Source organism: Chionomys nivalis, chromosome 4, assembly GCF_950005125.1.
Source record: "Chionomys nivalis chromosome 4, mChiNiv1.1, whole genome shotgun sequence".
Classification (NCBI taxonomy): Eukaryota; Metazoa; Chordata; class Mammalia; order Rodentia; family Cricetidae; genus Chionomys; species Chionomys nivalis.
The window spans coordinates 26,848,942-26,912,200 of record NC_080089.1 but is presented as its reverse complement, the minus strand read 5'-3'; the positions used below and the strand labels follow the sequence as shown (position 1 = coordinate 26,912,200).

Here is a 63,259-nt window from a genome sequence, read left to right as displayed (position 1 = left end):
AGCCAGCGAGCGTTGTTCCTCCGTGGTTCCTGTTGGACTTCCTGGTTATAAAGTGAGTACCTTGGCCAGAGGTTGTTGTGGTTTGAATGAAGAATGACCCCCCCCCCATAGTCTTAGCCTTTTAAACACATGGTCCCCAACTGGTGACACTACTTGGGGAGATTTAGGAAGTATGGCTTTGCCAGAGGAAGTATGTCACTGAGGGTGGACTTTGAGCGCTAAAGCCTCATCATCTTCCAGTTCACTCTCTCCACTTCACACTTGGGGTTCAATGAATTCTCGGGCTCCTGTTCTAGCCATCTTTCTTGCCTGCTGTTTATTATATTGCCTCCCGACATAATGGACTCTTATCTCTCTAGAACCATAAGCTCAAATAAACTCCCCCTTCTATAATTTGCATCAGATCATGGTGTTCTATTGCAGCAACAGAGAAGTAACTGATACAGAGGTAACTCTGTTTGGAATAGTAAGCCTGACTGCCTTAAATTTCTATCATGATGTACCTCAATAATGGGCTATGACCTAGAAGTGTAACACAAATAATCCTTCCTTTCGCTAAAGTGCTTCTGGTCATGGTGTTTAAACCTCACAGCAACAAAAAGTTCATAGAGAAGATCTTGGAGAATTTTTATGCTGATATTCATGTTATTTGAAGATAATGAAAGTTTAACTTTTGGAAGTTCAACCCTTCCCTTTGCTGAATGTTAACTATGAACATTAACTATACCTGTTAGATTTTCAGTACATTTCGTGATGGAGTTGACATCTTTTTATTCTCGCTTTGGACTTTAGAGGGCATGCTGTGCATTTCACCATTGGCAGTGACACCTTTTAAGGTTTAATACATGCCCAGATGTGAAGTAGCCTGCTAATCTATCAGCCCCATCTCTGGAAGATAGCCACTGCTAAACTTGAGGCTGGGGCTATCTTTCTAATTCATCCCTTTTTTGGAGAATTGATGATCCACTATCACAACTAGAAAACCTAGTAAGCTGTTGAGTTTTCTGAATTGAATTTAGAACAGACCCATTTTATTGTGCCAAACTCTCTATACCTTTTGATACCCCTATTCACAGAATGCAATGGAGTTCTAACATCTGTTTTGTGGGGGTAGGGGCATCACTCTCATCAAGCTTCACAGAACCTTCTAGAAACTATTAGAACTGCCTTCCAGAACCAAGAGTGATGAACCCAGTCATGAAAAGATGCCCCCAAATAAGCAAAATCTCCCGCTTGGAGCTTTGCAGTCCTGATCCTTGATCCAGCAGCCTCAGCACTTACTGACTGCTGTCACAAAGGGCCCACTCTTTTCTTCTCAGGAGTGCTCTTTCTCGGTATCTCTAAAGTATGTACCTTCACCTGTACCCTGCTTCAGCTCCACAGAGGTGACAGTCTCAACAACTGCATTGTCAAGGCATGTCAGGGACCATGGCAACTGTATGAAGCACTGTCACACTGTCCTCTTGACAGCCGGCTTCTGTGGAACCTGCCTCCAGAATTCCATCCTTAGGGTGCTCGCGCCAGACTATCTTAGAATGTGTTCCTTATATACAAAGGCTGAGGCAGTCAGTTGGGGGTGTGCCGCGTTGCGGGAACATTCTTTGGGGAAAAAAAAAACTTAAACAGATAAAGAAAAACTAGACAGGATATAGGGTCATTTTAGGTAAATTCCAGTCTTGGCCTGCTCCCAAAGATCATGACAGAGGTGCCTTCCTCTAAGGCAGATTGTGGCCTTTATCTGTGAGCCACCCACTAAGAGCAGGTCACAATGGGCAAGGTCTGTAACCTCTTAAGCAAGAAAGCTTGTGTCAATAAAGCACACATGTCAGCAACAGAACTTGTGAGACGTTATATATATGCATGCATAGAGTTGACAAGATAAGGAGGGGCATTGCCTAACAACAGAGAAGAAAGATGCCAAGGCCTGAGGTCATGGAAGGAACCTGGGCCACTGGTGGCAGCCACACTCACCAAATAACCCTGGAGCTGGGCTTAAGACCTGAAAGCCTGCTGATCCCTTCATATGAAAGGAAAGTCAGTTCCAAGCCCTTGACTCTTGTCAATGAGACTCCCATAACGGGCTAACACCCGGCAGGTTATGGCTGTAGACGTGCAAAGGTGGAGTCAAACCAGTGACCTTTGGCACACATGATTCCAGGCAGAAGCAGAAGATGCGAGCGGTCTTTTGGTGGAGACAAAACTCCCTTTTAGCTCTTGCTCAAACGTCATCTTCTTTGTGAGGCCTCTGAGCATCGTTTTAGGCTGCAATGGACTCTTTCCTTCTACCCTTGGAGTTGCACCTTTCCCCACTTTTCCTGCTCATATTTATCCCATGTTTTCTGGTCACTAACCATTTTATGGCCTGCTATGCAGTTCTTACCTCAATCACTGCTGTCTGTCTGTGCACCATGACAACATAAGTTCCCCAACCCAGAGGACGCGGAAGCTTATCGGTTTTCACCCCTGGGGGATCCCAAGTGCAAACTACAGGGATTCATGCAGAATGACCCCTCAAAACACACCTAACCAATGAGGAACATCCAGTTTAGAATCGTGTTGAGCCGCTAGTTAAAATGAGCTGATGGGGCGGGGGGAGATCCAGGACCAGTATTAAAACTAGATACCATGAGCAAATACTCTGGATATTAAAAAAATAGAAAACAAACTTTTTAAGCAAACTTTTATTTATATCAAAATACAAAACATTTCTGAAGCAGAGTAATGTTACATGAGGAGCAATTAAATACTAAACGCTTTGTTAATCAGCTTAGCTTGCAACATCCCCAAGGGTGCCTTCGCTGGCTACACATCTGGCTATTCGCTATGCCTTCTTTCTCTCTCTTGTCCTGTGTTTGCTTATGTACTGTTGCTTGTTTGCAGAAATGAGCATGCAGTGTTATCGGTGATGAGTTGGTTAGTTTCAGCAAGCCTGACAGAGCCAGCAGGTGAAGCCTGGAAGAGCAGTCCAGGCCAAGGCAGACCGCACAGCTCCCCCCAAATGAATCTGGGGGGGTGCTCAGCTTTTACACTGACAAATCTGAGGCCCACGGGATCACTGTCCTCAGCAGCCAGGGCAGGCGTTATCGATTGGGACCACGGAGCAGATACAGCTATGGGTCACCCACAGTGAGGCCTTCTCAATGGGCTGAAAAGCCCACCCAGGCCAAGGAACAGGAGATGCAGAGATCCCTAGAGGAACCTTTGTCCCCAAGAAACTAGGCAAGGGCTAGAGAGAAAAGATGTTCCTCCCAGCCTTAGGCGGTTAGCATTTGGTAGCAGAGGTGCCTGCCCCCTGGACAGGCCCTTCACAGAAACTTAGTTTGGAGATTTTGAAGGGGAAAGCACCTGTTTGAGAGTGTAGCTGTTTTGGATACACCTCCACTACTAACCTAGAAGAAAGGGGAAATGGGAAACAGGAAGGAGCTTGCCCCTCACCCCCATGGCCACCCCACACCCAGTCCTACCTGGGTCTCTCTTTCCATCCCCAGGTAGTGCGTTCACTTTGGCACTATGCACTGGTGAGTTCATGCACACATGCATGCACGCACACACACATGCATGCACATGCATGCCACACACACCAACACCTGGTTTCCCTTCAGAATCTGCTCGGGAGGGGAGGACCCCGGGAGGACCCCCCCCTCCTTCCACCATCATTTTCTGCCCCCAAGAGTCCCCTTGGCCCACAGGTCTCCAGGACCCAGCTCCAGGCTTGATGACACACACCAGCATTCCCAGGCTTCCAAAGAGTGATAAAGGAGGGGGGGGGGCTCCCCAGAGACAGAATATACAGAGTGTAGAATATGTCATAAGGCTTTGGTACAGCACCAATTCAATGTTCATATAGTTTGAATTTTAAGGTATCTTTTAGAAGAAAAAAAAAAGCTTACTGAAAAAATAGTGTTTTTTTATTTACTTTTCAGTTACATACCTGAAGTTCAAAAAGTATGCCTCTAGTTGCCATCCAAATTCACACTCAGAGGTGTTCTGTGTGCAGCTGCACAATGTGTGGGTTAACTGTAATTTGGAACCAAAGTCAGCTGCCTATGATAACTGACTTTAATCAATCCATACATACATACAGAGAGAAAGAGGAGGGAGCAAGAGGAGGAGGGAGGAAGAGAGAGGAAAGAGAGAGAAAGTGAGAGAACACAAAAGCTACCCCTACACCTCCCACCCCAGTCCCCCTAGGAAAAAACATCTAATAGAGACAATATACAGCAAGCTCTAAGGAACCAGTGGGACGAAGGTGACTCCGTCCAGCTGGCCTCTTCAGGAGCAGCACCATGAAGCACCCTAGCGCAGTGATGGAATACTCAACATTCAAGAAATGGAAATGAGGTCTGAATGGTCTCCATAAGAAGACCAGGCATGGATGGGGAGAGCCCCAAAGAAAGCCGAAGGAAGAATAAAGGTTTGAAATGAGAGCGTGGGATCTCACGACAAAACTCATAGTCACGTCCAGGTATGCTAAAACTAACAGCCAAGAGGTTGCTAGGTGCAAGAGGTGCGCAGTCTGTGAGGGACCCCAGCAGGGAGCTCCAGGATCCCTTGCCTCCCCATTTCTGTGTCTACAGACAATGGGGGTAACAGGAGGAAAGGAATTCATACAAAAATTGCCTTTAGGTGAGGGAAGAAATATGTCCAAGATGATATAGTCCCTCCTCATGAACGAGAAAAAGGTGGTGATAAAGGGGGCCCCAGAGTTGTTGACCAAAGCAGGATGCCCTCTGCTCAGTCAGGGACTCCATAAGGACAGGTAAGGAAAAGCATGCCCCATGCCTGCCCTCATTCTCCAGCCCCACAAATGGCAGTTAAGAAATTACATCTGAATGGAGCCTCAGGACTTTCCGACGGTGGCATACAGGAGTCCGTGAACAGAGCTTGGTTCACTGCTCCCTTTGTGACCCCTCAGCCTCAAATTCCAACATCAAGATAATTCTACAGAGAAACTCGTACCAGTCCTTGAAGGCGGCACTAGTCACTTCCTCAACAACAGGACAAAAATGCCTACTTACAACCTGCCTTTCACCCACAGGAGGGGTGCTGTGTCCTGTCCCCCACCTACCTCATGCTTTTGTGTTAATATTTCCCAAAATGATTCCGCATGAGTACCTTACACAAGGTGAGGTCCAGGCAAGAACTGAGGAGTAGTGAATGTTCCCCTTTTCCCCCAGGCTTCTGGCTGAGGGCAGCGGAGAAAGGACAGAGCTACAGCAACCCTTGGGAGAGCAAATTCCAGATTTGTTCCACATTCGTTTCATAGAGCAGAGGTAGCCAAACTCAATCTCTTTGGACTCTCCCAATCTCCTACCAATAGGGAAGAACATCACAGTTCCAACAGCCTTCTCATGGCCTAGGGACCAAGATGAATCACAAGTATACAGAAGAGTTCAGGGTCCTGGCAGCAGCTTTATCAGAGCACCCCTCCCATTGACTGAGAGATTCAAGGATGAAATGCCATCCTTTGTGTGTATAATCAGACACTGACCCTTGTTCTGTTTTCCCCTGTAGAAAGCTGGCTCTTCTGAAGATTAGGTGACTGGCGTTGGGTCACCAGACCTTTCTCCTCCAATGCTCACCATATACCATCTTACTGAGGTCTGGGTCATAGAAAGGGCAAAGGTAATACATTGCCCAAGCCCTAAAACTTCAGGGTAAGGGACATGTCCATCTTCCCATTTCCACAGAAGGGTCCAGTCGGACATCATGAAGTCAGATGGTGATCTCGTGTCTTGCTGCTGCTGAGGTTTCTAAGAACCAAGCCTTTGGCTCGATGTGGAAAGAGGAAAGTGTCAGAGCGAACCTGGGCTTCATGGAGTATGAGCCCTAAGATGTTAAAATGCTTAACTCTGCTGGTCTCTCTTATGACCAGAAGTAAGATAGTGTCTGCATACAAAGAGAAGAGGTGGGCTTTAAGAACCAAAAAAAATTGTATGGAAACCCCTCTTTGGTAAGTGAGGAGGGGGCTCAAGCTAGGAAGGGACAAAGAATTTGCTGCTCTTCCTCTTGCCCAATCTCTCAGAAAGTTTACAAGAAACACCCAGCCTTATCCACCTTTGGCCTCCCGAGGAGGCGGCAGGTAGGAGCAGACACACTTTCAGTTAGCCCCAGTGCTGGAGTTCATCCAGGACCACATGGACAGAGCCCATGATCCTACAATACCCTTGGAAAAATTCGAGTGTTTGGAGTAGAACATCGAAGGAACCATAAGGTCTCCCTAAGGGTCAGGAGTTAGACTCAAGGCTCCACACCACCCTACTCTGCCTATCACCCCTAAACCCCCAAAAGTCCTTCCCATGGTTGAGGCACCTGGGGTAGGAGCTCTTAGCCAGCATCATGTTCTACTTGGGAAGAGGAGGATTTCCGCCTTTTCTTGAGTGAGAAGCAGAAAGACTAGGCTACAGCTTGGAGTCTCTCCTGGCTTCGGCAGTGGTCTCAAGCATGTCACTCTGATCACTTGGCACGTGAGAAGAAAGAGCTAGCACCAGGAGATGCCCGCTTAGGCTGCAAGGCGCATGGCCCTTCCAGCATAGGTGAGGTCTCAAATTCTCAAAGAGGTATTCCTCAGAGTGCACATCTTCCTGCCCAGACACAAATGAACTCCTCCTACCCACACCACGTCCTTCCAACACATTATCTAGTTTCAGAGTCCCAGGCTGAGGAGGAGGAAGAGAGCAGTGGGACTTATCCTTCAAGTCCGGCCCAGCATCAGTCTCTCATCTCTGATCTTCCATTCAGTGTTCCAGGGCTAGACCACCCACCCCATTTCTGACAACAATTCATTTTCCAATTAAAAAGAAATGAAAACGCACAGATGCTATATTTATACAAGATATCACATTCACACTGGTTCCAAGAATCTGCAGCAATAATTACCAGGGTGTTAGCTTTTCCAAAACGGAGCCCACGCAGTCAGTCTCAAAAATCTCACTGCCACCTTCCACAGAGGAACTGCTTGAGCCCAGGTGCTACAAACCAGGACAGGCATTACGGGGTAAGACCCAGACACCCTGACCTCCCTCTGTCCAAGATGCTGAGCTAGATTTTTTTTTCCAAAGAACTGAATACCAGCCTTAGCCGCAGGGGCATGGAGTCACGCTTAGCATGCTTAGATCTCCATCATCCTTTCTGTACTGAGCACCTCTAGTAAACTGTATGAGTTAGGGAACCCTCCCGACAGGAGACATACCGGAAGGAGATGTACCACCTTCAGCTCTCTCGCTCTTCCTGCAAATGACTTGAATGTTTTCATATATACACGTTTCTATCAGAAAGACTCAAGAATCGTTGAACAGACAGTATGTCTCAGGAGGGATGGAGAAGTATGTGGGCATCAAGGCATGAGCTAGCACCCCGGACCACCTGGGGGAGGTGATACTGCTCAAAGTGTCTCTAAGCACAAGTACAAAAATAAAGCGAACTATGACTTCATATAGATATATAGATATATAGATATGCTAGATAGATAGCTTTATATAAGTTTTCTTTACATTTCTATATGTCTGTAGAGGGCACAAGCCTCCACTCCTGCCCGGCTTACATCTCGTCCCCACCCACTCCTCCCACTCCCCACGTGGACAACTTGCCTGAAGCTCCCACTGTTAGTGACCACTATTGCATCTGATTCTTGCCCTCCCCCCAGTGAGTCTCATCTCACCTTAAAATAGAACAAGTTATATATATATATATACTTATATAATTTTATATACAATCTCCATAAAAATACACTCAAGATGGTATATTACGAGTAAGACCCCCCCTACCCAAACAGAAATTTGACTAGCAAAGAAAAGAGTCAGCCGTAACTAGGCCTGATGCTACCCAGGCAAAGCGGTGTCTCTACAGTTCCCTCATGCCCACTCATCAAATTCACATACAAATCATAGCCATACAACACACACACACACCGCGCACACACACACAGCGCACACACACACACAGCGCGCGCGCGCACACACACACACACACACACACACCACACATCCCAGATACTCACATCCATCTAACACACTTACTTCTGAACACTGAAATAAACAGCTGGCCAGGGGGTCATGACCAGGCAGATAACCTGACACTGGCAGAGAAACAGGTGCCTTCTTTCCATTTCTCCAACCCAGCCAGGGCAATGTCAACCTGTGACAAACTGTTTAATTGTTCTCAGTAGGCAATAAAACGACTCGGGGATAGAATGAGCTTCCCTTCCAACCTTCCAAGGTTCGCAGGAGGCTTATTCTCCTCCACCAAATAAAATAGATTCCTAAGCCAAAAAGAAGCCAAATGTCCCCTGAGTCCCCACCTCCCCGATGAGGAGCATCAGGCATTTTCCCTTGCCATAGATTATGTGAAAATCCAGGTCACCCCAAAACATGCTTACAGTATTTTAAGGTTGAAAATGCAAATTCCCTTCCCCAGTCCAACCCCTATGCCCTCCCCAATTCTCTCCCCAGCCCGACCACCTCCCTATTGTAGACCATGCAGAAGCCAGAGATCCTGGAGCCACATACAAGTTGGGAGAAGGAAGTAGAGGTTGAAGGATGTGAATGTGGGTGGAGGAAGAGCTTGCTCTGCTTCCTAAAACAGATCCAGGAAACCCAATGCCAGTGGGAGAGGGGATTGCTGGGATACATTTCTTCAGTATCCGGGAGAACAACAGGGGCCATCATTCATGGTGGGAAAGTTGGGTGGGAAAAGGTACAGTGAAGACCCCAGCTACAGGCTGAGCTTCTTCTGCTGCTTTGGTTGACTTCCCTAACCAGGGGTCCGAGGCTGATCACTGTTCACCAGTGCTCTTCACAATCTCTAACTGCTGCAACTAACAACCAGCCCACTGCAGAAGAGAATGTCCAAGTGAGTGATTCAATGACTGGCTGCTGATCTACCCAACTACTTAGCAGTTAGGATACCCCAACTCTTCCCTCCTAAGGCACGGCCAGCCACTAAAAAAAAAAAAAATTGCACTAATACATTTTTTTCCAATCTACACAGAAATCCCTATGATTTGGGAGTGTCTCTGAAACAGACTCAATTGATTAGGGATTTTTATTATTATTATTTTAAATGAGGTCATGAAAAAAATTCTACCCTCTTGGCAATCTAATACGCCAAACACCTGGTGCAGACAGTGTATCTTTCCTGAAAGGCTTATTTGGAAGTATAGACAGGGGTCCAGATAGAAGGTCTGGACCCATGCTGATTCAGCATCAAAAGGTGAAAGAGTTACAAGCCAACCCCATGCAATACCCAGTTGCATGAATTTGTAAGAGTTAATAGAGTCCAACCAGAGCTTTGCTTCTCAGTTTATCGACTTCTCTTAAAGAGATTTTTCAGTTATCCTCTTGAACCAAGAGGAAGCTGGACACAGTAAGGAGTATAGAAGAGATGGTCTCTGATTTCAGATGAAATTATTTCACTCCCTTAGCTACACTGTGGTAAATCTAAACTATCAAAGGAAGAGAAATTGAAGACAAAATCTCTAGATGCCAGGCCACTGTGTAGCCTCCGGGATGAAGGAACTCTCTACAGCTCAAGAAAGATTGACAAGTCTGGAGGCCCAGCCTCCTGGGCACCATCAGCACCAGTGTCTGATGGGCACTTTCAGACACAAACAGGAAGAAGCACAGCATGCCCCAGCTGCCAGGAGAATGAGCACCAAGCTCCCGAGAAGAACCTTCTCTCTCCACTGGAAAGCAGGGACTGATGGCATTTGAAGCTCCGCAAACAGAAAAAACTCAAGAAGTCTGTATCCGGCACTCAGCGGTAGAGGTCAGTTCTACATGCAGAAAGCCCTGCCTTCAGCAAGATTTCTTCCAAGATCCAGCCTGGGTCTGCTCAGCAGGCCCCACCCATAACCTGCTCTCAGTGGCTACATCCTCCCCATACCTGGAGCACCTGCTCTTCATGGCCCTCTCTGGCAGTGACTCGTTTCCTTGTGATGATCCTCCTCAACCATCTGCACTGTCATCCGGGCTGGCAGAGTGGCCACAAAGAGAACGAGAGGCTTGGTGCCTCATTTGGGTGTCAACCTCATCCTCCCAGGATTCCTGTACTCTCTACAGTTGGTTTCAAACTCTATCCATCTCCATCTCGCATATCTGAACACGGTCAAGCCTCCTCTCCGTGGTCCATCCCTTTAACTTCTCTTCCTGAACCACACCGGCCCTATCAACTACTGTCTTCAGTGCAGAGTGGCTACTAAGGCTCTTCTGGAGGCTCTTCCCAAGAGACAAAGGTAATCAGGAAAACTGAGTCTCCACCATCTTGGAGCCTGAACAAAGGATAGGGCCATGTCAATGAGCACTGGTGAAAATGCTCAGGATCCCAGAGAAAGCATCAGTGGTACTCCCCTGTACCCCTATCTCTGTCCTTGACTCTATCCTCCTACCCCCAAGTCCCTGCAGTGCCCCCAAAGCACTTTTACATGCAAGCAAAGCAAGTCCAAGCCATTAGCTTTTCAGTTCCTAGAGTTCTCTACATACTAGTAAAATGTACTTACCTACAATTCTCCCAGCCCACCCCAAACCCTCTAAAGGATTTTGCTATTAAAATCAGAAGAAACGGTTCAAGCTACACATACCTCAGCCTCAAACACAGATTCTGGGAAGCAACTAAGATGCCTGGATGCTCTGGGACACCTCCCCTGAAGCTGGTGTGTGCCAGCCTCACCAGGAGGAGGAAAAAAGCAATCCCACATCCCAACTTTACCTAGTTTTATCTCTCTAAAAAGGGCAGAAGGATGAACATCTAAAATCTGTTCAACCTCAAATAGTTTAGATCACTGTGCAAAAAACCAAGAGAGAACACACTGGAAAACTATCAATAAGGAATTGTTATAATCCTGCCGAAGTCTCCCCCAAATGCATAAGCTAAGCCTGTGGAGATGGAGTGAAGAGCCTGCTCATGCCGTGCGATGCTGCACCCTTTCCACTGGGAGACTCTCTGAAGACCTCTCTCCTGTCCTCGTCCATCCGAGAAAACGGGAGAAGACATGCTGGCCGTTAGGCAGGAACCAGCATCAGATGCTGGACCAACAGCCACCAATGACCACGGATGCAAAGAATTGCACTCAGAGTCTTGAAGCAAAGCCCTGTGTGGTCAGCCACCAAATAGAGAAGCAAGATTCACTTCGTATTTTTCATCTTCTTTCCCCCAAATTGCAGTCTCTCTGGAGAAACCAGTTACTCTCCTTCCGGATTTTGGCTTAAACACTGAGATAGTATTTCCAGTCAAGGTACAGAAGGAAAAGATAGAAAAAATACTGAGTACAGGAATAGGTTTGGAATTGGTTACTTCTGCAAGGCTACCAGACCCAAAAGGGGGGATTGGAAAGACATGATCTCCCACAGCAAGGAAGATGAAGCCCTAGGAAGCTCATAGTGGTCACTGCCAAGTTCAAAGGCAGAGTGTAAAGGTCATTGGTCCCTAGAAATGGATATACCCCAACATCACACATTTCTAACCAGAAACTGTCAAACACGTGCCCAGAGCCAGTACTTGAGAGTGTGCCTATGACACCCTGATCACCGCATTGACCACGGGGATTGTTTCGTGCCAATTTGCCTTGCAGTCACCAAGGAAGGGCTGAGACAGTTTCCCGAAGTGCAGGAATGCTGCTGGCCTCCAAGAAAAGTCACAAGAAGGAAGACCTCTTAGGCGGAGAATGAATCAGAAGTCACTTGGAATGGATAGACCTTGTGCCCCTTTGGAGTCCAGGGGACACAATAGCACAGCTGCCGTCCAGTGACCAGTCAAAAACAGTTTCCACCATTTGGCCAGCTAGGCAGAGGTAAGGGGCACCATCAGAGGAAAGAAGAGGAAGAAGACAGCACCTTTGTTAGCACAGCCTGCAAGCCCAGCCTGCAAGCCTAGCCGTGGACTTGCATCTTACCCCACAAGGTTTGGCAGCTCTTGGCCCATACAACATCCAAAAGAAGCAAAGTCTTCCACCTCAACTTCTCCTCCATTCTCACCTCAAGGCTCAGACAGTATCAGAATTACCAGGAGGGTCCTCAGAACGCTTGGCTAAATTCAGTACCACCCAGCATCAACGACCAACTTTCACACTCCAAGCTTCAGGAGTCACGTGGTGTGAGAGAGCAAGCAAAGACCACAGGCAAGGCCACCGTGAGCCTCCAAACACTACCCCAGCATTGCAGGTAGATTGGTTCCCAGTCACCCCGGGAGACACTTGAGGGAGCAGCCCATTGCGGCACAGTGGCAGAAGCGGTGGCCCCCTGCTGAAAAAGGAACGAGTCTTCCAACTCAACTCTTTTACTTTGTCAGAGTTGAGGTCCAGAGGGCCCGTGGCCCCCAACACCTCTGAGCATCACATCAGGTGGACGGTCCCAGGTCCGTGGCCTAACCTCAGAGCTAAAGGAACTCTGCCCTCAGCACCTCTTTCTCCTATATCCAGAAGAAAGCTGCGGTAGTGCGGCTTGTGTGGTGAAGCCTCAAGTGTAGGGTCCATCCCTAGCTCACCGGGAGCGAGAAGGAAGCACCAAGGCCTGGCTGCAGAGATGCAGTCAATCCCCCAGGATGGAAGCGCCGAGAAAAGGTCAGTGTCCCAGCCCCTGGGACCTCATCAAAGTCACTAGGCCGAGCGACTGGCAGCTTCTGTGGGAGCAGCAGAAGCCTTCCAGCAGACGGGGCTAATGCCCAAGGAGGTCTCTGGGGAGCAATGGATACAGCAGCACCAAGAAGGAATACTTCCAGGAAGCTGACAGTTATACTTTAGGCAAAGCAGGAGGGAAGGAGAGGGCGGGTCCGCTCTCCCCCTTGTCTACTCTTGAGCAACATCAGAACCTTTTAAGGAGAGAGAGAAGCATCTGAATTGACAAATGGCATCAGGAAAACTTCGGGATGCTAACAGTTTGAACCAGGACAGGATTTGTACAGAGAAAGGATTAGGGCCCTGGTGCCTACCCCCTACTACTTCCGTCATCATTCCGGTGCCTCAGACAGCTCCATGCAGGAGCAGTGGGGAAAGGGCACCCCAGAGCTCAACAACCTGAAGTCCCCTCACTTGTTCATCTCATGCACTGAAATTTGGGTCCAGGGGGTGGAGAAGGACCCTGGGGCAAAGCAGAGTTGGCAGGCAGCACACAGAGAGTATGCCAAGGAGCCGCAGGCAGCTCCCACAAATGGCAATTAATCAATCTGGAGAATTAGCAAACACAAAAGGAAAGGAAGAGCCAATCGGCCGCTGGGGAGCGGGGGAGCGGTGCTCTGAGTTCAGAGCCAAGACGGGTATAAATAGAGCTGTGGTAGCTTGGTGCTCAGCACAGGTGGCTGCGGAACAGGAGGGCCTTTGGCTTCAGGGTTCTATCCCTGGCTGGACCAGAAGGGATGGAGGCATGGCCACACGAACAAGGGATTGTACACCAGGCCCGCCTGTCAGCCCTACTACTAAACAACCACTGCTTCTCGGGTGAGTGCCAAAATGCAGAAGAAAGGAAGATGGCAGTCTGGCCTGGAGCCTGGCCATGCCTTCCTCACCTAGCAAGCAAGTAATAAAGGCTTGGGATTAGTTCAGGGGTTAACTTCTTGCTATGAACCCAAGCAGGGAGCTAGGAATCACAGCAAGGTCCCTTTTCTGCTCTAGATGGAAGAGGCTGGAAAGGATGGTGAATTCAGCTGAGAGGCATGACTCCTGTTTCAGCCGGAATGATCTCCCAAGACAGACATGAAGGTACCCACCAGCCCACAGGCTGGCCTGCTCACGAAGCCCAGCTGTTTAGTCCTTCACTGACCACAGGGGGAGACGGCACTTTGCTTCAATGTACATATATATACACATAGAGAAACCCACCAACTACACACAAGTGTATTTGTATCTATATCTATATATATGTGGAGTTTGGAGGATAGGAAATAATTCTAACCCCCTCCCAGGACCTGGAAAACGGAAACAAACACAGAGTAGTAAAAGCCATTGCTTTTCTCTTCCTCACTTCCTAAGACATTTGAAGAGGTGAGAAGAATCGAGTAAGGTGGGAGAGATGGTGTGGAGACAGACGCTTCCTGTCCTCACACACCCCCAGCTCTGACCCACAGATAAAAGCTCTTCCCCCAGTCCTCTGTCCTGTGGGCAAGGCTAGCCAGCTAGATGGTAGGGGAGAGAGAGGCCCACGGGCAGGGGGGACCACACATCAGACAAGGGCCTGAGCCGTCCCATGATGGGCAGAGGAGGACAAGGCCCTGTACAATGGCCCCGCTCTGCCCGCTAGGCCTAGCACCCTACCCTGGGGACACTTAGAGTGACGTCAAGTCATAGCAGAGTAGCGTGGCCTGGGTCATCATGATCCACGCTGTTGAGGATCGCCGTCTGGTCTTCTGGAAGCTGACGGTGGCATAAGTCCGAAAGCCGGGCAAAGGGATCAGGACGAGAATGTCTCTTCTTCTTTCGGAGGCAGACAGCTTCGTCGGGCGACAGAACCTGAGAGTTGGGAAGCTGCTGAGCCTGGGAGGCAGAACCGTCTACAGAGAAGACAGACACACAAGAGAAGAGGTGTGAAAAAGGTGGATCAGAGCCTCACACACTCCATGCATCTCCCAGGGATGAAGTTCAAGGTGCCACTGAAACCAAGGGAGCACCTGTGTGCATGGCTCCGAGGCCAAACCGCTGCCGAGAACCTCCTCTTTCCCCCACTCGAGCAACCAGCAACCCAGCCTTGAGTCAACGAAGTCAGGCAGGTATTTTCCCTTCTGTAAATTCGTGGATCTCAACGATCAAGCTGTTTTAGCAATCAGTCTACAAATATCAGCTGTGCTGTGCCTCTTGGATACCAGTTATCATTCCAGGTGGCAGGAAGCAGGGTTTCAATCTGTCTCTCACCTACCCCAAACAATGACAAACATTACACAAGACTTCAGTCATGATCAACAGTCAGGCCTGCACCCCTCTTCTACTGCCAGGGCCATTCATCCGCCTCATGACCCTTTGGAGGACACAGCGAAAAGGTTTCGTTTTCTAGAGTATACTCCAGCATAGAGGTATGGAGGAAAACACAAACAGCCAAGATTTGAAAGATACAGAAACTGGATTCTTAGGTGTTGCAAGTACAGTAACAAAGAAAGACGGACCAGGAAAGGGCCAGTGGCTAGGGTCCTGCTTCTGCCTCCCCAAGTGTTACTAACTGCCTGAAGTCTTGAACAAGGAGTCTTCCCCAGAGCTGAATGAAAATGGCAACCATCAATAAGAACAGCCAGCGCATAAACCCAAAGTCAGGAGCAGGTGTAAACCAGCATGGTGGCACAAGCTTGTAATCCCCATACTTGGGAGACTGAGACAATAGAATTAGGAGTTCGAGGCTTCTGAGCTACATCATGAGACTCTGCCAGAAGAACGAGAAGAAGGAAGAAGAAGAAGAGCAAACATAGTATGTTCTAGAGAGAGAAAGACGAGAAGGAGGAAGAAGAAGAGCAAACATAGTATGTTCTAGAGAGAGAAAGACGACTATGTCAACAGAGCTTAAAACTTGTCCTGGATGCAAGGAAAGGCCTCTAGAAGATTTTTGCGTGAGATTGTGTGTGCTTGTGCATGTATGTATATAAACATGCATGTTAAAAAGAAAAAGAAAAAGAACTGTAAAATCTCTACAGCTCACTCTGGTAGAAAGAAGCAAGAGGATTGAAAGTTCAAGCCCAGACATGGCTAGTTCCAGTCCAGCCTGAACTATACAGTGAGATCTTGTCTCAAAACAATTACAAGACAATTTTCGTTCTTACTGCCTCAGTATTCCCACTTAGTGAAAAAGAAAATTACACAGACTGATGATAGGAAACCAGCCATACCCAAAGGCTAAGTGATGGATGGGTAATTGCTGTCTTCCTAGGTCAGGTTAAGGGTGTCACCTCTATGGGATACGATATGAGTGTAGATGGAGCAGAAAGGCAACAAGGTACAGCACCAATCCAAAAGGGAGAAGAAGAGACTAGAGCTTCCATTTTTCAGTAAGGACAAACAAAGAAGGCCAGCTATAATGCAAAGGTTGAGCCAACATACCTCACCAAAGAATCGAGTGTGAGGGCAAAAGACTTTGGAGAGAAGCTGAGCATGAATGAAGCAACACCGTTCACGTGACTGAAGAGAAGTGGGGAGAGGGGGTTTCGAAGAGGATAATCAAAAACATTAAGAATTATAAGACATTCAAGTCTGAGTTCAATGGCCAACTGGAAATATAAGATTTGAACTCAGGGAAGACACCTGGGCTAGAGGCAGAAACCCAAGAGCTATTAACACAGACCAGGCATAGGAGAGAACAGGTGCAACTGATATGGCCCATTTTACAATAATTAGATGAGATTTATTTATTAAAATATATAGTCATGAATTATATAACAATATTTTCACTAAGAAAAGTTCATATATTCAACGGCAGTCCCATAGGCTGTATTACATGAGGACTGTCCTAGTTAATATAGGCATAGTCTATGATGTTCACACAATACCAGATCATCTAACGGTGCATTTCTCAGAATGTGTTCCTATCATTAAATGACAAAGATGCAAACACACAAAAGGAATATATATATGCATGTATTATGTACCTGTTCAAATTGAATTATTTTGAATTCTGCTTGGAATTTGACCCAAGCCTCAGAAAACTCATTTTTGCTGAACATGGCAGCACACACCTCTAATCCTACCCATCAAAAGGTTGCAAAAGGACCAAAAGCCAGGGCCAGCCTAGGCTATACAGCTTGTTTCAGGCCAGCCTGAGCTATCTAGCTAGACCCCATCTCAAAGCGACAAGATAATTTTCTTTTTCTCTGCCTTTGTACTGCCATCAACAAACTGACAGGAAACTGGCCACCACTGAAGGCTAAGTCATCAATGAGTTTAGGGGCTTGGCCTCTGTGGGATACTTTTTCACACATTAGGACAGTTACTCTACAGAAGTCATCCAAGATCAAAGAAACTGCTGAATATTCTTCCTTGACAGGTCGTCATAACGTTCCTACAGACATCAGTAGCAAGAGACTATCTGAAAAGCATCGTCTGCTTTTCTAAATGAAGGATCAATTCTTTTTGCACTCTTTCTAAGCTACCCATCACCGCTGGATATGCATGTCAGTGGAAGTGCCATTTAGGAGACAATGAGAATTCACTCTCTATCCTTAGAAAAGGTTAGTCAATGTAGAGACTGGCCCGTGCCACATGACCCTAAGCTCTATCACGCCTGCCCAGTGTTCAACTACAGGGCTTGAGATGGTGACAGAGCATCGTACAAGGAGACAGGGATAGCAGCGAAGTGTGCTTCGGACTGGAAAAGAACAGGACACTACCTTTGAGGAACAGTGTGTTCCTCTAAAACACACTGAAACAATTTAACATACTTCCTAAAGCTGTGACTACAGACAAGGCTCTACGGGTACACATACCCTCAGAGCAATGACTGCCCAGGTAGGAGGAGATGAACTGGGAAGGGAAGGCAGTCAGATCTCTTTCTTGTGTTTCTATACGAAAATCATTTGTGCATTATTGAAAACAAATGCTTAAAAGGAAATCAAGAACAAGAGAAGCTGGCTTCACTTCTAGAGAACACCCAAGGTTGGGATCCTGGGCCCACAATCCTCATCAATTGGGAAAAGCACGGTGGAAAGAGGAGAGGCGCTTCCCACCATTTACCGGATCGTTTCTTTGACTTCGAAGAGCCCTTGGATGACTTTTTGGGCTTCTTTATCCGTTGGTATCTCAGAGCCTCCAGCCTCTCAGGCACAGCAGCGTTCCCGGGTGCAGGTGGAAGTATTCTGCAAGGAACAATTAGAGAGGCACAGGTCAGCTCCCAGAAAGGAGCCTTTGAAGAGGGCTGGAAGAAAGCCAAAGGACTGCCCATAGAAGGATGGAGCCCAGGGATGGAGTCCGGGGTGTCCACAATCATTCCTGGACACTTGCCTTCCTATTGCTCCTGGAAGGGAAAAAACGCGATAGAAAGCTCCAGCGGCAGGAGGCCTATCTCAGGTGGAAACCAACCTGTGGAGCAATCAGAAGACCCTAGGAAAGGAGAAAGAGACTTTAATGTCAGCCTACCACACATCACTTAGGCTGGGACAAGCAAGTGCCAGAGAAGAGTCGGTTCCTAGAACTCACCATCATCAAGACCTTTAAGTAAAAAGTGAAGAGCAGATTGCAATCTTGCTGTAGTAAGAGGTGAGCAAATCCAGTCCCAGCAAGCTGCCTCCCATCTCCAGAGACAGGAAGGGACACACAGCCAGTGAGGTGTGGGCTTTGTGGCACCCAGCTTCACAGAGCTACTCCCTCCACTTGCAAGATTCATCTAGAACCTCACAGCTAACTGCTGTGACACACCAACATCTTCGGTAGGTCTGTCCGCAGGACACTCTGCAGACTAGGCCCAGATTTCCTCAGTCTCGTAAGGAAACAGAAGAGAGCAGAAGATTATGACAGGGCCAAGTGTTGAAATCCTAGGGCCTCGCTTGCTGTTTGTCACTGCTCTCCAACGTGTTCTGTATCTTAAGATTCAACCTAAATGTTGAGATCGTTGAGAGAGGAGACGCCTACATATGGACTCTTCTTTCTCCACCCCAGTTATGGAATGAATCAAGTCAGTCATTTAACCAGAGCCTGTGCAGTCTCTGTCACAAAGGGAAGCAAAGCAAACCGAAAGGAGAGCAGTGTGTGACACCATGCCTACAGAGAGAGCTTTGCCAAGAGTCGTAAAAGAAGAAAATGGAGAAGATACGTTATCAATCTCAGTTTTTCTCAAAGCAAGACAACTTGGAGCCTGAGGAACAAAGAGGGCAAGAGAGAGGCAGATACGATTCCTTTCCACAAACACTGGTACTGGAATGAGACCAGGTAAGGGCGGGACATTCTAGGGCTATGGCAGACAAAGGTGACTCTCTTTGGTCTCCAAGCACCACATCTCCCTTCCCCACATCCATCACAGTGAGGTTTTAGCGAATCCTGATTTAAAAAAAGACAACCTGATGGTCCTGCGAAAGCCAAAGAAGTCCCCAAAGGTCCACAAGCTACCTGAGGTAGGAGGGAAAAGTGAGGGGGGACAAAGAGAAAGGATGAAAAGACAGCACTTCTCCACCATCGAAGGTCTCTATAAACAGTGGGAAAAAGAAACTTACAGACTGTGGTAGAGCTCCTGGTCTCTGGAAATAACTGGCAGTGAAGAAACCTCCATCTTCCTTGATGGATGCCATTTTCTCCAAAGTCTTTTAGTGCATTGGGTATCAAGAAACACTCTCAAGTTCAAGTCAGAGGCAACTCCTTAACATTCCACAGCCCCCACAGCATCACTATACACCGCACTGGTACCCATGCCCCATGATAAGGCAACCTAGTTCACAGTGTGAGCAAGTCCCCCCAAAGACCCAATATGCCAGTGTCCAATCCCTTTCCCTTCTCCCAACCCAGTTCCACCCAGACATCGTCCCCAAAAGCTGCAACTGGAAGGGATCTTGGAGAGACCCTGAATCACCCCTTCTCAGCTTGGACGGTGCTCTTTGTGTTACCTGAAAGGAAAATCAAAGGCATGAATCCTCCACAATTTGCCGTCTCTAATCTAGACCCTGGCCGGCATCAAGAAAGGCCATGTGAGGTGAGATACACAGTCAGAGGACACAGACATGAGGCAGGCGGGAACAGCGCACCCCAGCACAACCCTTGACAGCCCACAGTTACAGCACAGTTCTCCCTGTTCCTTCAGTCAACAGGCAGAAGTAGCACGGGAGCCGCCTCTCCCTCCTGCAGATGGTAGGATGGGAAAAACAATTCACTAACACACAACAGCCGGGAAATGGTGAAACTGCTTTCCATATGTTCCACAGAGAGCCATGAGTTCAAAAACCAGTGCCAATGCAGTCAACCACAGATAGAGTCCTCGGTGGTGGGGTCAGGGCACAGGCTATACAAGAAGCTGGTAGAGTGCCCCTGAAAATTCCCAAGGATTCTTCAGGTAGGTGAAATTTTCAGGGGGTGGGATACCAATAGCACAATTAACATATTATTACTATTACATATGTATTATATAATGTGTGCTTACCATTTACCATGTCTGTGAGTCTAAGAGGTGAAGACTGTATTAACCATATTCTAGATGGAGAAGCTGAACTGTAGAAAAGGATCAACTTAGCCAAAAACCGTCAATCAGGCAGACTCTTCAGTATTAGGCCACATCGCTCTTTAAATTTCTTCCCAGGAAAATGGGTACAGAGGCTACAACAGACACAACCGAGCTTCCCTGCTCCGCCCACCTGCTCTGCAGTCCACTGATCACTGCTGCCCTCTGCTTCAGCGACACAGACATAAGACAGACCAGAGACGGGGCAAACGCTCAAGTTTCATCTTAAGGCACAAACTCCCAAATGACAATGACATATCAAGAGAGAATCCAATTTTGACTTGAGAAGCAGCCAAGCTCCAGCCCTTCCAGGATACCTGCCGCCCATCTGCCTGAGCTCCTGGCTCAGGACTCAGACACTGTGACAGAGCAGACGATGTCTCCTGGAGGCACCAGGATTTACTTGCGTAATGCCAGAGGCAAAAATAAAAGCAAGCCTTTAGCAGGACAGGTGGGAAGAGAGACACAGACAGAATGGGTCTGTTTTAAGTGAGTTATACAGAAAAGACATGAACTATTTCCCAGGACACTTTAAGAACAGCGCCACAAGTCCTCTGGTATCGACCTGCCTCCCATTTTTAGGAAGGGTAATTGTGTCCCAAGTCTACCTGGAATCACTCCACCCTTGGAACTTTTGGCATTGGTGTCTAGAATAGGAATCAGGATGAAGAACTCTGAAATCACCCTGAACTTGACCTGTAGGTGAGGCGGTTACAACAGACTCCAGCCCTGGTCTCCCAAGGCGAGGCTCCATTCTCCTGCTGGTCAGTCTTGACTTTTCCTCACATACAGGACTGCTGCACACTCCAGGTCCCCTTCTCCGAGGAGGTGACCCAGATAGACTACTGACAGACAAAGGTCTCCAAGTCTACGAGCTTTCCTGGTCTCACATTTCACGTAAATCCCAGTTCTGTGATCCTGTGATGTTCCTTGCAGCTCGGAATTACCAAAGGGCACCAACATTTACTTCAAAATCCACCCCCATGCCAGACCACACAAAATTCCCAATCCACTCATTCAACCCAAGAGGTGTTATCTGCCTAGCACCCTGCTCCCTAGAGTAGCTGAGAAAAAGAGGTGGCATATTTACAACATAGGAAAACCTTAGGCCAGGAAAGTCAAAATCCAGCTGGCTATTGCCTTGCTTCCGTGCACTAAGAACTGGCCATCAAGACACGTGCGATAGCAATTCTTGACACACCTGAGAGCCTCAGCTGAAGAACTGCCGCCATTAGACTAATTAGACATGTAGGCACATATGTGGGGCATTTTCTTGATTGCTAAAGGTGGGAGGGAGTAGCCCACTGTGGATGGCACCATTGCTAGGAAGGTGAGCCCGGTCTTTATAAAAAAGGTCGTTGAACATAAGCCCAGGAGCAAGCCAGTAAGCAGTGTTCCTCCAAGGTCTCTGCTACGGTTCCTGACCCCAGGTTCCTCCCTTGAGCTTTTGACCTGACTTCCCTGAATGACGCACCTGCAAGCCAAATGAACTCTTTCCTCCCCAAGGTTGCTTCTGGTTCTGGTGTTTATCACAGCAACAGAAGGTAAACTAGAGCAACACAGTTTCCCATTACTCCCCCCAGACAGGAGGCAGAAAGAAGTAGCTTGGCGGCTGCCTCCTCTCATCACAGGTGAAGGGATGGGGAAATCTATTCGAGTACATAGGACAGTCAGGGAAAAGGTGAAAGCACTCTCTATGTACCCCAGAGACAACCAGGAATTCACAAGCCAGCATCATTCCAAGCCAGCCTGATCCCTCTCTGGAGGCGGGAGGGGGGTCAGGGTGCAGACTCAGTGTTCTGCCTCAGGAAACGCTTGTGTCCAAATGGGGACTCCTTCCTAGAATCCACCTAAACAAATGGGGGTCAGGTTACGTTTTCCAGGCCCCTGCCTCACAGAGGGTACAGGAAATGGAAGTCGACAGAGATGGGAAATCAGAGTGTTACCAGCATCAGAGGGGCACTGAGTAAGTGGCTGGGCCCCCAGTGACCCACAGAAGAACAGATCCACATACAGCAACTCCCCACACTGAGATGGGAGCTGGGAAGAGGATAAAGAGGGAAGAGAGAAAAGGAGGACGGGGTGGGGAGCAGCAACGGGAATAAACAGGAGGAGAAGACAGAAACTGAAGGGGAAAGAAACAAAGCAAGGACAAACGCAGACAGGAAGCATCACCATGTCTCCAAGCAAGACCAGGGGACACATGCAAAGGTGCAGCATGAAGACAGCGTCTACAAAGAGCCACCGCATCCCCATGGCCCAGCAGCTCCTGTGCCCCCAGGGAGTATTTCAGCAAGCAGGAGAATGAGCAGAGGTTCCTGTTGCCTAGCACCAGAAAGGCCTAACGCGAATAATGTAGAGGGGCTTCATTCTTCCGGGCTGGGGATGCTAGCCAGGCCTAGGAGAGGAACAACTGTCCTTCACTGCTGCCCCTGGACTCCAGGTTTGCCACGGTGATAATGTGGCTGGGTTCTCTCAGATCTGACATGATGAAGACACTGGGAAAGACAGGGTCAGGGGAATTGGAGGGGAGGTGGGGGAGGGGTTGGAAGTCACAGATGACAGTAGAGCCTGTCTACTTCCCAGGAACTGGGTAAGAGCTGTCCTAGCTACCAAACCTCGGGGGCAGCAAAGGGGCTATGAGCTATGTGAGGGAATGGTGGGAAGGACAAGCACAGGACAGGGAAGCTGATCATTGCGCCTGCTCTGTAACATCCATCCAGGAGGTCCCAGAAGCAGATGAGCTCGCAAGCACTGCACGATCCTGCCAATAGGGGTGGCTACAGGCTGGCATTCAGTCGGCCTCACACCATGCTAGGGCCTCTGGGATACTGACTGACCGTTTTAGAGCTTCAGGTCATAAAGAAATGTCCCCGCCGTCTTTTTATGGGAGGCCTCTCTTATGACACAATGAGATTTATAGTCCTGAATTACGAAGAGCAGCTTGTCATGGCACGTGAGAGGAGAGAAGTGGGTAGCTTCTTCTCACTTGGAAACCAGAGCACCAACACAAAAAGCTCCCCCTTCCCACCCAGGAGCCTGGTGCAGTTTGCCAGTGCAGCGTGGGCAATGGAGCAGATGCAAAAACAAGCAACTCTTTAGGATGCTTTGACAGAGAGGAAGTTCTGAGTGTCCTGAGCATCCTTAACAGATACAGGACCCCTTCACTGGAGGCCCTTCTTTTGGATTCCACCTGGAAGGATGCTGGAGCCACAGTAGGGGAGGACAAAGTATTGATCTCCAGGATTTTCAGCTTTCTGCTAACTCAACTCCCTTCTCCCTGGCATGAGTTCTCCCAAGGCCTTTTCCTAAGAACATGACCATAGGAGGGACCTTGAAAGCAATGTGGCTCTTAGGACGAGGTCACATTTCAGTCCTGCAACAACCATGAAAGGGCTGCAGAATGCAAGAAGCTGGGGGAGTGGTTACACTTCCCACCTTCCAAAGATCTGGAAGCCACCTGATCCTGAGGACCCAGATGGATGTGGAAGAGGGACCTCTATCATTAAGAGCGCCAGGAAGGGGGGGAAAAAATCTCAGGAAAAGTGAGGGATTAGCAACCCCGGGAAAAGATCTGAGTTTAGGGGGAGGAGTTGTCAGGGAGGACACTATCCCTGAGTCTGCTGGGAAAACTGAGCAGTGGGGTAGAGAGAATGAGAGGACCCCTGGATCTCAGTATGGACCCAAACAGGTTCCCAAGGGTAGAGATGCAGAGCAGATTGTGAAAATTCTGGGTCCTTTGGGGTTCATGGGGGGTCCTGCAGCTGCTGTGGGGGGGTCTATATGGGTATTGGCAGTGGAGTGGCAAGAGAGAATAACTACAGTCCATTCTAGACAGGTGGGTGTGGGCTTGGAGGTTAAAAGCTACAGCTAGGCAATGCCCCGGCCTGGCCAGCTGGGCAGCTGGAGCAGCAGAGCAATGCAATGTGGGGAACCCAGAAGCCATGGGATCCCAGGAGCAGCGGCTGCCCAGGTGGGGCAATGAGGGGGATGTGTTTTGGAGCCCCTCTTACAGAAGCGATGGCCCTGCTGAAGCCCCATCCCCCTGCCCGCCCCACCCCACCCCACCCCGCCGATGACCTCCCTTACCTATTGAGCTGAGGAGAGGCTTGTCTCGACAACACTGCCCAGATAGCTGAGATAATCAGAAACAAAGCAGTTACCAACACCGGCCAGGTGAACCACCCACGCGCACCCAGAGGGGAGAAGGGGGGGTACAGCGAGCAGAGACCCCAGGCGAGGCCAGAGGATGGGTGAGGGAAAAGAGAGAGCCAGAGAACCAAAGGCATGATGGAACAGAGATGGTGAGCGGGCTGTACAAGGCACAGACAGGGAGTGAAAACAGCATTTGCCGCAGACAGAGGCGGGTGCCCTAGCTAGCCCCTAGGATCCCCACACAGCCTGTCCACTAGGAGTACCCCGCAGTTTCCAGTGACCAGAGTGGTGGGAGTGGGAGGGCTGGGATCCCTCCTCTCCAGCTACCTCCCATCCCTCCACCACCAGGACAGCCTCCTCTGGAACTCTGCTCGCTTCCACAGGCCACTACATCAAGAAGAGAGAACCCAAGAGAAAGAGTGAGAAAGAGAAGGGAGAAAGGATGAGGGCCCGGCGAGGGAAGAGGGTAGGGTGGGCACGACAGAGGCGTGGCAGTCTCTTCAGAGCAATTTGGGTCAACCTCAAGGCAATGGAGAAGGAAACGAGGAACACAGACTGACTTGAAAAGAAACAAAGGCTAGGAGGCCAGGAGGAGGGCAGGTTGAAGGAGGAAGAGGTGCAGACAGGAGTCCAGGCCGACTAGTACCTGGAATACCAGCTGCTATAATACAGAGTGTGCTCTCCCAGACGAGCAGATCTCGGGAGCTTGTCTGTCTCTCTGTAGCTTCCTGTGATGCACACAGGACGGCGGGGATATGGCTCCCCCCGCCCCGGCCCCCCCCCACACACACACACACACGGGTCTGAGCTTGTTCTTAGGCTCCAGGGGCACCTTCCTGGAGAGACTAAGGACCGCCTGGAGTTCAGCACTTGGGCATGCTGACAGGCATCGTATGTAAGCACACGGGGCCCCTGTGCAGCAGCCCTACGTGGTGCGGAGTGGCTACGCAAGAGGAGACTCTGACACAAAGTCTGTGGGCAACTGCGGAAAACCGCCGCTACGCAACGCTGAGATCACCAGGGTATGGTCAGCCCCAACCTCAGGAGCAGGATTCACAGACATCACTTCCTGCTGTGCTGACCCCTTCCCCTTCCCCACATTCCTGATACACCAGAGAGCCTTCACTGAACTCTGGGCTAGGTGAGGCAACTCATGAAGCTCCCGACAGGGAACCAGCAGGTTAGCCCACCAGTCCCAGTGAAGGCACTCTGCCAATGTGTGGCCAGACCTCCTCTCCCAGAGGTGCCGCAGTGTGTCCCAAACAAAGCCCATTATTGGGATGTTGGGGAGGTAGGGGACAGAGTAAGGCATGGGGAGCTTGATTGGAAGTGGGCCAGAGGCAGTGGCTTACACTCACCCTGAACTAGGTAAGGTTGTTGGGGGATCTGGCCGGAGTGGCTCTTCCCCCATTCTCCGAGGGGAAGGTGTCTGTCCAAACACATCCAAGTTGTCCCCTGGGGCCGGAGGAGCAGGTCCCGGTGGAGGAGAAGGGTAGCCTGTGGCCAGAGTGGTGAAGCCCATGGTGGGTCTGTAGCTGGGGCTCCCACTGCGGCTGCTCTGTGAAGGAGATCCGGTGGACGGCGTGGACTTGCGAGAGAAGCTGACCGCAGCTGGCGGCTGGAGGGTAATCTCTGACATCTCAGCCTGTTGCAGTAGGCCTGGTCGAGGTCGGGCTCGAGCAGCAAGCTCAGGGGAGCCAGTGCGGGAACTGAGGGGGCTTTGGGTCAGAGGTGAGAGCCGGGAGGGCTGTAGCACCACTTGATGTAAACTGGGCTCGGCACGCCGGGCCTGCCGGGGACTGGGCCGGGGCCTGGGCTGGGGCTCGTACCACCGGGTATCCAGGCCAAATGTGCTGGGGCCACCGTGCCCCCCGGGCTCGGTTGGCTCGGGGTAAGGCAACACCGGTATCCCCATACCTTGGCTGGTATGTCTTAGCTGCCCTTGGCTGACCAGAGGTTGCATAGGTCTGTCCTGCCACTTAGTGGCAGGGGGCGCCGGGATGGGGCCCCTGCCAGGTGACTTGCCAACCCAGCCTTTTGGCGCCTCCAGAGATAGCATGCCTGGATAGGCTGCAGGCACCTGGAGGGGGGTTGGGGGCAGTCCTCGGGGCAGGCAGGGCTTGGGCTGCAAACTCTCGGCCACATCACAGGGGTGCAGCTGATGGGGGAACATCATAGCTGGGGTCTCCAGTCCCCCGAAGGGAAATTCTGGCCGGCCCCAGGGCTCAGGGGAGCGCCCTCCTGTAGGTGTCTGAGTCAAGGGCAAAGTGCTGTTGGAAGCATTCTCTCCATTTTCCTCAGGGATGGTGGGGTGGCCAAAAGGCCCCTCGGTGTGCAGGGGTGGGGATGACATGACCGAGCTCAAGGGGCTGCCCACTTCTGGCATATAGAAGGGTGGAGGCTCCACCTCCCCAGGGCTGCTGCTGCTCAAGTACCCATAATACTGGCCGTGGTGGAAGGACCGAGGGGCAGGGGGCCTCGTCTGGCCAGTAGCCTGGAGCCGTCCTCCCAGTCCACTGGGGCCCTCAAGCCCACGAGGCTGGAACCGAGGGCTGTATGCTGGTGGTGGCAGGTAAGGGTCCTGGCTGGAAGACATAGGGGTCAGCTGAGGCTTCAGGGCAGCCACAGACGTGGGCACCAGAGTGTCTTCATTCTCCTCGTCTGACTGCCGAAACTCGGGGTACATGTCGGTCTCCTCAGCGAAGGGGAAGCCCTCGATTCGCCGGCCCTTCACCGCGGGCTCCATCTCAGAAGGGCCCATGACAAAGCGGCCATCGGGACCTCTGCTGATCAGCTCAATGGGTGTGGTGGCTTCCGCCTCAGCCTCAGCCTTGGCCACGCTATACTTCCTGCTGCTGATAGCCCTCTTGGTCTTTTTGTACAAGGACAGCTCTTTTTCCCTTGTAGGGCTCAGCATCCTCTTGGCTGCAGGCTGGCCCTGGTCGTCAGAGGATTCAGATGGGGCTCGGAGAGTACGGATGCTCTCAGGACTCACCTTGCCCGAGGACAAGCTGTAAGGACAGGAGCAGAAGGTGATAAGGGGTGCGATACAGCCTACAATTTTGTGTCATTGTTTGAACAGCAACTCTAAAGGAAACAGGAATGGATGGGCTGCATATTTCGGTCAGAAACTCTGGCCAGCTCTCTCAATTGTCTAGACACGCATCATCCATTTTTGGAATAAACACCCACACTGCTACTTTTCTTATGGCCAGCGCCTAAATTTGGTACACCCTGCCCAAGCACAACTCCAACTTTATTCCCTAGTTGTTCAAGAAATGCAAGCTAATATTAACATTGACTCTAGCAAAGCAAAGGACAAAAAACCACAAAGCTAAACAAATAACTTACTAGCTTGGATCATCTCTACTACACTCCCTCAGTCCACGTGGGCAACTTAAAACTGACATGCCAATCTGCAATCGTGAAATAGCTTAGGGAAATGGGGTCAGCTAAAACTAACAGTTTACCTATGTCCAGCCTCCGCCTTCTACCTATAGACCCCCAAGAGCCAGAGATACTTACGGAGACTCAAGACTCTTCCTACAGTGAGTGATGGAGAGCGGAGGATCTGGAAGGAAAAACAAAAGGAAGAGGCCTGAGCCCATGAACAAAACTGGTACATTCTACAACCAGGGTCCACAGAGAGGGGAGGTCTGATATACAGTCACAGTGGAAAGGCTTCGCTTGCCTGGCAGCTCTATGCCCAACTCAGAGGCCCTCTCTCCCTGTAGCCTTGGCCCATCCCTGTTCTCTCCAGTACCCTTGCTCTCTTCTTTCCCCTTTTCAAATCAAGCCCTACTGAGCATAGAGGCACATGCCTGTAATCTCAGTGCTTGGTAGACTGAGACAAGATGATCTCAAGATTGAAGCCAGTCTGGGCTCTCTATCAAAATAACAACAACAACAATAATAACAATGATAATAACAACAATAATAATAAAGGATGTGAAGTGGGGATGGAGCTGGATTAGTGGGTCCTGGAGGGAATTAGAGGTAGTGGGGGAAGATAATAGAAGTGTGGAATTTTCCAGAAATGAGCAAAAATATTTTAAAAATCAAATCTAATCCCACTGGCAGCTCTGCCTGCAAGATCCCTGTGTCATTCTTTCCAGAGGAGAAGCTCTCCAAGCGGTTTGGCTGCCTCCTAGAGGACACCTGACCTCAGACAGGCACCAAGAGGGGACAAGCGCCTACCTTTCTTCCGCTTGAGCTTGCGCTTCCGCTGCTTGTTGACAAAGCAGGCAGCCAGAGTGCTGAAGAGGATGGCAGCCGCCAGGAAGCAAATGGTGGCCACTATCCCAGCCAACACGGGCCGGGCCAGCCCATCATCGGTCAGGTCCGGCTGTGGGAAGATGTCTGCAAGGAAGACCAGAAGCACTCGTGGGTCTCATGCTTGCCAGAGTTTTCCCACCTGCTCTGAGATTTGATCTCTGGAGACTTTTCCCCGTCCTTGGCAGACGAGGCTGGGGCCTGGCTTCCACACCCAGTTCTCACATGAGCCTTTAAAGAGGAGTAATGGGGTCGGCACAGCAGTGTGGAGAGAGGTAAGGAAGGGGCAGTCTGTGACAGTCAAGTAACTTCCCTGTAGCTTACAAAGAAGAAACGATACCCACATCTCCCCTCCTGAGGATAATCCCCAGTCATACTCTATGGCTGTCACTGTGAGTGCAGCAAAGCGCTTCCATGCATGCTCCCAGACCTCCCACGGTAACCCTGTGAGCTATACACAGACTCTCCTTCTCCAAATGAAGACACTGACTGAGGAACTAACTCACTCTGCTATTGGCGGTACCCTAGCAGGAGCACGGTTATTCCAATTTCCAGCCTTCTCCCATGCCATCTAGAGAATGAAAACACCTTAGGAATACAATTCTTAATCAGAGAAAGGTACCAATAGGATAGAATATGGGCCCATTCATCTTCTAACTCCTTATAGGACAGGCTGGAAGCTGCCTACAGCAAGGACTGCTCTATCTTGGTCATTCAGGCTCCAGCAGCAGACTGGAGCTGTAGAGAGGAGGGGCTCGTTCTCCCTCCCACAGTTAAAGAACAAGCTTTATGCAGGATTCACAGGCCAGTTAGTGGCAGAGCTGGTCCAGACCTCAGCCCACTGTACTGCACACGTGGGCCGTGGAATTAATAACTACCACTCTTAAAGGATACCGAAGGGAAATTTCAAACATTGAGATACGGCTGGCCAGCGTTCACTTCCATGTCAGCAATGATAATGGATAAAAAGAATCCACATCACACTGATGGACCATTGGAAAATAGGGGCGCTAACTACAGGGGATGCCGCTGTTGCTGCAGCCTCGTTCCCCCACGTGAGACTGTCTGACTAGGTGTGCTTCCTTACTTTGGGGGACCAGGCTACAGAGTCAGAACAGTTCACAGAACCGAGTGCGCAAAACACTCAAGTCCTCTACTTTGGCTCTGGTTGGAAGCTATTTTTCTATGTTCTCTCTCTCTCTCTGCATCTTTTCCCTGGAGAGAAGCCAAAACAGAAGCAGCTCCGTTTTGCTGCTTATGGGAGATAACTTGAGTTTACATAAACACCTCAGGGTACCTAATATAGAAGACAAAAAAAAAAAAATCACACTCTCCCCTTCCCCGTATGCCCTTGGCTTCACTCCTTTCTTCCCATCTGTCCACACCAGTGCTTTGGTAACTCCAAGAGGCTTCCTACAAGAGCCTTCTGGCCAAGACCCTGGCAACCTGGTCCTAGGGATTTCAGTACATTCTGTGCCCAAGGAAATGGTTCCTTGGCTGGCTTACTAAGCAAGAGCCTCTCCCAAACCAAGGACACCACTTCCCTGGCGAGGGTCTCTGTTATGTTTCAGGAACTCTGGAATGGAGAGAAGACATGTGGAAATGGGACCAGTGCCAAGACAAAAAAAAAAAAAAGATAAATGGAAAAAATGCTAGGGAGTTGGCTTTATTTAGCCTGAAGAAAAAAAGAAAAAAAAAAAACTCTAGGGAGAGGAAGAAAGGAAGGAAAACAATACCAAACAACAATTTTCCAAATAAAACCCACATAATTATAAGGAAGCCTATAATAGGCATCCAACAAACACTTGTTGACCTGCTACGTCTTCCCTCTAATTCACAGTGCCCGCCCCATCACACACCAAAGCTCAAGAGCAAACAGAAAGTGTATAGCAAGCAGCGCACGCTGACAGGATGGAACGATTTCCTTCCTCGGCTAGCTTGCAGCGTAGCAGCGGCCCAGCTCCACGGTGGGATAAACCACCATGTGTCACGGAATCACAGATCTCATGGACTTCAGAAATGCTAGGACTCCCAAGCTTAGGTCTCTAAAACCCAGCCCGTCCTCCCAGATCAGCTGTTCCACAGAGGACTCTCGTGTGGCCCTAAGGCTTATGTCCTGGTTGCTGTTAGACAATTTGGAAACCCGAAGTACCTGTGCTGGAGACGCCGGCGATGTTGCTGGGCTCGCTGATCAGATCCTGCATGACAGCCAAAACCCGGAACTCATACCACGTATCCTACAATCCAGGGACAATGCCCAGTCAGCTGCGGGGCTTAGGACCACAGCCACTGACCCTGCACATGACTTCCATGGAACAGGGTACCCTTGTCCGAGGAAGTGTTTAATGATGACTGCTTTTATCAGTCAATGTTATAGTGTGCAATGTTATAATGTTCCCACCATTAGAGCTATGGACTTTGAGCCACGTACACAAGGCCACCGAAAGACTGCAGAGACAGACGCACAATGAGCTTTCAAACGGCATCATGAATCAATTCCAGTGGCCATTCAGAGCATGCAGGAAAGGGGAAATTGAAGGATCCATGGATGAGGTCTCTTCTATCTATGAGGCAACCTTCTTTCTCTCTCAAGAAAAAGATGTTCCTCCTTAAAAGATGTCCACACACACACACAAAAAAAAAGAGGGAATGTGTTTTCTCCCAGGACTCTGAATTATTAAAAGAAGACGCCCCCCCCCCCTCTCTTGACCAGCCTAGAAGACAACTTTTCTAGCAATTCCTTAGCCCACCCTAGCTGGAACCCAGGAAACTGAGTTCTGAGGTCTGATGATCCCTACTGGCCTCCGCCTGCCTTACCCTAGTTAGAGTCTATAGCTGAGTCAAACCACCTGTGTAGCACTGGTCCCCAATGCCAAGCTAGCTAGCTCTGGTCTGGGGACTTAATCCAACCCGTGGTGGCAGACTAGGGAGAGTCTAAGACCACAGATAAAGAGGGTCAGTGCAGGGCTTGATCTATGCTCCTGAGGTGCGTCACTCGACACTCAGTGGCTTCACAAATAGTCCTAACAACTCCAGAAACTGGGAACAAGAGACAAGAAAGTTAAAGTCCCCACCTGTGACAGATCCTTGGCAAAAAAGTCTCCATCAGTGCCTGGGATGGCGTCATCCAGCATCTCCCAGCGCTCCCCAACTCGGAACTCCATGATATAGCGGTCAATGGGGAAGCTGTGGTTGGCAGGTGGGAGCCAGGACAGGAGCACACCCTGCTGGGTCCTGTTGGCTGTGAGGCACCTTGGTGGGGTCACCAGCACCAGGGGTTCTGGAGTTGTAATGGGGAATGCTACAGAAAGAAGAGGAAGAAGAAAGATGATGGCCGCAGATCCCCAACCCAGCGTGAGGAGCAGAGATGAGCAAAAGATGAATTCGGTTCAGAGAGGTGAGAGGGCGTCACCTACAGAAGCCCTCCTGATTCCAGGAAAGGTAAGTCAGGGCTGGTGACCCAGAGCTGTGACTCTTTTCAGACTAGGACCGCTGCAAGATGACCAAAGCCCTCCTCAAAAGAGAAGAAGCAGCGGGCACCATGGAGAAGAGAGAAGAATCTAGTGTAGAGTACAGTCATGTGCCATATAACATCTCTGATGGTGGCCCCATCCATGAAATTATGGAGCTAAAAATTCCTATCATCTGTAAGAGAGAAAAACGGGTGCCTCCCACGTGGGTGGTGCCTCCCACATGGGCGGTGCCTCCCACGTGGGCGGTGCCTCCCACATGGGCGGTACATCAGTATGAACAAATCTGTGGCACTGCGGGTCACATAACATGTATAGAATACGTGGCAACAGCAACACCCAGCCATGAGTGTTTATTGTGTATATTCATTTATTATGCCATATATGTCTTTTGAAGACTTATGTATTTATTATACAGATGTTCTGTCTGCATCTATCCCCACAGGCCAGAAGAGGGCACCAGATCTCTTTACAGTAAGCCACATGTGGCTTCTGGGAATTGAACTCGGGATCTCTGAAAGAGCAACCAGTGCTCTTAACCTCTGTGCCATCTCTCCAGGCCCTGTGCTTTATTTCTATGGCTAGGGTGTACCCCAACAACGGAAAAGGTTTCTGGTGAAAACAGCCCACCCTGCTCCTGCAGCATCAGCACCGAAGATCTACAGTTCACTGGATTTCTTGGTTGCATCATTTTGTCTCACGTCATGCCAGCTACACGATGACCTCACTGCTTAACGACACATTTCTCAGGTGTGGTTTCCTCTGATGCTTTCCCTACTATTAAGAGGCACATGGTTTATCTTCTGCTCTCATCCCAAGAACTGATAAGCTCTTCTCACGACACACGAGTCATACTTTTGATTCCATTTGGGGCCCTTGAGCTCAAAATGAGGCCCAGGCCAGGCCTGGTGGTGTAAACCTTTTAATCCCAGCACTTGGGAGGCAGAGACAAGCAGAGCTCCGTGAGTTCAAGGCCAGCTAGGTACAGAGTGAGTTCCAGGTTAGGTAGGCCTACACAGTGAGACCCTATTCAAAAACAAACAATAAATGATGCCCAGAAGAGGAACTTCAGAGTTTGGGGTGAGCATTTTACACCTGACATCCACGGGGCAGAAAGGGGGCTGGAGACACAACCTCCATCCACCTGAGAAGTGTCTCTTGCCAAGGCTTGTTCTTAGACACCTCCCTGCCCCCAGAAGAAATACAACTGTAGTCAGATAGTGCAGAAGGACTCCCTGTCCCCTTGTAGAACTGCCAAACATTCATACATGGCATTGAACCTCTCCATCCCATCTGAAGGTTCCCATGATACGGGACCAGAAACCCTACAGAAGAAAACGGCAAATCCTTACTGGGAGATCAAAAGAGCCCATTACAGAGAACCCTTGGTAAGGTACTGGCATGCACACCAAGCCCTAATGTTAGTTCTAAGACTATCACTGGCATCAACTTTGTCTAGGACACCTCTGCTAAGAAATGACCCCCAGACACACCAGCCCAGGACCTCACCTAAAGTGTTCACAGTGACCACCTCACTGAAGGCGCTGGTTCCCAGCCTGTTCTGGGCCAGGACACTGAACTGGTATGCGGTCTCAGGCTCCAAGCTGTCTACCAGCAACCAGCTGGGGCCCGGTGGCACTGACAAGGACAGCCAGTCGTGGGGCCCAAACTGAGCCCGCTTCATCCTGACCAAAAGAGAGAGAGAAGAGATGGGGGAGAAGGGGTGGGGTGGGTCACACTGGAGAGAATAGCATGCATGCAAGGTTCCCAAGGAAAAGGTAGTGAAAATACAAGCATTCCCAGGTCCAAGGGCAGGAAGAAGGATAACCAAGGTGGGGTTTCCTGCCTGGCTCTGGCTATGCCAACTTTCGTGGCACCTGGGCACACCCCACTGTGGTACCTCCCCATGGAAAGGGGTTCTCGGGTGTAAATCATGCTGAGGACACTGGTCAAGTTACCAATTGCACTGTGAGAGAATTCCACTCTCGGTACCACTTTGTATATGGGTTCTTCTTGATAGAATAGGGACACTGGATTTGAGGAGGAGCGGCCGGACAATGCCAAGACTAGAAAAGGAACCTAGACAACCTTGACTGTTTACCCTACTGGGGAGAGACAAAAGTGGGGCCCAGAGTCATCCAGGATGCTCTGCTAGACCCAGTACAACTCAGGTCATCTGAGGATAGCCAAGGCATGTTAAAAAAAAAAAAAAAAAAAAAAAAAAAAAAAAAAAAAAAAAAAGCCGGGCAGTGGTGGCACCGCACGCCTTTAATCCCAGCACTCGGGAGGCAGAGACAGGTGGATCTCCGTGAGTTCGAGGCCAGCCTGGTCTACAAGAGCTAGTTCCAGGACAGGAACCAAAAAAAAGCTACGGAGAAACCCTGTCTCGAAAAATCAAAAAAAAAAAAAAAAAGGTTTTGCTTCATGGCAGGCCCAGGATTCCTGAGACTTTGACCTTGGAGGACAGAAATCACAGTCAAGGGGAAAGTGACAGAGATGGAGAGTAAAGAAACTAGGGGTGAGGTTTCTCACTCCAAAGCTTCCTCCTCAACACCCAACAGGTAAGGAAACCACCTGCTGCAGATGCAGTTCCAGAAGACACCACAGGGAGGAGACATTGTCCAGGATAACTGGCCCACTCCATGCAGCCCTGAGCTGTAATTCACTGATACCCACAGGTTCCTCCCTCAGTTTTAAGACTCACTCCTGCTATCAGGTGTGCCCAATAATGTGAGCAGAGGCAAAACACGCATGGGAAGAAAAAGAAAAAAAAAAATCAGGCGCCAAATGACTACAATAGTACAATGATCTGTCAAAAGGAAGCGGGGAATCTCCTCTACCCTAGCAACTGCCCTTCCCTGTCAAAGCAAGTGAACAGAATGTGATAAAAAGTGGTGCAGATGAGCAGCGCCCTCATACAGAGCAGTGCCATCGGCCACAAAGGGAGCCCGTATCTGCACCCAAATCTACTACACCAGATGCCACCCTTCCTCAACTCCAATCCAGGCACAGTTCATCCACAGGGATCTCAAAAGTCTGTATATGCATACAGTCCGAGAACGGCTGGGGAGATGGAAGGCTGCCCTCAACCTCAGGCTGCTGAGGACCCTCTCTGAGGTCTACATCTGCTTGTTCCTCCTCCCCAGATTCAGACTGAACCAGGCTGAAGGAGAGGGAAGCGAAAGGTTTGTCTTCCCCACTTGAGAATGTTGTCTGTGAAGCTGTGGTTCCCAGTTCAAGACAGGAATGCTAGGAATGAGAAGCCCCAGAGGCATGGAAAAGAAGGGAGTGCTGCTCGCTCAGCTTCTCTTCATACTATCCCATGCCTTGGGTCCTCATCCTGGCCCGTGCATTTGTGAGATCTAGCTACCCCAAGGTTTGGGGTGGATCTTAAGTCACTGATCTGGTTAATAACAGACACGAAAATGACATGCACAAAATCCTACAGAGAAAATACAGACAGGAGAGGCAAGGGCAGGGATGGGAGCATATGTTCTCCTGACACCTGGAACCTCTGGGCAAGGAACAACAAAGACTAGACTCTAAACCTCACAAGCCATTTACAACGCTGTCAAGATTAGGAACCTGGAGAAAGACTGAGGTAAGACAGTAAATGAGGGGGCACTGAAAGTGTCACAGAGAGGGCACGGGGGCGGGAAGGGGGGGTGAGTTAAACCCAACCAGCATTCCAACCTCCAGGGTGGTACCATAAGGACTCACTGAGTCCTTTATAGACATCCCTAGCATCCTTAAGAACTCCATCACTGCCAGGCCATCTGCAGAGCTGACAAGTGCAGGTCCTAGCCTCCTTGGGCCCACCGCCAGCCCCAGGGTGGGATGGGATGGGATGGGGCAGGCTGGGTGCCCTAAGTGGGGCAAGGGAAAGAGAAGCAGAGAGCAAAGCATGCGGGGCTGACTCACAGAGGTCCGTACCAAACTGAGAATGTCTGCTCATAGCCTCCATCATAGCCTGGCTCCCAGGACACATTGGCAGTTGTCATGGAGACCTGGACCCGGACACTGCCTGGGGCGTGGGGACTGGTGCCTGGAGACCAAGGAAGACAGCTCAGACCAAAAGAAGGCGCCAAGCCCATTTGCTCGTCCCCATCATCTTCTGGTAGGAGACCCAGGGTACCAAGATGCGTCATAAGAAGTGGCTGCAGCAAAGGCAGGATCCCAGGCCCACTCTGGTCCTGCTGGGGTCAGAGAGAAAAGCCCACCCACTACATAGGCTAGCATCACCGGAAGGAACACGGGCCAGAGGGAAAAACAGAACCCTCCTCATCCTGACCAAATTCCCATGCATCTTGTGAGCTAAAAAACAATCCCTTGGCATCCTGGGAAAACCCAAAAATCACATCCCCTTAATCTCTAGCTACAAAAGACAGCCACATTGCACACAGCAGACAGCAGTGGTCCACGCACAAGGCCACACCTGCTGGGTATGAAGGATGTGACTCCAAGCCAGGTTATGAATAACAAGATGCAGACCACTTTATTCATAGTCTAAACTGACAGGAAAAACTGTATTGGCTTTGGGTGCTACCGTGACTGTCGAGTCCCAAGGGGACAGGCTACACTCAGGCTGCCATGTCCTGAGCAATCAGAACAAGGAGCACAGTCATTCCTCGTGCCCCAGGCTGTGGACACCAGTCCTCCCTTCAGGCAGCTCAGTGTCTGGCCAAGGTGCCACATCTGATTCTCACTCTATTCCAGTTCCCACATACCTCCCCTCCCTCCCCAAGACAGGGCAAACGTGGATCCTGACCCTGCCTGCCAGAGTCCCCTGCGGTCAAGGGTTTCAGGTTGTACTCCTTGGTCTGACTTAGGAAAGACGCCTGCAGAGTGATAAAAGTCACCCCAGATGGCCTACTCGACCACGTACCGATGACAGTGAGGTGGGTGCTGGCAGTGATGCTTGTGACCACATTGGTGGCAATACATTCCCACTCCCCGTGGTCCTCCTTACTCAGGGCACGGAACTGGAGACTCCCGCTGGGCAGGGCGTTGTGCTTGCTTCTGCTGGGCTTCCCTACCTTAGCCAAACAAGGAGCAGGGAAGAGGATGGGAGCAGGGATTCAGATTAAGGGACACGTGCTCACAGCTCAGGAGTCTGAAGAGGATGATGGTGGTGTCGCGAGCCCTGAGCCCAGTGCCAACACCCCACCACTATCCTCCAGTGTCGCCTTCCCTCCTAACATCTGGCCTGTCCACACAGTTCCAAACAGAACTACCACTGGATCTTCCCTGCCTCCCCCACAGTGCAAGAGCTTGAAGGCCCAGGTACCTTCCTCCAGGTGATGACAGGGAAGGGGTCCCCTGCAGCTGCGCAGGGAATGAGCAGCTCCCGGCCAGCCTCCTGCCTGTACTCCCAGCCTGGTAGCACCGTGAAATACGGGGGGTCCTACGGGAAGCACAGAGACACGTGGGAGAGGTTGGCCAAAGGAAGACTGCCCACCACGGGGGGCCACGCACCATCCGGGAGACTCACCTTTAGGACAAGCCGTGCAGGGGCAGACTGGCCCATAGTCCCCAGGGTGTTGTAAGGCACACAGGTGTAAGTGCCAAGAGCCTCCTCTGTGGCCTCCTCAATGCGAATAGAGCCATCGTCCATCAAGGTCCACCCCAAGTTCTGCCAGACATAGATAAAAGAGCAGGGAGCCACAGTCATGACACAGGTACTGCACACAGCCACTTCTGGGCAGAGTCTGAACTAGGCTAGAGGAGTATGGGACAGAACAGCAACTAAGCTGAAACTGGCATCCCCTGTATACTTGGAACACAGCCAAACGCCTGCCAGATCGTTGCTCTTTGTTTGCCTAGACTTTTTTTTTTTTTTTTTAAGGAGGAGTGGGACTGGCAAAGGACCAGAGCCCAGAGGCAGCATCTTTCTTGTCAGAAGGATCCTCCTCATTCTGAGTCCCAACAAGCATCTCCCTCCTACCTTCTCTACCTGCAGTGGCCGGCCATCCTTATTCCACTTCACCACAGTAGCGGGTGGCTCTGCATCCACAGGACAGCGGATATAGCCATGGATTCCCACGGGCACATAAATGACAGGGGGCATGTTGAGGACACGGGCTGGGTCTGTGATAGGGGTGGTGTGGGAGAAACAATCAAAAGCAGAAGATGAGCACCAGCGCACACTCCCCATTGCTTTGCAAAAGAACCTATACATCTACTGCTTCAGACTCTCAGCATTCAGCACAGGGCTAGGAGCCAGGGCCACCAACAATCCCACTCCTGAGCACTTACAGCCTAGGGGTCACACACAACAGACAGGAGCAGGCTGCACGTTTCTTTCATCCGCCCCGCTTACTACGCTTTTAAGAACCGTAGGATGCTCAGGAATGAGTGGAGGCATTCAAAGGTGCATTTTAAATGGCCCTAGACTTGGAAGCGGCTCTCACCACAGACTTTAGCCCAGCCCTGCCAAGCCAACAATGACTGTGCAGTTCTCCAACCACTCTGTATCCTGAAGTTTCTCAGGAGTAAGCAGTTAATTACTTCACATCCTAAACCGAAAGAGCAATGTCAGTTCTAGGTACAATGCTGTCTCAAGCAGAACGGTTGGTACTCCTTCTGCAAGATGCCTAGCCTCCCTTGGCCTCAGTATTTCACTTGACTCTGCAGTTAAAGGTAAAACCCACCCACCATGGCCCCAGGACAGACAGCAAGAGGCCCAGGAGCCCTGTGCTGAGAGGTAAGTGACATCTCTTCTCATGTCCCCCAGGACCCCTAGGGCTACAAAGGAGAAAGATCCAGAGCTAGGAAGGCTGTGACAAATGAGCTGGTTGGTACCTTTTAAGCATTCTGAGCTCTTCAGAGAAGAGCCTTACATAAATACCAGGCCGAGTTATATATTTAGATGTAGCTTCCTACTTTTGTATGATAGTCCTTTTTTTTTTTTATTCGTCTGAGGTTTTCAAAGGGTTTATGAATGGGAAATACTCTGAGCACTGCTCTTTAGCAGAAATAAAGATCCTTGTCTCACCCACCTATAAATCTCAACTCCCTGGATTCTCTTTGAAGGGAAGAATGGGGTAAGAAAGGACAAGTGGGAGCAGGTGGGGATGCTGGTGCTGAGGAGAGCCAGGGAAACCAAGATGCCTCAGCAATAGACAAGCGGCCCACAGCTCCAAGGATGGATCCTTCATCTTGGTTGGCTTGGTATCCTTCTGAAGGCTGGTTCCTGCTGGCTATCTCCCTCCTGCATCACTGCTACCTTCTAGTTCATGTGGCACTGCCCACACCCAGCCCAGAGGGAGAGACACATCTGCAAGGTGAAGCAGCCCCTTCCTGTGGTCCCCAGGACTGCATGCTTTTCCTACCACAGGCGGACACACCCAGTGTCCCGGGCCTCCCAACTCATAACAGTCTGGAACCTGCACCCCAGCATAGCACAAATCCTGAGGGGATGTCAGCAGTACAAGAGGACCGAGGCCTTTGCTCCCACCCTCATAATCACCCCACAGAATGAGAAAACACACACCGTGAGGAGTGGGGCGGGACACGGCAAGTACAATGGCGCTTCACCGCTGTGACCTTGCCTGTTCAACAGCAGACCCTTGCAAGCACTGTGCAGCCATCAGGGGGAGCTCCCAAGGTCACCAATTGTTCCTCTAAGTTGTCCTCAGCTTAGAGGCTAACTTAGATCACCACGTTACATTGTTTATCGCTGCCTCTTCATGTCCTCGGAGTATATCATTCTCCCACACCAGCATTCTAAGAATGGAAGTCTGTCACCTATAGCAACAACCTGCAGCCTTTGTTGTCTGAGTGACAGGGCTATCCATGAGTCAAAGGGAAGGCATTAATCTCCATTACCCATCTTCCCATCTCACTCCGTCAAATGTCCAACTTGTCATGGGGTAGGAACGCAACCCAAGGCGCCCAAGTATTGGTTCTAGGTGGGATCTAGGGCTCACCCAGAAGCCCTCTCTGGGTCTGGCGGAACAGCAGCCATTAATTTGAGTCTTACGGTCTCAGAGTAGAGGGACTGGGTAGCAGGATGTATGGAAGCAGACCCAGTCAGTCCAGGTATAAACCAGTACTCAATAACACAAGGACTACCATTCTGAACAGCAAATGCTCAAAGCTAAGCTTTGTTATCCTTGAACACGGCCTAAGCTTGAATCAGTGAACTGGCTGACCCCAAGTGACGACCAGCCCACAGACAACATCTGCCAGTATCAGTTCATTCTATTGGCCCGACTGGCCATGGCCTCCTCTAGAGGAGGACTAGTCCCCTCGGGTGTTCTTCTAGTCCTCAGAAACATGCTGGGTCTTCGAGTTCCAATCTCGCTAGTGCAGCTTGCACCTGCTAGAATGCCCAGAACCCTCTCTCCCTCACCCCTACTCACACTGCACAGTCAGGTATGCCGAGGCAGAAGGGGAGCGCCCCAGGCTGTTGCTAGGGACGCAGGTATACTTTCCAGCATCCTCTGGCTTCACTCGGAAGATGATCAACGTCCCGTCAATCAGGATCCGCACCCTTAGCTTCAGGTCACTGCAAAACAGTGAGAAGCAGGCAAGGAGAAAGGGGGGATGTTGGCAGGAAAACAAGCGAGGTAGCAGTGAGTCACTTCACTGCCCCTAGAGGCAGCAAGGGAGCTTTGGGTTCCCAACCACTGCCAGTGCCCCTCTCTCAAGGCAGTGGCCTGTAGGGGCACGTGTAAGAGGGTTGGAGCAGGGTACTACTCACTTCTGGAAGTACACATTCTCATCCTGCCAGTACCAGGTGTAGGTGAGGTTGCCAGGATACGCCTCTGCCCTGCAGGTAAGCAGAGCATCCTGGGAGATGTTGACGGTGATGTTCTCAGGAGGGGAAACAATGAAGGGTGGCCCTGGGGAGAACAGGGAATAAACATCACCTCTCCTAATTTGGAAGGCTACCATGCCAGGCTTCCCAGGAAGCTCTGGGATGCTCGAGATGGGGTGTCCAGGTACCAGAGCCCAGGCAGTCATCACAGCGATACTTCCAGCTGCTGTGAGGCTCAGGCACCCTTCAGTACCACATCTGCAATGGCCCCATGGTTTGCATAACAGCCATTTATAACCCCCATGCACCTTTCCTACCCAACTCTCTTCAACAGAGCTCAAGTCAGAAAGCACAAAGCCCGCTGAAGTAGCAGAACCTTGTACTGTTCTCCAGTCGGAGGTTCAGGCCACTGAGGCGAGGACTCTGGGGAGCAAAGAAGCAAAATCCAGCAAGCCTTGGGACTAGGAAGCCAGACCTCAGCAGAGCTAGGCTTTGACCCTCCCTTGGGATGTAGTCTGCTTCCCACCATTTGCCTCGGGTCCTGCTCAGTCCTCAGAAGCCAAAGGAAAGAATGTCATCACAGTTGTCCTGCCAACTAGACACAACTACCCTTACCTGCCACTGTGACTCCAGCACACAGAGACCTCTACCTGACACCTTTCCCACCCTGGCAATGAATGCTCAGCCCCCTTCAGGGCGCTCAGGGGCCAGACAGTCAGGGCCACCTCTCACAACTGAATACAGAACCCAGCCTAACCCAAAGTCCCTGATGTTGCTTAAATGTCAGATACTTGGATTATTGTCCTGTCTTTACATACTGATGCTGTCTCTGATGGATAGATGACCCTGAGGGGGAGGGGTCTCCTCTCTGAGGAAGGTGGAAACATGGCAGGAATGTGCTCTCAACAGGAAATCAGAAACGGCTCAGCACAGTCCCTGTCTCCCTGCCGCGCCATTTCCCAACTGACCAGGGTGGGAGTCAGGGTAAGAGATACACGTGAGACAGATCCCACCCACCCAATTTCTCTAGCACCCCCAGCTGGGCAGGCTGGGCCCTGAGAAAACGTTCTCCACGGTTCAGCAGGCCCGGAAGGCTCCTACAGAGATCCAGCGATAAAGAGACTGAAAAAAATCTCCCTACCTTGAACAAGCAGATGAGTTGTGTGCACAGCCTCACCCTGGATGCTGTATGCTCGGCAGGTATAGGCGCCTCTGTCTTCCCGACTGACCGATGTCACCGTCAGGCTGCCGTCACTCACCTGGGAGCACAGAACTCAATATCAACCCATGAGCTTCACGGGATTGTCTCTTAAGCAAAGAGATGAGCTCTGAGAAGTTGGGAACGGCCTCAGGGACTCATTTATAGGGGAAAGGAGGACAAGGGTCTCCCTGTTCACCTCCCTACAAAAGGCTGCAGAACGCTTGCAGTCAAGTCAGGGCATTAGGTTGCCTGCCTCCACCCTGGGCCTGTACACGCAGCATCAGTGGCCAGCTGCCTTAGATGGGAGACAGGTAAGGAGAGAGGATGAGGAAGAGTGGTTGTGGTACCCAGGTGAGAGCTGCACTCACCTGGTACTTTCCACTAGCACCGAGGAGGGTCCCTTCCTTGAGCCAGGTGACAATGGGCTTAGGGTTTCCAAAAGCAGTGCAAGTCATGGTAATACTTCCACCTTCCTTGGCCTCAATATACTGGGGGGGTGTTTCTGTAAAGGTGGGGGGGGCTGCAAAGAACACCAGGAAAGTGAGAGACGAACTCCATCCACCTGTGCAGAACTCTGCAGTATTGCAAGGACAAAGGAACAAAAACAGAGCGCAGAAACTTGTACCCAATGTAATATATCACACGGGGGGAAGGCGGCTAGGACCTACAGATTATGTGAAGTTATCCTCCCCCGTGCTCTCAAAGTGTGATTAACTCTCCACTCTGTTTGGATTATTGGCTTTTAAGAGACTCATCACCCTTTGTCTGAGCTGCTTGCGGAGACAATCTGGTCAACTTTGACCTACTCTCGGTCTGGCTTTCTCCAAATTCTACACTCATCTGGCTGAACTTAGTTACTGCCCAGAAGAGTATTTACAGACACGTATGGTTGGGAGGCCGCTGTGCTCAGGGCTAGAAACATGACACACAAGACTGAAGACTCTCCCACCTCCCTTCAGAATTAACACGCTGCTCAGGGTCTCCCACTCCCTGTATCCCAGTTCCACTAAGCCCATTCACTTGCAGGAGATTTCTTGACTGAGTCCCATCAAGGCCTACTACAGGGCCCCGGCTAAGGATGCTCAGTCTTGCTTATACCTCATTCCACAGACAGGGAAAATCCCCCACCCGCCTGCCTCCTCCTCCTGGGCTCCTGTGGATAAAGGTGAGCAGTGAATTCCCACAGGCTACTACCTTCTTAATTCTCCCCTGATTACACGAGGTTATCCTCTTCCATGCACTGAAGGTATGATTAACACTTCCATCCTGTTTGGATAATCGGCTTTTAAGAAACTCAGCATCCTTTGCCTGAGCTGCTTGCAGAGACAATCTGGTCAACTTGGACCCCTCGGACTACTGGTTCCATGTTCTCCCCCAAATAGCTCTTCTGAATACTAGCACCAAATCCAACAATACTAGGATAGGCCATCCTGGGTTCCTCTCAAGGGTCCAAGTTCAAGTACTAGCCTGCCCTATAATCTCAGGTAGGTTCCTCGGACTCTCTGGGCTTTCTCTAAATCTTCTCCCCTCTAGAATTGATGCAGGTAATAAAAAGAGAAAAGGTTTATAAAAGATCTTGTGTAAAATGCGGACAAATGCTTACAGCAAACTCTGATTGTGCTGCCTTCACCACTGCCATTATCAGCCCTGGGAGTCTCAGACTGCAGACTAAGGAAGAGCTTCAGAAAGGCTCCTTCCCCCTCCACACAGTCATGTCCAAGAGTCAGTCAGAGAGTGCTGGCATTAGGTCCTGCCTGCACCAGCAGCATCTCCCGGACACGTTCTCCTGCTGACTCTAGCAGCCCTGGCTTTCTGGGTCTCCTCTGCAGCAAGAACTTCCAAACTCAAGACCGTTCATTTGCGGAGCTCTCACGTGACCTGGAACTCTATATCCAGATCCTATTCCGTTGATTTACGTGATTGGGTGCCTCTTCCTAGTGCCACTGAATACTCAAATTTCCTGTCCCTCCTGGATGTGGGGTACTCCACCAACACAAATGCAAGCACATACATCCTCTTGGGAGCAAGACCAAGCAGGGCCTACTTGGCCTCGCATCTCCAACACCTATAACTGGGTGGGTACAAAGGACATTTGGAACTACACAGTGAATCAAGTGCATTTCATCACATAAAACACAGACCCTCAAGAAATGCAGGGCTCAGCCATGTGTAGAAAGATACCAGCAGCAATGGTGACAAGCCTTCCCAAGTCCCTGTAAAGGCGTTCCAGGACTGCAGCCTCCAGGCCCTGCGAATTGTGCACTCATTCTAGAGCCTGCATTCACCCACCCTGCCTCCAGAATTCGGTTAACTCAACCACAGCCTCTATTACCTCTGGTGTCAAGCTTAAAAGAAAAGATAATAAATTAAATTATGTCCTGAAGTGACAAATTAATTACTAATTACATAATTACTTTATTATTTAGGTGCTAATCAGGAAAGTACTTTGAACAATTTCAAGTTTTCAGAAAAATAATGGTTTGACTCTCAATTATTTACTGAATTAGGTGTTAGCTTGCCAGCTGCATTTCCAGGCTCGGTTCCTCTTGCAAGTGCCTTCTAATTAAAGGCAGGTTGGAAATAAGCTGGCCTCTCCTTCGAGCCACACACCAGTCCTAACGCGAGACTCGGCCTGGACTTCGGAGGTATTTTACATGTGATAAAGGAATAATTGGGATTGTTTTCACCCAAACCATCTTCAGAGAAAACGGAAGAGGCGAATGAAGCAATAACTTGTATTTTCGTCCTGGCCTCTCTTGTCTCCAAAGGTACCCCGTCACAAAACGCCTGACACTATCTATACATTCTGCTCTGGATACGAAAAAAAGGCTGACCTTGCTTCTTTCTGTCAAGAATAAAAATATTTACACAGAAAGAAATTTTGGAAGAGAGGAAATATTGGCCTGGGTGGGAACTCTCTTTCATGTAGGGTGCTGCTCTGTTCTGCACCTTTCCGGCCAGCTCCTGGGTGACAGCGAACTGCACGCAAAAACCGGTTCTCAAGCACAGAGCAGGTGGTAGCTCTGCTTCAGGGCTCTGCCCAGCACTTGCATGTCCACGGCCTGCCTGTACCCCCTTCCTGAGGTGCTCCCCTCCTTTGGGCTCCCAAAGGCCCAAAAGATCCTATAGGAAAGGACCCTTCCCATCTCATTCCCTGCTCTTGTCTAAGCTCCTCCCTGGCCAAGTTTCTGGACAGAGGTCATGTCCTCAGAGAGGCTCATCCTCCTTTGTGCTCCCGAAGGCACAAGGCAATCATTTCTTGACATGACTGGAAGCCTTTTAACCACCAGGATTGGGTCATGTCCCCTGCCTGACTCCCAGAGCCCGCTATAGCGAAGACATTGGGAAATATGTCTTGGATGGATAATTTTTTTTTTTTTTTTTTTTTTGGTTTTTCGAGACAGGGTTTCTCTGTGGTTTTGGAGCCTGTCCTGGAACTAGCTCTTGTAGACCAGGCTGGTCTCGAACTCACAGAGATCCGCCTACCTCTGCCTCCCAAGTGCTGGGATTAAAGGCGTGCGCCACCACCGCCCGGCTTGGATGGATAATTTTTGATAGATTCACAAGGACTTTTAAAGGACCAAAGTCCTCTGTGCTTTATAGCCAGCTATCCCTGCCACCCTTGCTTTGATCTGCTTGCCCTTCCCCCACTGTGTAAAACGTGGCTTCTATCTTACTCATAACTGTCCTCAGATTAGTGCCCAAGACACAGTCTCACACAGCAGTCCACTGAACCCTGCGACATCCTGCAAGCAGACTCTGAGGAAACTGAAACTAAGAGAGGTGACTTAATACGCCATGAGTTCAAGACATAAGCCGCATCTTTGGCAGGTCTTGGTCCACATCTATTCCGCTCTGAGACATTAGCAAAGCCGGAGTAATCAACTCATACAAACAAAGACAATATCCAATTGAACGTAAGTTCCCAAGAACTCAGCCTTCCTGAACATGAGTCTTAGCTACATAGCTGGGAGCTGGGTTCCCAGAAGAGATCCTACCAATCAGGATTATGTGAGAGCGAGGCCACACCTCAAGGTGGTTTCAGGCAATAGGAAAAGGAACAGGAAAAATGAAAAGAAAAGAAATGATGATGAAGATAATGCAGGGCCTCCTGACTTGGTGCTCGGTCATGAAAGCCTTGAGCGACAGATCTTCCTTCTGAGTTAGGATCTGCTTGGGTTCCTGGTGAGAGGAGAATGCCCGAGCATACCACAACTGACTCCACTGACCATGTGAAAGCTGACTGTTGCTGTAGCAAATCTACACAAGGTTTAAAAATCTGCCTTCAACAGCGGGAACCAGCAACACCTAGTGACGGCCCTGCCTCTGACCTTAGGTCACCAACTTTGAAATGTCCTGCATTATAGGCCAACACTCTTGTTAAAATCGTCTCTTCTGGGGCCGAGAACATAACTCTGGCAAAGCACATGCCTGGCCTGCAGAAGGCCCTGGCTTTGATTTTCAACACTGGGGGAAAAATTATGTATCTCTTAGAAAAAAAACTAAAATACTCTGTTCTCTGCAGATTCTGGACAGGTCCCCAATCCTGGGAACCCCACCAGAAAGGGGAGACAGAACCATCTCGAGAGAAATTTCTAATTTAGGAGCATCAATTCGGAGGGCCACGGCATCGATAATCCCAGATTTATCCCAGATGTGGCACATCTCAGCATGTCTGCCATGAAAACCTTATCTTCTATAGAGACCTTAACACTCAGCCCCGCAGACCACTGCGGACCCAGGACACCCCAGCCTAGACCAACCCTGGAGCTCGGCAAGCTCCCCCAGGCCTCCTTGTCCCTGTCAGGCACTTGAAAAGCGTCTGTGCACAGCACAATCCATTTAACATGAGCTATAAATAACTGACAGGCATTAAAACAGTTCTTCCCGGGATTCTCACATTTTATTAGCTGGTAAACCCTGTTCGAGCAGGAAATGGGTCTGGGTTTATTCAACGTTATTTACCCGTCACCTGATGCAAGGCTAGGGACACAATAGACCCTTGATACTTAGTACCCAAATAAATGCACTTGGCAAGGTTGCACTGAGCAACCTAGAAAGAGACACGCTGAGACTCAGGGACCCCCACCTGAGAAAAGGCATTCCCTGGGCTAGCAGAGTCATCCGCGGCCGAGAAATGACACCAACACTGATGGATTCAAACCCCATGGTGCCCAGAAGCAGATTCAAGCCTTCCTAAAAGGAACTCTGATGTCACCCTGCACATACGGTACCTGCTACTTCCAGGCATGCTACTGACCCATGAATTCCAGGAACATATCTGAGAGGTATAAAGAAGACATGAACCAAGATCTTACGAAGTCAGGGCTCATGAGGGCTCCTCTTAGTAGAGGCATTTCCTCCAGAGTAGGCCTCAGAGGCCATCTTCCTTGGCCAGTCCCAAGAAATAGATACGCACCATTAATGGTGAGGTGGACCCAGCTGCCGTTGTGGAATGTGTCATACTGTTGGTCCAGCATGAGGACTTTGCATTCGTACCAGCCCTGGTCCTCCGAGCGCACCTGCTCCAGCCGCAGAGATGCTTTGTCGTGAAGACTGGCCCGGCCTGGGGTGGACATAATGAAGAAAGCCCAGTGAGCCATGAGGCTGAGCCATCAGCTCTCCCACTCCACCCACAAAAGGCAAAAGGACCTTCATAACCTTCAGACCACTTCCCATGGCAGTGTCCCAAAATGGCAGTCGGCAGCCACCACAGACAACAGGAGATGAAAGCAAAGGCAAACCTGCCCTGACTGTGAGCCACTGTCCCTCCCCTAATGACCCTGTGTCAGCCTACAAAGGCAGCTTGCTGGGTGTGGCACTGACCACAGTCTCTGCTCCTTAAAAATGTACCCATTCTTTTGGAGACCTTGGACAAAGGAAAGGCTTGATGGATGCAGAGATGAGAAGAGAAAGATACAGAAAAAAAGGATAGACTGGGATAGCCCAGCAGGACCCACAATATCTTTGTCCTAGCTAGGTGCTCAGGACTTATCTGACCCAGCTTCCTTCTGTCTGGCTTCCCTGATGAGGCAGAAGGGAGGCAGACCAGGGCCAGATGTTCGGGTCCCTGCCACTCCTGCTACCAGTACCAAGATGATATATGCCCCTAGACTAGCCTAGAAGGGGCAGGCAAAGCAAGGGTTGACAGTTCTTCCTTAGCCACCTCTGTGACAATAGGGCATAGCAGAGTCCCTACCTAAACTGCAGTGGACAAAGAAACCCAGGGGCCCCTCTTACCCCACCTTTCACTCCAGCCCACATTCATTCAAACCAAAATCACTGCTTCCTCTGTTTGCCTCTCTGCCTCAGAGTCAAACCTTCCTGGCAGGATCTCTGAAGCCATTCTGCCTAAAAAGACTATCAAAGTTAACCCTGGTCAGAAGGAGGGTGGGGAACATAGTCTCAGAAGAAAGCCAGACAGCAAAGGGCCTGGCATGGTGATACAGGCCTGTAATTACTCAAGAGGCTAAAACAGGAGGATTGTGAGCTAGAAGCAGGAACGGGCAACTTAGTGAGACCCTGACTCACAGAGACTCGGGCAGAGTTCAAAGGTATCATGCTTGCATGGGAGTGCAGGGTTTTGAGTTTCATTGCCAGCAGCAAAGGAAGACAGGAAGGGAGGGAAGGTGGGAGGGAGGAAAATAGGGAGGGAGGAAAGGAGGGGAGAAAGTGGGAGGGAGGGAAGGAGGGAGGGAGAGAGGGAGAGAGAAAAGGAGGGGAGAAGGTGAGAGAGAGGGAAGGAGGGAGGGAGGAAAGAAGGAAGGGAGAGGGGAAAAAAGGAGGGAGGGAGGGAGGGAGGGAGAGAGGAGAAGAGGGAGGGAGAGGAGGGGAAGAGGTGAGAGGAAGGGAGGAAGGGAGAAAGGAAAGAAGGGAGGGAAGGAGGGGAAGAGAGAAGGAGAGAGGCAGGGAGAGGATGAGGAAAAGGAAAAGAATTGATGCATTCTCAGAGAATGCATTTCAGACCTCAGAAGCCACAGGAAAGAGAAAGGCAAAGGCAGGGTCCTGCCTGTCTCCTCGCCTCCTTCAGTTCCAGCACACATTCACACTCACAGACACACATGCACACACCCTGCCTGCGCCCTCTTCCCTGGTAGGCTGGCGGGCGGCAGCCGTGAGTCACAGGGAGACCACGCTGGCAGAATAATTACAGAGTGGTACACGAATGGGGCCAAGGAACGGGAGGGGGACAGTGGCAGAGGAAGTGAGATCGAGTGTCTGCCAGGGCCACAGACAGCAAACAGTGGAGGTGCCTACCAGCTCGGCACAGGACACCCAACTTCAGAGCCAGGACAGTGGGGGCATACAGACAGCTGATTCTGCAGCCTTGCACCATACCTGGGGAGGGGTGGAGCTGTCTGACTCCCTTCATCCCCCTACTTCTTGTTTCCTCCCAGGGGGTCCTTTTTCCTAACTTGCCCTGTGCTCCTGGCCTCATCACATCCCCAGGCTGAACAGACATGTTTCTTGTCTGCCTCAACTCCCACTTCTTCTCCCACTTCTGATGAAAACCCACCAGAGGGCAGAGAGAGCAGGCGAAGGGCAAATACCACGAGAACAGAGATAATAGGACCAGTCAAGAAAAAGAGCAGAGGTGACAGGGATAAAAATGAAGAGAACCTGGGACTTTGCGGATACCGCTGAGTCCTGGAAGGAAAGACGCAACACAGCCAAAACCCACAGGGTGATGGAGAGAGAAGGGGGACGGCCCTCATCATTCACACCTTACCTGCATACTCAGGGTCCACGTGTGGGGGATAGTAGCCAAACTTGATGAAGATAGGGATGGGGACCCCAAACTTGAACCACTCTACGACATAGGGCGGGGGCTGTCCTGTCACTGGATGGATTACGTCGCATCTCAGGACAACACCCTCACCGGCTCGAGCAGTCACAAACTCGGGTTCCTCTCGCAGGCCGTGGGCACCTAACAAGGACAGCCAAGGTGACACATGAAGAATTGGCCAAAAAAAAAAAAAAAATACTGCTCCCACAATTTATGCCGCTGAAATCCAACCCTCCCTCCCCACTCCTGGACCTGCCTCTTCCCTCCCCAAGGGTCCCTAATGCACCCTGAACACCCACCTCTTATGCAGACCTCCCTCTGCCCTGAGGACAGTCAAACTTTTCCTGTATAGCTTTGAAAGAGGAGAAGAAAGGAGGGGACATCCCAATTTCTCTAGTCTTGCAAGCAGAACTTCTCATCCCAGACCCAAAAAGCAGCCGTCATAATCATGCCTGACCTGCCTTCCCTGGGTATCCCCTGCCCTTCGAAGAAGCATTGGGAGCTATAGACACAGGGGATGAAGAGCTTTCAGCCCTGGGAGCCCTGCCCCGCTGTAGTCCTTAGGAACATTCTGGCATTCTTTCTGAAGCACGGCGCTTCCCGCCGGAGCCTGGTGGGCGAAGGCAGAGCCCGCCTCCTCCTCTGCCCCACCCCCAGCTCAGCCTGGTGTTACCGCACTAAACAAGAGGGCTCCATACAGGAGCGGGGAATCCCTAACAAGCTAAGGAGGCTGCTTGGCAACACCAGAGGGAAAGCCCCACGGACCTGAGCAGCCTCCCCAGCCCCTCCTCCAACCCACTGCGCCAGCCTTGCTGCAGAGGGGAGCAGGAGGCACTGCAGCCCTCTGATTTCCAGGTCTTGAATCTATTAGACTCTCACAGGAGCCCCAGGCATCAGCACTAAGGGAGAAATATGGAGGTAACAAAGGAGGGGCCCTGGAGCAATCCCCTACCTTTCACAGGGGACATCAAAATCAGGGAGCTAGAGAGGGCACACCCACATGAGGAAGGGGGTAAGGGACAGAAGTGGGCAAGAGAGGCCTCAACCCCATCCAAATTTCAAGCTTGGGGAGGAGGGGTCAGAAAAGAGGCTAACTCTGGGGACATTGTCTGCACATCAGAGCAAACGAAACCTAAAGTCCACCTCCAGGCAAACACACTTCTCAGACCAGGAAGAGGGGAGAGGGAGATGACAAGGTCACCTTGACCATTTCTTTCAACGAGGACAGCCTCACCCCTGCTTCTCTTCAACTGCCCAGGACTCCTAAGCTAACTACACACTTTCCCCTATACCACCCTCTAAGCCCAGCTCTCCAGGGCAGTACCAAGGACAGCAGCCACCAACAGCCGGCTTCCAACCAGATGCCTGTTGAGCCCTCCCACCCAAGGATGCCTGCGGGAGACCAAGACTGTCTGACCCCCTCTGCTCTTTCTGCACCCCTGACCCGTGAGCTCATGCCTGTCTTTCCTTCACAGCTGTGTGTCCAGTTGTGTGTGTGTGTGTGTGTGTGTGTGTGTGTGTGTGTGTGTGTGTGTTCCGATCACTGTCTAGCTCTGTGTCTTCTGTACCAACTTCTTTCTCTAGGTCTTGCTTTTCTCTTCCTGACTCCTCTGGGCATCTGCCTTTGTCTCTTTTTGGCATCCGTGCCTATGTGTGCTTGTGTGTTGTGTATCTGTTTCTGTCTGTCTCTCTCTTTTCTGCTCCTTCCTTACATCTCTCTGCCAATGCCTCCATCTCTGTTTCTTTCTTACTCTATGTGGATGATTCTCTCTCTCTCTCTCTCTCTCTCTCTCTCTCTCTCTCTCTCTCTCTCTCTCTCCTCTTCTCTCCTCTCTCTCTCTCTCTCTCTCTTCCTCTCTGTGTGCATATGTGTGTGTGTCCTGTGAATTTCTACTGTATTTATGACAGAAAGGGTTTTGCCTGCTTTTCAGAAATATGGAGCTTTCTATGTGCATGTGTGCTTCTTGTCTGTGCCTCTCCAAGGAGTCAGTGTGTGTCGCCTGTGTCTCCCTCTCCCCCCTCTTCCTCCCTCTTCTCTGCAACTTGCGGAAGGAGGAGGCAGAGAGGGAGGCAAGCCCTTCCAGAAGCCTATTGGCTCCCGGTGACATCACTGTTTTCTAGAGAAAGAGCTAAGATCACTGAGTATTTTTGGAGCAAAGCAGAGTACTGCACTCACCTGCCAGAGGCCCAGGCAGGTTTCCCAGCTCCCCTCCTCCAATCTGGCTGCAGGCTGTTGGTAGCCCAGGCCCTCCAGGAAAGGAGAGGACCCAGATGCAGGGAGTGCCTCCCTTTATCCCCCCCACACATCCCATAGGATACCAGGGCAAAAAAAGCCCTACTGAATCCAGGCATACAAAGACCAGCACTAGACTAAGGAGAATGGATGGCCAGCAGGATCCATGAGCCAGAATGGGGGGAGGGGTGCTCATGCATGTACATGTGTGTGCACACATGCAAAAACTACCTGCAGCACAGCCTGTAAGGAGATTAGGAGACACACTACAGGAGCCTGGGAAAAGGGAAGGGACTTTTCCCAGGTCCAGGTTACCAGGCAAAATGGCCCAATACAGGTAGCTCATTTGCCCCAAAAGTCTAGGCAGAAAAATGAGAGCTGGGGAAGACAATGAAGTTCTGTGAGTCAACTCCTGCTCTGGACAACAGACTGCCAAGTCCAGGGCTCTGGAGAGCAATGCCCAGAGGTAGGTCAACATTGGCAAGGGTCCCCAGAGTTCCAGCTGCTCATTTGCACCCAGCGCTGCCTGGTTCTCACCGCATCTCAATAAGGCAGATCCTTCACACCTTCTTTCCAGCCCTGGAAGGGAGGCTGCAGCCTCACACTCCTGACTTCAGCCAGGCAGGCCCCTGAGCTGGGTCTCAAGCTTCAAGCATGAAGCCTGCCCCAAGGTAGCATAGGTCAGGCACCCGCCAGCCAGCATCTCTCCTCCAGAGCATCCCAAGCACAGACAAGTGACTGCAAACTGAATGCATCCCCAAAATAAGACAAGTGTCTCCACAAGGAAGGGGAGGGGAAAGCCATGGCTCAGCCTCCACACTCAGTCCAAGCTCTCCTGGGTTTCTGGATCTCAAAATAGTCATCTTCTCTTCCTACACACACACACACACACACACACACACACACTGGGTGTGTTCCCTCACTCTATCACCCACAGATACCTCTCTCTAGGCCTGATTTTCTCTGAGCCAAAATATGTCTAATAAACATCTCTCCAAAAAAGCTCAGTGAGGAGAAAAAAAAAAAAAAAAAAAAAACAGAAAAAAGTCAACAGCCTGGCATACAGTGGGAAGTGGGCCTTTAAAGAGGAAAAATTGAGAAATCAAACACAGGGGCAAGCAAACCCTAGGCCAGGAGTAAAAAAGACTCAGGGCATGAAATTAGTGGGGGTGGGGGCACAAATGTATCTCATGCAAGCTGAGCGCACGCCCAGCCCAACTTGAGGAGACACTCAGGTCAGTTACCATAACAAAGAGACACTGAAAACCCACACCCCCAGGACCCTAGAGCTAAGAGTCAGAGCAGTGCCTACATAAGGCAGACATATTGGTCCCCAGTAGGGCCACAGGGAACAGCTGGAAGGCAGGAAAAGGAGGAAGGAGGAGGTCAAGAGAGATGCTTAGGAACAGTGACCACAGTGATCCCTCACTTAGACTGACTTTGGTGAGCAGGATAAAAACGCTAGGAGATACCCTACACAGCAGTTTTCAAGAGGGCAGAATATGGTTTTACATGACTAGTAAATCCAAATCCTGAGTGTCTGCCCAGCCTACTTTAAGACTATGCCATCCTGGCAGGAAAGAGAAAGCAAGAGGGCAGGTGGATGGAGTGAGCCCCTACAGGTTGGCTGACCTTTGGGAAGCCCATAGGATACAAATCTCCCATTCTCTGGGCCAGGTGGTACCCAGTGGGTAGTTGAGTCCAGGGCTGCCAGCAGACACCCTGTGTGCACAGAACCACAAGGCATTCAAGGCTTGGCACAGTCCCACATCCAACAGTCTCAAGCTGGAGCCAGGAAAGGGGTGGGGAGGAAGGGTCCTGGGGATGGAAAGCCACTTTTAAGTATCCAGAGAAGAGGCAAGAAGCAGATGTAGAACCCTTGGCTGCAGTGGGAGGCAAACAGAACACCCTGCCCAGCTCCACCACATATGGGGTCTGTACCAGGAGTGTGATGTTATACGCCTGTAGCGTGACTCCTAACACAGTGCTGCTCTCTCAGTCTCACAAATGGGGACAGTATGTGGCTCCCCCAAAGTTACCTAGGTAACAAATGGTGGGTCAGGATTCCTTCCAGAACCCAGGAGACCAAGATCTCTCCCCTGTGCCTCTTTCTTTCCCTACCCAGAGACAGTTTCCACCTACATTCTGCATAAGTTCTGAGAGTCCAGACCCTCCACTCCAAGACCACAGAAGGCTGACAGGACAGGCCTCACTCCCAAAAGCAGTTGGATCAGATGGAGCATCACTGGCTGACTCTGGTGAAGTTCACTCTGCCTGGTCCTAGAAGCCCTACTGAGTCTGATAATGGCTAAGAGGAGGGAGGATGCTGGCTGAATACCAGCCTCCACGGCTCCTTGTTGCAGCCTCCTCTTCCTCCTCCTCTGGGCACCAGACTCTCAAACCACAGGCCTGTTGTCTAATAATACCAGCGACAGCCACCGCCACCTCCATCTGCCAGCCTAAAAATAATCCCTGCTGAGTCCAAAAAAGACACAGCCCCCAATAGTCCCCCAATGCCTCCTCCTCGACGGGCCAGGAGGCTCCAGGAGATTCCAGGAAGCCTGCAGACTTGGGCTCTTACCACGTGGGAGGCACATACCCAGAGGGGGGCCTGAGGACAGCAGAAAGTTGGCTCCTGTCACCCAATACCAGGTGAGGAGTAGACAGAGAGCCTGACCTGGAGAGGAGACCAGTACACAGGACATTAGGGTGCCCCACTCTCTGCACACACAGGGAGGGTGGGTGGGAGGCCATCCATGGCACCTGTCCTCCCTCTGCCTAGAAAGGACCCTCACATGCTAGAGAAGGTCTATCTTGTGTGACTCCCATCAGTATCCTCAGAGCCTTCCTATACCCCTCCCCCAGGAGGCCAGGGGATAGTGGGCCAACCCAGAGAAGCCATAACTTTAGGGACAGCAAGGCACTAGGTGGACTGGGACTCCACCCTCTAACCCTTCTGCCTGGACTGCCCCCACCCACCCCCAGCCACTCTGAGGTGGCAATGCTATTAACGACCTTAATTTGCTGGGCTAGATTATATTTCCAAGAGCCCTTTCCCCGGGAGCCACAGGCAGGAAGGAAGTCTGTAATTCAATCTTAGTTCAGAGCTCCTCAGCAGAAAAGCGAAGCCACACCCCCTATACCCACAACCCGAGCTCTACCACCTGGATGGAAGGAAGCCTGTCCTCACACAGCCTGTGTACCCCACAGGGCAATCTGGAATGCACACAGCCAGGCGAGCCAGTGAAGGCACCACAGGCCGGGCAGGCACAGTAACTAGTGAGAGATTACTCCTGGTCGAGCAACATCCTTGCTCCGAACTAGAGTGAGGACGAGTCACTAGTACCATTTAAGCCCATGTACACGTTTTATGTCACAGCCCCATATCTATGGGCACACTTGACAAGGCAGAAGACAAAGGGACAGCAAAGAAGGCAGAAGGCCAGGTTATCAGTCCCCTCTTTGTCGGAAGTTCAGGCAGGTAGGCTGAGACCTCTGTCAAGACCCCCATGGAACAAACAAACATCCTCCCAGAGGCCCCATCTCTACCCACCACTCTCCTGCTTATTCATGCAAGAGCCAATGGGAAAGCAGGAAGATTTCTAAGAAAAAATAGGTCAGCTGCCTCAGGCAGACCAGGCCACACCCATGGGCAGTGCCCCTGGGGCAGAAGCCTGACTGCAAGCTGCTTCTGCAACCACAATCTTCTCCCATCTCCCCAGGCACCCAGAGCTTTGTCTACGCTCGCCTGTGCCAGGATGGTGGCAACGAATGCCTGTTAGCAAGAGAGGCAGCCAGTCTCCCCATGAGCCAAGTCTCTGCCCAACACTTAGGCTTTCTCTATTTGACCTCAAGAATTCTTTGCTCCTGGCCTTGGGCTGAAGCCTTCAACTCTAAGAACACCTGGATTGCCTGGATGCAGGTGCAGAGTGATGAACAGGGAAGCAAGCAGTTCTCTGAGAAGTCTCCCTGCATCCCATAGTACTCAAAAGCGGGGCTCCCACCTCAAACTTATCCATAACTGCTCTTCCCCCCATGTAATCCATGTATGTGCACACAAACATACGAGTGCTTGTAAGTGCATGTATACACATGTCTAAATGAGAACACCAGCATGCACGCATACAAGGATACTTATGTGTGTGCATACATATAAAATATGCACACACACATATAGAATACACATAACACATACTGAGGTGTGTATGTCTATGCACACATGCACATGCATAGACATGCACATGCTTCTAAAAAGAAGTCTAAAGTTCTTGCCAACCACAGCTCATTCAGACTCACAAACTGTTCAACCCATCCCTGGAAGCAGAGGGAAGGGGGACACAACTTGGGGGGAGGGGCAGCTGAGAAGCCCCCAGAAGGGAGCAGCTCTCCTGGAGAAGAGAATCAGTTAAATCTCACCGCTCATAGCGCCTTCCTAACTGGGCCTTACCTCCCACCCCCACATTTTCACTGAAAACCGGGGGCTGCAGGGAGACCTAATGAGTACCCAGAAGAACTGAGAGAAAGCCAAAAAAGAAGCATACTTACTGACGAGCTCTGAGAGCCAGGGCTGCCATGCTGGCAAGAGGGCAGGGAGGAGACCTGGCACTGGAAAGTGCAGGGCACAGCGAAGGAGTGAGAGATACCAGCTCTCAGCATCTCCTACCTAGGCCACCTTTGCTCCTTGAGAAACCAGACCCTAGCTTTCTGACTTAGAGATACAAACATGAAACCATCTGAACCCGGGACCTGACAACTCCAGAGACTGGTATATGCCAGGCCAGAGACCCAAAGCTCCTAGCTGACTCTTTCCAGTGGCCGGTATCATACCTCCTCCCACTCCAGCTTCCTCCAGGAGACCTCCTATCAGACACCCCCTCCCCCTGCCGCCTCCATGTCAATGTCCTGAGACACTCTCATATCAGGTCTCACCACCCACTTCCTGAGCCCAGTCCTCAGCTGATCGGCTGGCCAGGGGTTTAGAAACACTCCTTCCCATCTCCATCAACAAAGGGAAGCTGGGTGGGTCAAAGTTAGATAGAGGGCACTGCTCCAAGCAGAATCTGAGTCAGATACTAATTTACCTGGGCACCCAGGAGCCAAGGAGTTCACCAACAGACTCTGGCAGACAGGGAGGTAGCACTGGGAATAAGGAACAGACTTTCTTTCCTTATAGGAGGTAGAAAATCCTAGCTCAGGATTTCCACAAAGTGTGGAAACTGCCCCAGGTCAAAGGGCAGATGTCTGTACGCAGAGACCACGTCAACAGCCTTCCTCTTTTCTTGACCCTCCTAACCTGAACACCGATCTTGGTTACTTCCAAAATGCCTGACCAGAATCAAAAGGAGGACTCTACGCCCACCTCTGTCCCAGACTTCCAAGTTGACAGTCCCAACCTAGCAGTTTGATGAACCTGACCCTTTTCACCTAGAGCATCCCCTGCTTCAGACTGTGAGAAGCATCTCACAGTCCCTGGGGTTGGAGGATTTCTCCAGAAGTCACCTTGGCCACTCACAGAAGAACGGCACCTCATAACTTCTCTCACTAGCTCTCCAACCCTGGTCTCTCCGGCAAGCAGGTACCCTTCCCCCTCTGTAGGCTGGGTTCTCTGCATCCTTCCTGTAGCATCTGGCAGCTAGCAATCCTTCAGCTTTGCAGACCTTGTAAAGGACTTCCAAGCAATTGTACATGCCCCACCCACACTCCACTGGAGGTTCTACCAGACAAGGTCAGCCCACAACATGGGGTCTAGCCTCCTCAAAGGCAGACTTTTGGGTGTCCCTAAACACACTCCCAACTCCCAGCTCCCTGAATAACCCAAAAGAAAGAAACTGATTAGGAGCCAGGAATCCTACAGATACTGAAATACTAACGATGATGTTTGGTGAGCACATACTTCCCAACAGGCAGTCAGCCACTTCTTCCTCACAATACGTTCCCACACACCCCAAATCTCTACAAGTCCATAGAGCTAACCCATTTTCTATTGAAGTAAGTGACATTTAGAAAAGCTGAGAAATTTATCCAAGGTCACAGGGTCAGCAAGTGGGCCAGTCAGGCTTTGGATTCTGTCAATTTATCTTTAAACCTTTGTCTGTGACTGCCTCGTAGAGCCATTTTAGATTTAAAAGACCCCAAGACCAATCGGATCATCCTTGCTCCTAGACAGAAGCAGGGTTCCAGACAGAAGGGATAATAACCTTCATGTCCAGCAACCTTCAACATTGGAAAGTTCCTCTTTCTGTCTAACCACTCGGCGAATCTCTGCAATTTCCTTTTTCTGTGTTTCAATTTACCATGCCTAGACCCTCGCTGAGGTTGGAAGGCTGGCTAGTTAAGAGCCTTCCTTCAGAGTCTCTTCGATTCTGATCCTGGCACAGCCTTTTGTGCTTTCAGAGAGAGTCCCACAGCAGAGCATACCAAAACCTAGAGGGGAAGAGGAGGAGGTCACAGAAAGACTGCGTGGAAAGGGGGAGGGGAGAGGCGCAGCAAGATCCACCCTTTTTCCGTGGGCTTCTGAGGTCATCCTGTCTCAGTTTTCCCATCTGGAAAATGGAAAGCTTTATAACCATCCCGACCATCACAATTTTTTTTTTTTTTTTGATAGAAAGCCGCCCTTTCCTTCATCCTCTCCTCTTCAGAGTCCCCTGTCAAGCAGCAGAGAGACACATTCCAATTCGGAAACTTTCTCAAACCACTCCCCCCACACGCCCCTAGGCAAAGTGCCAAAAAAAGCCAGCAGAGCCCGCACCTCCATCAGAGACCTTCCAAAGGGCTCCCTGGTCTGCAGGTCCTCGCCACCCTGCCGGCTACCCTGCCACCTTCCACCCACAGACCGTTCCTCTCCCGCCGCCATCTCCTCCCTGCTTTGCAAACTTGTCCACAGCGGGATCCGTTCGGCGCGCAGAAACCTAGAGCTCAGAGTCCTGGCAGTTGCCAGGCTCGGCTCTGACTTCCATACAAGGGACGAGAGCCGGGTGCCACCCAGAGCTCTGCCATCTCCAAAGGGAAACCCTCACGCTCAAGCATGAACCCCGCGCCCTGTCTTCTCCCTCGCTTCTTCTTGGGCTCAGACCCGAGAAGGCATAAAGAAAAATTCCGCTCGACTCTAAGATGCGGCGGAGCAGACCCCTCCCTAGCGGCTCTCGCCCCCAGGCCGCTGGGCCTGGCAGCCCGGAGCGTGGCGCGGTGACGGCTCCTCCCCGGGAACTTTTGCCTGGCCGGAGCCCAGGTGCGGCTAGGGTGGGCGCGGGCGGCCGCCAGGGCCAGGAAAAGCAGATGCTGCTCGGAGCCGCTAGGTCAATTCTGCTCGTCACCTGCCAACGGGATCGGAGCTCCGCCACCAAGATAGAGGAAAAGGAAAGACGCGGGGCGGAGAACCCGGTCCCTTGGAGGAGGCTGTGGGGAGTCCCAAGCTCTTGGTCGCGCCTCCCAGCAAGGGCTCTTCCATCCAGCGGTGCTGTGCAGGGCTGGGACGCGCGGAATCCTGCCGGAAGACCGGCAAAGTCTCCAGCAGCCAGAGTTAGAGCACCAGGGGTTCCCAAAAGCTCAGGTTCGATTTGGGGCTGTGGACTATCGGGCCCAAGGTGGGCACAGTACACTTCGATTCCAAGATGTTCATCCCAGCAACCCAAGGGCTTCCGAACCTTACCGCCGAGTTCCTCCCTCCCGCCGCTCCCCAGCCCTCGAGCCAGTAGCCCGGGGGGTGCGCCTGGACGGAGTCGGAGCCTCGCTCCCAGGGTTCGAGAGCCAGATCCCGGAGGGAAGGTCTAAGAAAACCAGAAGGGTTGGAGGAGGGACGCTGCACTTCAACTCACCTTGAGCCGCAAGACCTCGGGTGCTGATCACACTTGCTATCAAAGTGGCCACATACCAAATCATAGTACTACCGCGCGCCAGCCAAGAGCCTCATCCTATCGCAAAGTGCTCCTGCGTCTGCACACTTATCGTGCCCCAGCGCCCGCTTCTCGCCCGCCTACGCCCCTTGCCGGTGCTCCTGTAGCCCGGGCGGCCCGCTCTCCATCCCTCCCTGGCTCGGCTCGGTTCGGCGCGCAGCCTCCCGGGCCCCGGCGCAGCGGCACCTGCACTGCCAACGGAGGCAGAGCGCAGCCAGGTCCACGGTGAAGCCTAGCCGGGCCTGGCCTAGTGGCTCGCCCCTACCGCCTGCCTATTGGACATTGCCCACAGATCTAGTAACTGATTGGCTTAACTCTTTGTCCGTCGCTGCGCGAAGGAGGCGAGCCCATTTCAAGGTGCGTTGAAGTGTAGCGAGCAAAGAGCCGCAGAATCATGCGCATTGCCTGGGAAAAAGGCGTTGTAGCGTCTTTGCTCTAGTCTGTTCTCAGCTCAGACTGCATGGCAAGTTTCTGATGAAATAAATGGTAGCTTCTCGTACTGGCTAATGGGACCCTAGGAGTCTCAATAACCCTTGACAGGTCCGAGGGGGATGGAGCCCCCGCCCACCTTGAGAATCTAACATCCGGTTTCTATCAAGAAAAAAAAGCAGTTCCCGGGAGGATCATGCTGATACAGGGATGGGGAAACCCAAGCATCCTGGGGAAACAAGGGAACGTCCTTTGCTGGAGAACGGTTCAAAGGGGTCACGTGATGCTCCCGACCACCACCCACACACACACACACCACACACTCCCTTGCACACTCTTCTCTCAGAGCACACTGACTCCATCATACGTGATTATTAAGTTAGGCTCCATCCAGCCCAAAGGCAGGAGGATGACTAAAATGACCTCTAAAAGTCGCTAAATTTGGAATGAGTCATTGGCTCTGCTATGGAATCACAGACCCCCCTGGAACACATGTGCACACACGTACTGCCACCCCCAGGGCTGGTCATCGTTGCTCATGATTACTAAGTCCCAACTCTGAGCAATTAAACTTTTTATTCCTTCTTCTAAATAAATGCTGCTTCTCCTGCATACGAATGCTGCTTCCCCTTCTATCTTACTCAGAGCCCAGCCCCATTTTAGCAGCATAAAGGTGGGGTTGGTGAGAGATTAGGGGGGTGGGGCAAAGGGAAAGGTTCTTCTCACTCCTGCAGAAGAAGATCGATAAGGAGGCTGAAAGAACTTCCTATGTCCAGGGCTCCCTGCTCCAGCATCTCTTCATCCCCTCCCTCAGTACCATTGTATTTATACAAGGAGTAAGTGAGTGTCGTGGAAATGGCTACAATCATCTCACAACCATCCTGCGGGGAAGATGTTTATCCTTTCAAGGACTGTAAGCAGAGGGGAGAGCCACAGCTCCCTAGGAGGAGCCAGGGAAGGAAAGGAAGGAGAGCTCTCAAAAAGCCCTGCTCTAAGGTATGAAGCTCGACTACCTAGAACAGCAAATGGACTTGTCGCTGCTGGAAAATCCACCTGCGCACATGGACTCATGCCTCTCACGTGGGAAGTGGTCACGAATGGTGGAAGGCCAGCCCTTTCAGAGAGCTGCACTCTCATTGCTGTCCAGGGGACGAGCAGCTGGGGATCCAGAAGCAAGCACACTGATAAACGTTTGTTATCTGAGTATAATCTCGAGAGTTGACCTTCTGAACACCTCTAGCTTGCCCACTCACTCTGTTCATGCAATCACACTCATGCTGTATCACTGTAAGAATATATTTCCATGGGCCTCCAGTTTAGGTTCTCTTCCTTGGCCAAGATGCCTTTCCTGGGGCTTTGATGAAAGCTGCAAGCTCTAGATCATATTGATGCATTCATTCTCAAGCAACATGCCACTGCATAACAATTCTACCTCCAACACATACATATACACGTGTACCCATAAACATGTTTGCGTGCAATTACATAGACCCATACATACTTTCTCTGGGTCTGAGATCTCTCATCACTTTCTGGGGTAGATTTGTATGGAAATTTGTATGGGTGATGTGGCTAGAATATGGTTTAATCGTGACCTCGCAAAGGTTCATGGTGGAAACTTGATCCCCAAGGTGGCAGTACTGGAAGAATGGAAACTTTAAGAGGTAAATCCTAGAGGCTGGAGAGATGGCTCAGCAGTTAAGAACATGAACTACTCTTACAGAGGGCTTAAATTTGGTTCCTAACATCCTTACCAAGTGGCTCACCACTACCTGTAACTACAGCCCCAGAGGATCTAACACCCTTTTGTAGATAGTGCATTCATGTACACAAACCCACATAGAGGCACACATATACACATAATTTAAAATAAATAAAGAGGTGAGTTGTACAGAAAAGTCCTTAAGTCATTGGGAGGCAAGCTATTGCAAGGTAATTCTTCTGGGATACCCTTAGTATTCTCTTAAGAAGGTTATCATCAGCAGAGCTGGACATGGTGACTCATGTCAATAATCCCAGCGTTTGGAAGGTCAGGAATGCAAGATCATCCTCAGCTACATGGGAAATTTAAGGTCACCATGAGCTACAAGAGACCCTATCTCAAAAAAGAAAAGAAAAAAAGGAAAGGGAAGGAAGGAAGGAAGGAAGGAAGGAAGGAAGGAAGGAAAGAAAGAAAGAAAGAAAGAAAGAAAGAAAGAAAGAAAGAAAGAAAGAAAGATCAAAAGGAAGAGGGCTGATATAAAGGGAGAAAGACTGGTCCCCCTCTCTCTACCTGCTACCTGACTTGAAATCCAGCCAGTTGGCAGGACACACTAATGCTATTGCCATCCGCCATCTATTTTGGGGCCTTCATCAGAAATAAACGAATGCAGATACCAAACACATGAACCTGCAGAACTGTGTGCTAAGTAAATCTTTTTTTTTTACTTCATGGAGTCCACTTCCTTGAATAGTTAATAATGTAAACAATAACAAAAAATAACTGGATAATACAGCTGATGACCACAAGATTCTTCCCTTCTCATAGGCCCTGAGCAGCCTTTTGATGCCTACGGAGTGATGTCCTGTGTCTTCTGAGGCTGGGGTCTAGGCAATGTTGAGTCCCTAAGCTAGCCCCTGTTCCTTGAATCCTTGAGGAGGAAGAGATGTTCCCACTTAACATCTACAGACCATCTACTCTGAGAAGCTTCCTTCTACAGTCCCAAAGCTGAGAAAAGGATGGAGTAACTCCCACACTCCATCCCCACTGTACTTGCTTGGCTGCCCTGTTTGTCCTTGGTAAGAATGTGATTTCTGATAGGAAGTTAAAATTGTACATCAGATCAGAAAGAGAAAAAAAGAACATCTGAACTTTAAAGAATAAACTGAACAGGGGAGATGTTCAAAGGAAGCTATCTAAAGAGAACAAATTTTATCTGGAGAACTGGACTGGAAATAGACTAGAACACAAGAGTGAAGGCAGAG

General features: G+C 50.5%; 1 protein-coding gene across 4 annotated transcripts; it reads right to left on the bottom strand.

The window, feature by feature from the left end:
* Positions 1 to 2,672: 2,672 nt before the first annotated feature.
* Positions 2,673 to 60,054, bottom strand: Igsf9b (immunoglobulin superfamily member 9B). Of its 4 annotated transcripts, none has more exons than XM_057766544.1 (20): positions 59,789 to 60,054; positions 49,685 to 49,882; positions 47,375 to 47,521; positions 42,324 to 42,475; positions 41,896 to 42,013; positions 40,698 to 40,839; positions 40,357 to 40,502; positions 37,938 to 38,080; positions 37,485 to 37,625; positions 37,281 to 37,397; positions 36,879 to 37,029; positions 35,915 to 36,038; positions 33,503 to 33,678; positions 31,598 to 31,824; positions 30,676 to 30,760; positions 28,449 to 28,610; positions 27,777 to 27,822; positions 25,610 to 27,262; positions 17,630 to 17,751; positions 2,673 to 14,475 (listed from the first exon to the last, which is right to left on the bottom strand). In XM_057766544.1, the coding sequence occupies exons 1-20, from the start codon at positions 59,850 to 59,852 to the stop codon at positions 14,267 to 14,269; spliced, it is 4,323 nt and encodes a 1,440-aa protein (XP_057622527.1). In that variant the 5' UTR covers positions 59,853 to 60,054; the 3' UTR covers positions 2,673 to 14,266. The 4 variants fall into 4 exon arrangements, with proteins under 4 accessions (XP_057622527.1, XP_057622529.1, XP_057622530.1 ...); XM_057766546.1 differs by having other exon boundaries at positions 35,927 to 36,038; XM_057766548.1 differs by lacking the exon at positions 2,673 to 14,475 and adding an exon at positions 24,186 to 24,231 and having other exon boundaries at positions 17,631 to 17,751.
* Between the last annotated feature and the right edge of the window lie 3,205 nt (positions 60,055 to 63,259).

Bases quoted from the DNA above. Each gene is read 5' to 3' on its own strand.
- Igsf9b (XM_057766544.1), bottom strand. From the start codon at position 59,852: ATGATTTGGTATGTGGCCACTTTGATAGCAAGTGTGATCAGCACCCGA. The intron at 37,626-37,937 runs GTAGGAGGGAGA...TATGTCTGGCAG, and splicing joins GGCCACTGCAGGTAGAGAAG to AACTTGGGGTGGACCTTGAT. The intron at 36,039-36,878 runs GTACGTGGTCGA...CTTGGTCTCCAG, and splicing joins CACCCACCTCACTGTCATCG to GCACCAGTCCCCACGCCCCA.